We start from the raw sequence: 68958 nt of genomic DNA, 5'->3' as shown, positions 1-68958 counted from the left end.
GTTCAGCACGACGCAACCTCCATAGGGAGTCCGTAAGCAGTACCGTCGAGTGTCTTCTCTGGGGCTATCGACCCTTAGAGCAGTTGTACATCGTTAGGGGCGGGACGACAACATGCGTGCGTCTTTTTGTCCATGATCTTGCGAGACGCGCATCTGTAGTTCATCATGCACTCACTGGAGACTACATATGTCCATCCCGCATGCATGGTGATGCGCCCAGTCATTTCATGTTGGGCTAGACTTGACTGATGCCATAGCGATAGCTATATCACATGAAGAGTTCTGACCGTGGATGCCCGAAGAATAGCAAGGCTCAACCCGACTTAGAGACTTCGGTGCTAGTTGATAGGGGTAACATTGAGGCATGTAGTCGCAGGACCCGTATAACCAAACAGCTCTGGGTTATAATGATGCCACTAAGGTTATCTTTCGTTGGAGTATACGCGCAGATCCTTGACATAGACAGCTGTCGTTGGTCAGGCCCAGGACGCGCCTTGGAGATCCCAAAGCAAGGATCAGCAATAGGTACCGTCTCAGCGACGAACTCTGTCAGAAGGGAGAGGATCGCCTATGTGCTGCTCTACAGGTTAGCTGTCCTACTAGATTCGGCAATTCCTGAGGTGTCGCAGCACCAACAGCATCAAGCTCCAGGCAAGGAAGGGAAGATGTGCGGGGTGATACATTCCCTTGCCTGCTACCCCAGAGTCCTGAACCTAACGCAGAAGCATCCGTGGGATTGCATGCAGTAGCAGCGAGCGACATCTCATACTCACCGCTTGTTTGCCATTGGACATATAGGTAGCAAACCTAGCCATATTGATAGGGATGCCAAGAAAGAAGGACTTCCGGTTTCTTCGTAAGCACACAAACTCAAAAGTCTAGAGTGCATCTCTAGTCTGATCACCTGACGAAGGTAAGCTGCGGTCTCGCGCTGACGGGCGTTGTTCCAGAATCAAGCCAGCCTCCGGGAGACGTAGACGGAGAGAAAAGAAGGAATGGCTTCGTGTAACCAAGGAGAGTGAGTACGCAGAGATGCTGTGTGCGTGTGCGTGTCGTGCGTGCGTGCTGTACGTCTTGGACTTGCGTGAACGGAGTGGAACCTCGGGTTGTTCTTGCGCACCGTCTCAGTCGAGTCTCCGGCATCCCTTGGGCACGAAAAGTGTATGCCGACGATCCTTTGCGATCAAACTTCATATCGAATATTGTGATTCTGAGGGATATGCAGTCGGGTCACGAGGCTCTTCCAAACCAAGATTTTGGTAGTCGGTAAAGACAAACATTTGCGTTGTTGTGTTAGATTGTCTCTGAACACTGGCCTAAGCCTTGCAGCTAAGACACACATTTACAGGTGCCCACTATCAAAAACCACATGGCCCAACCAACTGCCAGCTAGCCTTGCCCGTGTGGCCACTGCGTTCCAGGAGCGACCAGTTTTATGGAAAATTGAACATTGAACAGATGAAGCCAGCCAGCAAGCCATGAGGAAACCTTCTCGACGAGGGCAACGAATCCAATGTGAACCAGATTGGCGGTATCGCTCCCTGGCGTAGTCTCGTCTTCTCCGGTTTCACCAGTTGTACCTGTCAGCAGTCGTGCACACTGTGCCTACAACGAGCGCGATGTACCGAGACCAGCCACGCAGCTTGTCCGAGCGACGACACACGCCCGCCACAGTCTCGTCCTCCCCGTAAATCAAGGACATCCAAGGACTAGGAAAGAAAGCCAAGGCAGCCGTGAGACGTTATCAATCTCCCATGATCAAGACAGGTAGTCCGGTAAGCAGCCTCAACGAGGAGGCGAGCGCATTTACGTATCACGGAAACCGGCAAGAGGTAAGCAACTTGGCAAGTAAGACGAACCACACACACAACATCGATGGAATTGTTGAGATTCTTTCTCACCGCCCTATCAAATCACGAATCGAAAAGGTGTAGGTGTACATGCGTCACTTCTGCTCTACTTGGAAGATGGAAGCAGTACTGCGCGATGTAGCAGAGTCAGCAAGCAAGCAACATCGGAAAGTTGGGTTATGCCATAAAAGTAGCATGGGATTTACAACTTCTCCAGGATGCCTGATAACCACTCGAACTTCCAGAATAAGAAACGCGCCCTTTCGCAATGCACCAACTTTCTGTTACGACTAGAATGTACATATGGATATGGATCTCTTTCCCTGTCCATCTTTCAAGGGCCTGTCAGATTGACGGGCTGGGGTTGCGAAGGCAGCATATGCTCTAGCGGGCTCGCTTTAGCGCCCCGGAGGGGCTGAGGGGCACTGTTAACCTGCCCTGTGGGTAAGCTGAAAGGGAGCTAACAAGCCAGGCCTGACAGGCCCTGCTAGCAGCTTTTTTCTCGCGTGTGGCTCGCTTATGTATTACCTGGGACAGACAACTGGAGCTCTTGGGTGCCCGGGGGCCCCATTGTGGTCCTGCCACCTGTACTCTCCCCCCCCCAGAGCACAAGTTCGTGGCTCCTCTCGATCTGATGCGAAATGCCCGATGGCTGGCGCCGGCGGATCCCATCATGACGTCACTCCCCGGGCTGTGGGAATTGGGCAGCGCTCTCTCTCTTCATCTCATTTCACATTACGGAGCGCAAACGAGGCTATTCCGAGACGGCATTGGTGCTCATTTATGAGAGGGCAGAAGGAAGGAAAAATAATTCCTACCGAGCGGAGGATCAAGGAATGTCCTACTTGACAGGAGATTGGTCGTGATTCAATCATGAGTATTAGAGTCATCATCTTCTTTTTGCTTACTTGACACACATAGCAGTAAGAAACCGGGAACGGCTTCCGCAATGGCATTGCTTGACCGCCAGTGTTTGCCTTTCGCGACTATGGATCAAGGGATTAGGAGCACAGACGCAAGTTATATAAGCCCCGTAGGAAATCGACGATGGTGTTGGTTTCCTAACTACCGGTAGGTGATATCATCTTAATAGATTAACATATGTATAACAAAATAGGTAGGTTAGTAGAAGAAGAGAGCCCACTCGTCTCCGCCATGCGAAATAATGCAGAAAAGCTAGTTTCGTGATCCACGATACTGGATGATGGGGCTTCGGGGTCCGCAGCAGACCTTTTTTTGCCCATGGAGAAGAGGACACCTGGATGATGGAGAAAGAGGCACAGGATCGCGGGGATCGTCTTTGTCGGGGAAGCTATCGTCTCCCTGATTCATACAGTGCGCGCGCGCATGGTGTAATGCGAGAAGACGAATCCATTCGGCGTCAATGCTGAGTGAGTTCAATGCTCCAACAAAATTGATCGTATCTCGAAGAGACGCAGCAGGCAACAAGCAAGGAATAAAAACTCCTCCAAATTGGTCCGAGTTCACCAACTAGCGGGAAGTTCCCTTTCCTGGCGGGCTCGGAGCCCGGGTGGTCAATGATCTTCAGGTACGGGCATGTTCCTTACTCACGTAGTAGCATTTTCCCATGCGTGAAAAATATGCTGCTGCTGCTGCTGCTACTGCTGCGAGTAGTACGCCGAGGGCTTGTCGCGGCAGCACAGCCAAAAACAAAAACCTTTCACAGGGATTAGTATCCTGTTGAGTTGAGAAAAAGCCCATGGCCATGTCGATTGTCGATGAAAGTCCTAAAGCGCTCTAGGTCGACGACATTTTAGACCCCTGCCGTATAATCTGCTCTAATAAGCGGGATTGTATTTCGTTGCACTCCACTGCTCCCAATCCAGAAGTGTTGAGCGTCGATCGCCAGAGGGGCCGCCCGGAGATACCACCAATGGGCTCACCCATGTATGCTCCATTTCAGTAGTTTCCGAGGCAATCATATCCACCGCTGCGCAACATCGTCCCCGACGGCGCCGGTGGAGGTAGACGTGCTTCGCGAGAACCTCAAGAGTGTGTACTGTGCCGCTCCCGAAAGCCATGTGCTCATTATGCACTTACCTATATTACCTATTCGTGTACGCAAGCTTTCACATTACCTGGCGCCAATCATCCCTCACCAACTGTTTTGGGCAGGTGAGAGATAAACGCGCCGAATACAGATTTCGGCAGCGATAGATAGATAGCAGTAGGGTGACGAGTGTATGTGTGAACGGTGCCGAGTTCCTCTGAGACTTTTTCCAGCTTGGACGTGTGTGTGTAAGACAGACTAGGAACGGGTTGCCTGATTCGTCCACGGCCGGTTCATCATGATGTTTCAGACGCATAACAACAAAAATATGAAGGAGGAGGTATTATCAACGCCGAGAGACATGAGCCGCGCGAAACCGCAAGCGACTTACTTTCCTTGAACGTTGGCAAGAAGAAGGGAGGACGTTTGACCTGAGTGGCACGCTTGTGTGTTCAAATTTGTAGGTAGGTGGTAGCGACGGTGGTGGTGATGATAACGTGTATATGCCTCGTCTCGCCGTTGTTTCCTACTGCCGCCGCCGGTCTGGTTGTGGTATTAATAATAACAAAAAGATTGATATCTATGCATGAAACCAGGTTGATTGGCCTTCCTTAGGCCATCATTGGCCGCCGGCAGGGCAAGGGGGTTAACATGAAGTCAGTGTCGTGCAGCAAGTACAGGGTGTGTGGTGGTGTGGGAAAGGTTTCTGCAGGTGGTGGTGGGCGGGCAAGGGGACCAGACCAAAGATGGCAATCCTTGCCAACGCCGTCAAATAAGGGCAAAGTAACAGTCCTGTAGCAAGCAGATGTCAAAATCCCACAAGGTAAAAAAAAGGCCATGGGCCGGTAAACTTCACGATGGTGGGGATGCGGCCTGAGGTCCGAAGGTGATTCCCCCTCTTCCTCCGAACGACGAACGATCAGGATCTGAAGACCATGGGCCATGGCCGGTTACTTGAGAGACCCATTGGTTATTGTTTCACAGACGCGGCCGTTGCTGGACCTGGCCCGTCGATCATCGGTTTGAGCCTCCTCGCATTTGTGTTGGGGATTTGATGATGGACATGGGTATGCTATTTATTGCGCGCGCATGTCTCCATTCGCAATCGACTCAGTCAGGTACGGTGTCAGGCCAGTAAAAGTTCACCAGTATGCGTTTGATGTGCGTCTAGTAGGTAGGGATGTTCGGTGATGGTTGCGGCATGACCGGTTCGAAGGCGGTATATGCTTTCTTCTACCTTCTTCTATCGTTCCTTCGCTGGGAGTTAGTGCAGCAGTAAACAGCATATGTATGGAAGCAGGTAACTATGTGGTCGCGGGCAACGTGACATGACCTGCACCTACAGCAGCAGCAATAGCAATATTCCGAGTCTTGGAACGATTCCGCAGCGTTCCAAGCGTCGCAGTTGAGGCAAAAACGTAAAGCAGCCTAAACTCAACCTTCTCGTCGCTCTTCCCGATGCACCAGAATTGTCTTTCTTGGCGGATGGGGGCAACCATTAAGCAGGCACTCACATCATATTTGGATATTTCGACGTTGATACATACATGATACCAGCCCATCATCGTACAGGCTTCGAAAGATGACGGAAAGGGAATGACGAAATGCGGACCCGTTACGATGTGCTAATGTACACCCCCAGCGAACACATACTGCATACGTCTGCTGGATGGATGAGGGTGTGAGATCTTTGTTGGGAGTGCATAGATACGAGCTGCGAGCCACAGCTTACTGATATCGGAGAGGCAGGAGGCGAAGCGAAAGAGGCGAACGGTGAAGATGCCAGTAATGTGGTCGGTTGCGTCGCAGTGAGGCCAATCTGTTGAAGTTTATCTTGTATGGAGGTGAGGGGCTAGCAAAAGACAAGCTACAGGGGTTGGCAGCACACCAAAAACAAGGAGCTTGGGCCATTGCCAAGAGCCTTGGGTATAATAAGTTCCGATATGATCTTTGTCTTATGCAATCGCTTGACCAATGCTCAATCCGTCGCACGCACTGTGGTTTTTTTTATCTATTAGCGGCCCCAAACTGAGTACAGTGCATCTGAGTCCCCTGTGTCCATTTGGTACAACCTGCTAATGCTGGATGGACTTGGAGGAGCATGCAATTGATAGTACGACTAGCAACGATAGATAATGATGTACGGATATACAAGTGTGTACTTGTGTTTATACGTAGGCGTCTATTCATCGGTAAGTTCAAGAGCTTACTCTGCATTTTGGGGAAATGTCATCTCATGTCAAGTGCGCGGCGTATCTTGTTGTTGGGCGAATTCTAGAAGCCATAAGGCTGTGATCGGCTCGAATTTAACGCTATTATATAAATGTAACCACCCTTTAAAGGTAATCGTTAAATTAAGAGCGTTATATTTATTTTAATAATAAATTTAATTTAATTTAATAAGTTATAATATAATAAGTTATAATATAATAAGTTAAAAAAAATTATTAATTAATATAAGATATATTACTTTAATAAACTTTTTAATATTTATAAATTTATTAATTAATTTATATATATTAGCTTATAATATATTATAACGAGCTATTATTAATTAGTTTAAATATATATAAAGTTTATTTTTAAAGTTATTTAAATTATATTATTATTAACATTAAAATTATATAAAACGTATATATAATTATTTTATAATTAATATATTATTTTAAAAGTTATATTAAATTTAAAGCTATAGTTCTTTATAATTATATTAATATAATTAATATTATATATATATATAATTTTAAAATTAATAACGTAATAAAAAAAGCTAAATCTTATAAAATATATTTATAATTATATATTAATAAATATTATAAGTAATAACGTGGTTTATCACTAAGTTAATTATATTATTAAGTCGGCCACTCTTTTTTTCGATTTATATAATTAAAATTTAATACGTAGTTTCTTTATAACTATAATATCGATTTAATCGAAAAAAGATTATATCGTTTTAATAATTTAAACGACGCGAGAAGGTCCGAATCGAATTAGCTAAAAAGCTGCTGCGAAAGTGTACGACGTCCTCCGAGCTACTCTAGGCGACCGACTCCACGGTATTAAATCTCGACGCGAAATCCGATATTTATAATATAAATTAAATTTAATTAAAAAAGAAGTGCTTCGTAATTATATAATTAATTTAAATACTCGAAAAATTCTTCTTAATATTAATATTATAAAAAATATAGCTAATTCTTTTTAAAATCGCGCGGCGGCGACCGCGTCGACAAGTACTAGGTTAAACGCTTTATCGACCGTAACCCGGACTTTAAAACTTAAATAAACCGTTAATATAATTATTAAAAAGCTCTTTATATTAAATTAAGTGTTATTTTCGACTAGTTCGCGCTAATCGTGAATATTAAAACTAAATACGATATTTTAAATAAAAATATATAAAATTTTAATAAAACCGGCTTTATAATAAATATAATCGAGTTAATACTCGTTATAATACGCTTCGATTATTATAAAAAATTTAAGTTAGTTTAGTTTAATAATTAAGAATAATTAACGGCTATTAAATATATTAATTCGTAAAACTAATATATTTCGCCGTTTTTAATCGTTTAAAATTAATATTACTTCGTAAACTAATTTTCGTAAATACGACTTACTAATCGATTAAGTAATTAAACCGACTTTTAACGACTAAATTAATAACGAAACAAGCTTAAATTAAATTCGATACTTTAATAAATATATTAAAGCGCGAATAAAAGGCTTTTATCGCCTCTTAATTTTAAACGGTTACGAAAGCTATATTTTAACTAAATTCGAAGAATATTATAAAAATAACGATATTATTACGCTTAATATACCTCCCTACTTTTCTTACTTACTTTAACCTTTAAATATAGCATTTTATTCGTTATTTAAGCGTATTTATTTAAGAAATTAAACTATTTATTAAAGCGCTAATAAATTATATTATGAAGTTAAAATCTTTTATCGCTTTTAAAGCCGTGTATTTTATTATTTTTATAAAAATTAATATTAAATTTAAATAACGTATCTAGCTTAATACTTTACTACTCGAATAAAATAATTAATAAATTAAATATACGTTTTCGAACGCTTATACTTAACTCGTCGCGTTTAGGGACGATTAGTACTTATAAGCCTTAAACGTTACTTAAATTTTAATAAATAATTAAACACTTTATTTATTAAAAGAGCTTTTCGATATTAATTTTAATAAATTAAATAAAGAAAAATATATATATAATAATATGTAAAATAACTCTTATAAAAAGTTAAACACGTACTTTATAAAAGGCTAATTTAATACCTTTTAAACACCGGAGAGTTAAAAAATCGCGCGTTTAGTTTAAAAGAGCCCTTATTATATAGGAATCTTAAAAGTTATAAGACGAGAAGGTAAAAGGGAAGCGTCTAGCGATTAATAAATACGGAACAAGGGGTTTATTAAAGCGGAGGGCGACCGGTAGAAAGCGTTATAAATATCTACGGCGAGATAAGTTATAATACGAGAATATATAAAAAGGTTCTAAAATTAAATAACGAATTAAATAAAGAGTAATTTTAATTAATTTAAAGTATTAAAATTAAATTAATTTATATAAAAGTAATAAAATATAAAATAAAGTAGTTAATTTAATAATATAATTAACTTAGTAATAAACTACGTTATAAATAATTAAAACTTATTAATTTATATTTCTTTATATTATAAAGCTAGTTTTATTTAATAAAAGCTACGAAATTTCGACGGCGATATATATAAATTAAATTAATTAAACTAAAGAAAAAAACTTATTTAAAGTAATATATAATAATAGTTAAAGTAAAGGTTAAATTAATTAATATAACTTTAATCTTTTATTAAATCTTTATTAAAGCTTCGATTAATTTAATTAATAAAATAAATGTGTTAGTGAGATTATTTAATATAACTACTTTTTTTTTTTTTTTTTTTTAAAAAAAAAAACGCGCCTCGAGCTTTTTCTTTATTATTTATTAAGTTAATTCCTTATTACGTATATTCGGTACTTCAGCTGATCCCTGCAGCTAATAAAGTAGAGAATTGAATTTACTGCTATGGCGTTAAATTCGGGCCGATCACAGCCTAAGAGCAAATCTAGGCTTTCTGCGTGTGCTTTGGGGCGCTTGGCTTAGGTAAGACACAGGTTTTGCGCTCTCGTGGCAGCCCAGTCATGGCGAAGAAGAAGAACTGAACCCCTCGTGTTCAACGGTCTCGGTGGTACAAACAAGGAAAAGGAAAAAAAGACGATAAAAGAAGAAGAAAATTTTGGTCCAAGTGTTACCCTTTTCATCGTGCAACTATGGCCTGATTGGCGCAGCTCTCCTGTTTTCGACCTTTCGAGGCGGCTGCTCGGCCATGCCAGCCAATGGCCCTGCTAATGAAAAACCTGTTCCGTTTAGTTCCTCAAACAAATACCATATTCGTGTGTATTTATCTCACTTTTCTTCATGATCTGAGGTTGTTTCGAAGCGTGTTGTTGCGCGTTGAGTGTTGGCTTGGCTGGTGTGTGTGCGTGGTGGGAATGATGGATGTGTGCACGCATTCGCTGTCGCAGTTTCTTGATCTGGCGTTTCGCTGTATGCTTACTCTTGCATATGTATATCTCCCCCAGATTAGCAACTATCTCAGCAGTGATTCCTGCCGATCTCAGCGAAAACTGTCGTCGTTGACGAAATATTGGTGGATGATGTCGTACTCTGCTGTATATATTGTGCATTGTGCCACTACTACAACGGGCTTAGACCATCGTCGCCGAGTGTATGTGTGCCCTACCGACTCCGTAGGTATGTAGCGAATCATACACGTAGAAGGAAAAGGCACATCCATCGGTTGGTCGTAGCTAAACCAATCCCATACCTGGACGGACGAACAAGAAGGGGATTGTCGGGTTGGCGAAGCAGAGACCATTCATTCTCGTCGCAGGACCCTGTTTTTCATCTTGGATGATGCAAACAGAACGACATCGAGTTCCGACACGGCAATCTACATGTGCATGTGTGCCTGTGTCCTGACAGGTCGAAATTCCCTGCAGCATCATCTCATCAGAGCGACAGCCTATCACCTATCATTGCCTCACCTCGCACACCCTGCAAAACCCGAAAAGGCTGGCCGGTGTCGGAACGGCTGGCTGATAACGCTATTTTGCTCGCGACGATAGGAAATACATCAAACTTGGCTGCAGAATCGTCTGCCTGTCGGACGGCTGAAGAACACCTTCCAGTTGATATTGGTCATGTAATTTCGAGCGACAATACGCAGTCCATCCTTTGTGAAGTCGTTGCGCATCTTTCTCTCCCCACCAGCCAGGACGGAAAATGCTTGTGGCTCCTCTTACTAAAAATGTGATGGGTGGAGCCTTCGTGGACAGTGGGGAGCATGATAGTGGACGACGGGCAGACGGGGGTTGCTTGGCCTGATGCGACGAGGGGCATGGATTTGGGAAATCGGGCGGTCTAGACACTCACCCAATCCAGTGCGGATCGGCGCCCGGCAAATGGTTGTTGTGTATGTCTCGCATCTCTCAAGATAAACACCGCCGCATCCGGAGGGGAGATTCTGGATGCTGCTTGAAGTGTGTGATATTACTTGATTATGGAGGTAGCGAAGTGGCATGATGAGACGTATCCGAGGAGGCGTTATCCGAAGCCACCTTCCTCAATTTATCCGAGAGATGTAAAGATGACGCCAGCCCATCTGTCGATCGGTGGCTTACTGCTTGTAGAAGCGAACCAGAAGAAAGCGGCCTGAGAAATCTCCTGGAAGACTTGACGAGAGCCTCATGTCAGATAGGTGTGTCCGACGTTCGAGTTTTCGCGTTCATACTGACCTGACACTGACTTGTGGCTCATTCTTATCAGCTTTGTGTGTTAGTCAATACCCGACACAGAATGGCCTGAGGATGGGATGGGGCTTGGGGGCTAAGCAAGGGGCAAGGGTTGGCGTAAGCGCCACCTCCCACCGCCGGAGCGCAGGGGGGGTTTTGACGAATCAGGGCCGACCGTTGCGCTATCATGAATGTTGCATTCCGGCACCGCGGGTTCGCTTTCGAGATAGTCCAAGCGTCAGGAAAGGGAAAGTCGGCAATACACTATCGCTGCCAGACCAGACCGGTCGTCTTGTCGGGGCGGGAAGAAGAAAGGGGGGTGTGGACAGTGTGTGTGTGTGTGCGCAAGACTCCATCCTTCTTCTTCTTCTTCTTCTTGTTAGTCAAGAGAATACGGAGTAATAGCATGTTTAATTCAAAACGCCCCTGTTCGGCGATAAGTCCAGCTGAAAGTCAAAATGGATGGCGGCAGGCGGTGGGTTTTCGCTTAGGTCGTCCTGTCTCGAAGGAGCAATGCTTCGCCGCCTGGGTTTGATACTGAGTCTGGTCTGTCTCTAACTCTCTAGGTGGGTTGCGGCGCCGAATGTCAGTCATTGTTTGACTAAATGTCCCCCATCGCCATCGCTTCGCGGGGAGAATGTTTCTGTAGATTTGTCAACCAGGCGAGGCAATGGGGAATATCATATCGTTCGTACCCACAAGAGCGAGACAGTGAACAACAGACTGTGCGGCCATGCCAGACATGAGATACGGTAACCCCATCCGGGGCTCTCATTGGCTGATAACGAACAGCCCTGGGTGGCTCTATTGCTCCAGGATTTCCCAGTTCGCAGACTCTGGAGTGCTGTCTGGAGTTTTGTTTGGAGTAAAGGTCCCGACTCCCGAGACATTGTGTGCGCGCAATAGACTGCTTGGTCTCCACCCACGCCGAGCCGAGTCTGCAAAGACAATCCTTGGCCAACTGCAAGGTTAAGTCAGGCAGTCCTGTTCTGGATGAGGCAGAGGCAGCATATGAATTGCCCTTGCTGCATGCTCTCCATATCCTCTCCATACAGTACATACCTACCTTAGCTCATGTGACGGTCTGGCGTGATTGATATGATTCGCATGGAGAAAGTGGGAACGCTGGGCGAATGTCTTGTTGCCTGTAAAGACACGATAGCGGTCCTTTCTATGCTACGGTGGAGTACTCCGGGCCGGGTAACATGTTGTCGAATCGGAGGATTTTCGAGGGACTACTGACTCGCCAACATCAGGCGATACGACGCGACGTCCATCTGGCCTCAAGAATGCCATATCGACAGGCGGTGTTTCATGTCTTAGTTCAGATGGTCACGGATTGGGTTCGAAATTGGTCAGTGACAAGATGCCAAATTTGGTCAAGTCGACATGGGATTTGACAGTCTAACCTACGGGATATGAATATGCATATGCAGTCTACTAGATACATACTACTACATAGCATCAACTTAAGCACTCGATTTTCCGTTCTTCTTCCTCTTCCGTCTGATATTTCGTGACGGGCGTCTTCACACCGACGTTTGAGAGTCGGTGCGCGTGGGCACGCCTGGCGCAAACTCAAAACACCATAGTGCAGATACCGGACAGGTTCTGGGCTGCGATATGCGCGATATGTAGTCACGTTAGTGCCGAATGTGCAGAATGGCATGTACGGGGCACGCCAAATCCCATCCATAGCAGCTGGGGAAGTCATGTAAGGGGACCCTCAATGATTGAATGTCCAAGTAAGAAAAGCCGGGGCTCCCCTCTCCGAGCCGGGGAGATGGCATACCCGACGATGTTCGGCGCTTACATCTGCATGCACCCAGATCGTAGCGGCCGGGGGGCTTGAAGGCTTGAAGCTTTCAGCATTAGGCTTTCCTGTCTCGCCACTCGACGACGCCCATTAGACGACAAAAAACTCACCGCACACGGTCAATGCCGTTAAGAAAAACAGTCCCCTTTAACGGAGGCTGTTTGAAGATATAGCTCGCATTTGATAGAAGGATGGGACGGATAGGGACTGGGCCTGGCGGACTAGCTGGAGCGAAGTGGGAGGTGGGAGTTGGGAACGGCAACTGACGATAACATCTTTAACAGGATTCCCAGAAAGAGTGACAGATAGACAGCTCTGCATCGGCCATGACATGAATATGAGAAAAAGGGTTTCTTGGCGGAATGCATATTGCCAGAAGACTGTTGAAACTCTAACCGCATACAAAACGATTGACATTGACATTGCATCAGGCGATTCTGCCATGAAGCCAAAATGAAATAAACTGCGGATTTATTATCGCACAGTGTGCGCACGTATGAGCCTAGCAATTGTCGCCTCAGATACGGACTTCACAAAGCTCGCGTCCAAGGTGATAATCATCAAAATTCGTTGGGTATGCCATGTTGGATGGCGCGGCCTACTGTGATCATCGTGTTACGCAGTGCCATATTATGTACTGTTGATATACGACTGTTGTTGTTTAAGACCTATCAATGAACTCCGGCCTGCTTTTGAGATTCGGACATGGCGTGAGAAAATGGACCCCCTTGCTCGGCGGGGATCGTCGACAGGGGGCAAGACTTCTCCGACCCTGTAGAAATGCAGTATTGTTTGTTATTGGCGGCTGTCGAACTGCATATGGGGAATCAATTGCCCAATGTCCATACGGCAGGTAATAGACCTGACTGGGGCAAGCAGAAACGAAGCCATCGTGTGCTCCAATGGGGGGTTTTCTTCTGGGGATTAGCAGACTCAAGACTGGTGCCATTCCTTGTTGCACTACGACGTCATCATCGTGCGTGTCGTGCAGCTGGATCAAAACGGCAAATAATAGACCACGCTGCCACAGGGGCCCCCTGTAGGCTACTTGGTAAATTTAGTACGGTCTCCGCGGCCCTCTTTCTGGCCCTCGCTCTCTGTATATGCAAACTTATCCACAGAGAGCACGGGCAGGCAGGCTAGCGATTCGATGGACGGCCTGTTAGCAACAGAGAGAGCAGAGAGACAAGAAACAGAGACAGAATTGAAAAGTCGAGACTCCATTCTCTAGTCCGTCCGTCTCGTCTCTACATAAATCATCCCCACCCAGTTGCATTGCATAGAAGAGTTGCCCGCAAATACGTACGCATCCACGACGCATGTCGACATGTTGATGGTTCAGGCATCAAATGGGGGTTTTCGCATACGATCGGTTGACAGAGAGTTCCCTTCTATTGATGCAGACGCACACATCGTTGGTCACAAGAACCGCGACCAAATAAGCGAAGGAACATGATGCCTCCCCCCGGACAATGTTTCGAAGATAATAGCGAATGATCAGCGATACGGCTAGAAATTCTTGATGAGGCTCATTGTCCATTCTCCATCAGGGCCCGGGCGCGCGTTACAGTGCACAGGCAGTGAGTTATGGTTTTTCTTGGGTTTGACATTGGTAGAGGGTAAAGAGAGAGACAGAGAGCTGGGGAGCTAGGCAGGGAAGACGATTGCAGGGTTGTCACTGGCCTTTCGAAACACAATACCCAGCAATTGTTGATGAATCGAAGGATTCCGCTCGTTGCATCGCAGGCTAACTCAGTAGGGAATCTTCCCGTGTAGCTTAACTTGGCTAATAACATGACGAGAGGTGAGATTAAACGATCAAGCAGACCAATTGACAATTATCGAACAGGACAAAAAGGTCCGCTGCGTAACAGAGTGAGAAGGAAAAAAAAGCCACTGCGCCTCTCTTCTGTCCGTTCTCGCATGATTCTCCCGGTACCTTGCCTACCTCTTCCTCCTGGCCTTAATCGCAGTTAAATTGATACTTTATCCGACTTGCCACAGACCAGAGGGCGAGGGAGAAACCTGGCTGTGATAACCAAGCCCATCTGCCAACGATTCCAACTAACTACGTAACATATCCATCGCCGTGGAAAAAGGAGATGGTATCTTTGGTAGCCGTAAGCCCGTCCGCAGTAGCGTAATAAGCGTTGGCTGCTGGGCTCCTCCTGTCTGAATGTAGGCAAACCGGTCAACGCCATAATTCTCAGGTATACAGTGTCGATGGCGCCAACAAATACACGGCTGGGTGGGAGTGGGACCGCCTGCGCTTGAAGCTGCTTCTGCTTCCACCCACGCCCCAGCCAACACCCCCAGTCAGTGGCTCTCCCGCAGTAGCAGCACCCAGCCAGCAGCCTGGCAGCAGAAGCGTCTCCAGTTCTGCTCCAGGCCCACCCCCATCCCATCCCATCATTTTCACATCCATCCCTTGAAAAAACAAAAGTCGACTCATTCTGCACTCAGTCTGCAGTCTGTCTGTGTGAACCACACCCATGTTCGCTCACTCATACCCCCCCCCCCCTTGGCCTTGGTCTGGGACGCGAGCTGCAACTAAACAAGTACACTACCACCACAAATACCACCAGCCTGCACTGCAACACCTGCTAACGCCCTAGGCCCTTAGCGCCTCCCTCCCCCATTGGTTGTATGCTCGACCCCCATCCCAGGTAGTGCAGCGCACCACGGAGCGTGTGTCAGTGACTTGGGCCGGTACCTACACCCCCAAACGATAAATTCATTTTCGCTCACCTCACCGGGGGCGTGTGTCTCTTTTTTCTCTCTCTCTCTCTGTGTCCATTTCCCTGCTGCAGGCATTCAGTCCTATCTTTTTCTGACCCCATCCCCTGCAAAGTCAGGACGAGCGAGACGGGGGGTGGCCCATTCATTCAAAACCAACTCGTATCTCTGCCCCAACCATTATTAAACTAGCCCTTCACCTGCCAACCCACCTCCTCCTCCATCCCCAGTTGCTTTTTGCAACATCGCTCTAATCCCACCATCCCAAGAGAACAGCAGCTTCTCATTGTCGTGGAATATCTGGAAGATTGTTATATCTTCTCAAGATAACCCTTCAAGCGTGCGTGTGGATTTCTTCTTCCTCAAGGTCAACCGACACCTTACCCGCAACCGTACAGACCGAGACCCGAGAGAACCCGTGTGGTCTTGTTTTCACACAATCTGGAGAGAGAAAAGACCGAGAAAGGAAAAAAAAAAAACCTGGAGAACGGACCGATTCAACCCCATTACATCAACAACCACAACTTTGGTCGACTCATTCACCTTCCAATACTTCGACCTGACCCGTCGTCGTCGCTATCATTCGTGTTGCTGCTCTGCTGCATTCCTCCCCTTCCGTGGACTCATTGATTTGGCTTTCCCGGTTGGACTACTTTTGAGTCTAAATCCTCTTTTTCGATTGTGACTCAGGAGAAAGGAAGTGCGAGACGCCCAAAATTTATTTAGGTTAGACAAAGGACAACGGCTCCGACGCAATCTCTTCGCAGCCAGCCCGAAAAAAAAATCAAGAGCCCCCCGGCCTGTGCCCAGACTCTTGATTTTGACAGTCCTTCATTGTCACCCGTCTAGCTCCTCTTGCTTCCTGATCGTCCATATCGCCAGCCGATTCACTTCGACGGCATACATGTCCGGAGCATCAGCGAACGAGCCGATTCTGCTTTCTTGCATAGCAGCAGCCCGGCTTAGCTCCTTGGACCTCTCGAACAATTTTCTCACTTTCTGTTTCCGTTCGGCACAGTTCCTGGGACTTGTACGAACTTGCTCACTTCAGGTTGCATGACGACCTAGTTTCCGCCTACCTTCTCGCTCGGCTCTTGTCTGTATCTTCAGATAACCTGCCAGCACTCCCGCTCCTCTTGGACTACTTGGGATCTTATTTGCATTGTTGCTGGAATATTGCCTCTGCATCTACCTTGTCCCCTCGAGAGACTGACCTATCCACCTTCACTTGGCTGGCAATCACTGCGTCGCCTACGACAGTCCGCCCGCGTCCTTGTACGTTTCAACACCACTTTTGATTGTAAGTCTGCCGCTTTTCCTGCAATTTCTGCCCTTTGTTTCCAAATCCCCCGAATTCCCAACAGCCACAGCACAATCTGGTTCGATACCACAGCAAACACAACAGCACGTGGGTTGGATCAAGAGGGAGAGAGGAGAATTGCCATTTTGGGATATTAGATGCGAGACATGGGGGCAACGGTCGACGGAATGACCACACTTCATTCCTGAGTCTTGTTACCTCTGACAACGCCACACGTCTCCAACATGTCTCTTGGCCAAACCAAACTCCATACCATTGCACATTCCACACTCCACGCTCCTCCCCGGATTCATATATTCATACGGAGTGTAAATACATGAAAACCCGCTGCCTGCCACGTCTTCCCATGTTTGATGGGGGGTTGAAGCCAATTGCCCCCAGCTGGGAAACGATCTGCTTGCTACGTTGGAGATTAAGTGGGGGAACGCACTTCCAACTGTTTAGACCATGGACACATGCGTCACTGCTATCATTCGTGTCGTTGAACAAAAATGCTAATCAATCCTTCCCTCGCAGCCGCCGGCCTTTACGAGTGCCCAGCAGTCGTTTCAACAGAAGGTGCCACCCACGTATCTTCCATCGATAATTGGTTCGAGACCTGGAGAAAACTGTTTCCTTGTCTGCCTCCCACCCGGCAAAGCCCTAAGAACAAAAGCAGCCCTACGTCGGACAACCGGCTTTCACCCTTCAGCCCACTACCTTTTTCTCTCCCTGGGCAACCCTCCACATCGGGAATGCCTTACACGCCGCCCTCGTACCGCTCTCCTGCGTCCTCAGCTCCCTCATCGCCAAGTGTCAGTCGGAGGTCCTCGATCCATGGCACAAGCCCCACCTCTCCGAGCACCCAGTCGAGGCCTTCGCTGCCTCGATCTGCCTCGTATTTGACCAAGCACAGACGAACACCCTCGGTGAGTGCTGGATCAGGAGCAGCATCCACCATCTCCGCCAATGGATCGACGCCGGATATTACACCACCCGGCACTTCGGATGACTTGAAGGGAATGGTGGACGCGGTAGCGATGGCGACTGCCGCAGCTCAGTTCAATGCTGGACCGGTACGGCAGTCCCCACCTCCAGTCACTGATGGTCGTTCTATGCCTGCCGGTGCCATCATCTCGCCGCCTGATTCCCAGAACTCGAGCGAAGATGAAGGGGCTGGTGGAGACGACGCCCGTGGTCGGGAAATTGAGAACTTGCAGGGAGCTACAGGATGCCATCAGTGCCATCCCGCAGCACCGAGAAAGCTCTCCCGACCGGACGCCTTCTCCGGGTGACTTGCTGGTTCTGCCCTCACAGATAGAAGAGATGACAGAGGGAGTCCAGCATCACAAAGCCCCGCCAGGCCACCGACGCATCTCTCATATGCGCTCCAATACAGAACCTAACATTTTCAAATCCAAGTCTGCAGATGCCACACCTACCGCATCGGAAGAGGACTCGGAAATCGACGAGCCTCCTCAAAAGCCTCAGATGGTGCGCAAGAAGTCGGGTGAACTTGTTCGGCCAGCGTTGAGACCTTCCTCGCAACGAAGACCGTCGAGTATGCCCGGCACCCCCACCTTCTCCAAAGCCGTCCACTTCGATTCGCACTTGGAGCATGTGCGGCATTTCCTGCAAGTCGACCGCCCGCTCGCCGTCAGCGCTGGGTCGTCGCCAGCAGATAACTACGAGAGCGATACCGAGTACCCCTTTAACATGGACAAGTCGACAACACGGTCGCCTCCCTTCGAGTGGGAGGTCGTCATCAACAACTTCCCCGCCGAGACCCCGCTCCGAAAAGCTATGCCCATACGGGTGGAGCGAATCTGGATGTCTCCGGACCAAAAGTCATTGCTTGGCTCCCTTGCGGTTGCCAACTTGGCGTTCCAAAAGTCGGTGGTCTGCCGTTTCACTTTCGACTACTGGAAGACCGTGTCCGAGGTGGGAGCCGAGTACGGCCACGAGATCCGACCTAGGGACACGGAGGCCGGCCACGACCGCTTCCAGTTCACCATCAAGCTCTCCGACTTTGCTAATCTCGAGGCGAAGACGCTCTACTTCTGCGTGCGATATAACGTTAACGGCCGCGAATACTGGGACAACAACAATGACTTGAACTTCCAGATTGATTTCCGCAAGAAGATGCTACCCCAGAACGGGAAGAAGAACTTCCAAGGTGCCAGCGTCAGACCATCCCACTCTCTGCCTCGCAGCAACCGACGCTCAAGCCCCTCGACAGCCCCGAGACCCAAGTCTTTACCTGCCAGCGTATTTGACGAGTTCAGCAGCGAGCACAAGATGTGGGACGACGGCCCTATCCATGAGTTCCTGGGTGAGGAGAGCCCCCATCCGCCTTAAGAGGACCTCCAAGTCTACGACCAACTTGCCAAGCGACAACCTGGCCAACAAGCTAGCGGCCCCTAGTGGCCTTGCGTTTGCCAACCGGTATGACTTTGGTGCTTCGTTGGATGCGGCCAAACAGGCCCAGAAGAGATCTGGCGGTAGCCCGCGTGGCAGCCCACGCAGTGATGGTCTTTATATGAAGCCTCACAAGAAGCCGTCATTCGGTCCCCCCATCCAAACCCAGGTGGCCAACTCGGCCGTCCAAGCCCCTCCCTCCCTGGCCAAGGTAGCAGCGCCGTCCGCTCCTGCGGCTCCTTCCCGGCTCTCTGGCCCTCCTGGATCTCCAGCCTCGGCCACAATCGCCTCTGCTTCGTATGAGGAGATTGTTAACAAATACTGCTTTGTACGTACTCCTGGACATCCTGTAGTCTAATGGTTCTCCTACTTCCCCGGATTCACGCCGCCTCCCAAGATGAAAGACATCGAACTAACATGAGCCATGTTCCAGTTCAATGGCTCTAAGCAGTCTAGTCCCCAGCCGAAGGATGGGACTCTGCGCAGTGCCCGATTCGACGGCGCCGGCGACGACTTGATGGCCAACCAGAGCTCGGATTCCAGCCTCGCCGGCAGCCCGATGATGGACAAGGCCCAGCACGGCGCACTGCGCTATGCTATCCACCAGAATCTGAACCCGTACTTCCAAAACACCCACGTGGCCATTGGGGCTTCACCGGCCGAGTCGCCCTTGAACGGCATACCCTCTGCTCTGCGTCAATCGTCAAGCCCGCCCGCTTCTGGCTCCTCGACAGTTCGACCGGCCTCGATCCCCGGGACCTTGTCCCCTCTAGCCGGTACGTCATCGTCGTCGTCGTCGGGCGGACTTGGTTTTGATGCCGTCCCATTCCACCATGCGCAGCAAATGTCGGATCGCTTCCCGTTTTCACCCGAGGCTCACGCTGCGACAGCGATTCGAGGATGAGGTTCCTTAACTTCACTCATACACATACATACACACCGAGGCTACCGATAGGAAGGAGCTTCGCATAACTCGACAATAGGCAAGGTCGGCCCGTCTCTTTCGACGGCGCACCGGACCCGCTCGTTCTTGACTTGTCATTCATCCTTTTATACCACGACTGTTACGGGGTTGTTTTGATTGCATTTTCTTCGGCAAGGCGTTCAAGGCATCGGCAGCATCGCAACGGCATCGCCAGTTGCGCCATCATCCTTTTTGTAGCACACGTAGCGAAACGGAAAACAAAAACTGGGGAGGTCATGGGATACTTCTGATTTTTCACAAAGGCGTTTTCAGGCATTGGCAATGCACGACTGGTCTCACAGGAGGGGGCCATTGGACGGGTACATATGATGACTTCATACGACTACCAGACCAAGGGGGGTGTTTCTTTTATAATGCATAATGCTCACCTCTCAATCGTCTGGATCATTTGGCGTCGCGATAAGTGCGAGATTGTCAGCTCTACTGAGTGGTGGCATTGGGTGGCCCAAGTTTGTGCGCACCTGCAGGAGTCGAACCGATAGACAGGACACTGGCGTTTTGATAGCTGAGATGGATGGATGGGATGGGCCTTGCTCAAGTTGGACTAGATTGCTGTCGACTTGCTAGCAACAATTATGTTCTATCCAACCAAAACGCTATGCTATCTATCAACCAGTACTGGACTCGAGACTGTGAACTGTGAGGCAAGGCTCCTACGAGGAGCCCACTGCCTTCTTGTTTCCATATTATGTTTTTCCTAAGATGACTGAAGCTTCTCCGGGTTCTCACGCTCGGTGCTGCTTGTGGGTCTATCCTGGATTGTGATGGGTTCACACTCTGGCGTTCAGCTTGTCATCGCATCGCTCGCTACCCAAAATCAACTGCCCAGGCCAACGGTGGAGGACAGAGGATTGATAATTGTCTTTTGGCGTTTTGAGAATGGAGAGATGGAGTTGGGCGGATACACAAAAATCGATACCCAAGGGATAAACGGGACTTGGGCGAATGAGCCGGCCGGCAGGCAGTCCTTTTATCGAATACAGATACCAATTATGTCGTCGCGATTGAGCTTCATCGCTGGGGAAACTTGTTCAATAGTTTAGGTATATAGGAATTCAGGTCGTCCGTCTAGCTAGAAACGGCAAGGGCTTCCTGGAATAAACATGATTACATGCAATACTTTGATTGCTTCTTGGTGATCTGGTGGTCTTCTGATGTCACTGTCTTCAAATTGTGTGTATGACTCGAATGAGCGTGTTTTGGTGGGGATGGGGCATTCTCCTGGAGTGTGCGTCTGCCCCTCCTGCTGATCTGACGATGGATTCATCATGCCTTGATGCCCAATCTGACACGTGAAGTGGGCGTCCAAGGTGAAAAGTTTGCACCAACATATCTCTCGATGCCAAGTACAATATTATTCATTTTCTCATTGTGTTACAGGTGGGGTTCCAATGTGAAATGGCCACGCTGCAGTACCTAATAACTATGGAAAAGCCCCATACTATCCATCGAGGCACACGTGGCACGGAGGAAATGGTTCCTACTAGGTGACTGCCGAGGGAGCTACATAACTCATCACCATATGTACAGCTCTTCTTCCCCAAAGCGAACGTTGCGACCCACCACCCTTTTTGTCACGTCACCTGAGCGCATACGCCTGCTCGCCCCGGATGATGTAGATCTCGCCGATGAGCACGGCGAGGCCGACAGCCATGGCGACGGAGATGAGGGGCACGTTGGCGCGCAGGAAGCCGGTCCGGCGGAGGAGGATGCCCTTCTTGGCTAGGATGTCGCGCCAGAGCAGGCCCGCGAGCGAGGCGCTGAAGGCCGAGCTGAAGGCGCCGTAGTTGACGCCGAGGGCCATGCTGTAGACGGTGCCCCAGAAGGTGCGGTCGCTAATGTTACTTGAGGCGTCGGCGTGGATCTGCTGCCAGGTTTGGATGATGCGGCAGACGAGGATGGTGGTGCCGATGTTGGTGCCGGAGAACTGTGGGTAGGTAGTAGGAATAGGTTAGCCCGATATACATAATCCCATTGTAAGGAAGTAGGTAGTCATCATATCGAGAGAACTCACATTGCAGAGGATAACGGACACAAACCCCATCCCGCCAATGGCGCCCACGGTCCCCGTCTTGTCCACCCAGTGATGCCACGCGTACGCGAAGACGGGCACCCAGCCGTTGGTGACCAACGCCTCCACGAGCACGAACATGGCGAAGGCAAAGGGCACGAGCGGGAACGGCAGCAGCGAGAGCACGGTCGTGGCCGTCGGGAACGTCGCGCGCGCCCAGGCTTGGGCGTCGCGGCAGAGCGACACGAGCGTGGTTTTGGTCTGCTCCGGCGGCTGTTGTCGTTGAAGGTGTCGAAGCTGGAGCTCTTGCGAGATCTGGCGCTCTAGGTCGGCGTCGGTGGCGCTCCGGCTCTGACTCCTGTTTTCTCCCCGTCGTCGTCGGTCGAGGTGGGTGCTGGGCGGATGCTGTCGTTGTCGTGGTCTCGGTCTCGGTCCAAAGAGGGCTCTACCTCGGTGTTGCTGGGGGAAACAACAGCAGGAGCCGCAGCTCGTCGCCTCGGGAGCCCCGAATTTTCTTTCTCACAGAGCTCTTCGTGGTGCTGACGACGACGCTCCGCGATGATAGCCTCTGCCACTTCGGCACGTTCGGCTTCCCGCTGACCGCGGCGCGCCAGCTCGCGCGTCTCGTGCCGGTTCAGCCACCCGGAGGTCACGTCCCGACAAAACATGACGACGGCCGCGGGCAGCGTGACCCAATAGACCGGGACCTCGCCGCCCGTCGCGGCGTTGAGGGCGAGGATGGCGATGAGCGTGGCAGCCATGACGAGGGCGGCGAAGACGGCGCCCCATTTGTCCAGGTAGGGATTGAGAACCTCGCGGAGGCCCTGCTGGTCGTCGCCATTTTGGGCGTGGGCGTAGGGGATGTTGGGGTTCACGGGGGCTCTGTCTGCTTCTCCTTCCTCTCCATCCCCGTCGTGCAGCAGGTTGAGCTTCTGCATCTCGATGGTCGGGGGGATGCAGCCCTTGTCACGGAAGACGACGAACAGCAGGAAGGGGAACAGGAGCACGACGGTGAAGAGGACGGGCACGATGATGTTGGCCGTGTAGTCGATGAAGCGGATGCTGAAGGCCGCCGTCAGCACCAGGTTGGTCGGGTTGGACGAGACCAGGATGGCCGAGGCGATGTTGGCGATGGCGAACTGGGCGTAGACCCAGGCGGCCGGGTCCTCGATGTTGGAGATGCGGGTGATATACGCTAAAAACGGGGTCCCCGACAGGATGATGGGGTCGTTGCCGATGCAGGTCGTCAAGCCAAAAAAGAAGGCGTACAGGTAGAAGTAGAGGCGGCGCCCGCTCTTGCTGGCTTTCAGCACGCGGCATGCGAGGTAGCGGATCAGGCCCGCCGCGTCGAGCGAGAGGGCGATGTAGGCGAGGGTTATGAAGAAGAGCATGACGTCGATGGGGTCGATGCTGTTGGCGCCGACGGTGCCGGCGTAGACTTCGGCGCGGCCGATGGTGCCGGTGGCGAGGAGGAAGAGGTCGGCGAGCAGCGGGGCTGTTACCATGTTGATGGGGAAGTGGGACATCCGGAAGATGCCACTACCCGTCGTCTTTCCATGGTTGTGGTGAGTTTGACTTGCATCTTCTTTGGAACGCCGCGGTGGTATGATGCGCAGCTTGACCAGTACGCTCAGGGTGGCATTCCACAGGAGGCGGGGGATGGGTAGAGGGATATGGAAGGGGAACAGCACGGCGATATCTGAGGGCGAGGATGATGAGTTAGTGACATCGGAGGAGGAGGGGGATGCTAAGGGGCGCTACTACTTACTGGCAAGGAAGAAGGCGACGAGGGTGATGATGGACCGCCACTCCCTGATGTGGCTTGTGTCTGTTGATAGATTTTCCATGACGAGATATCTAGAAATTGGTTTCGAGTCCTGGTTCTAACAAATTATGCGTTCATTCTCGGTTCGACTTCACCAAACCCCCGGGATGGTGATGCTTTTAATACTTGTGCAAGTCATCAGGTTGAACAACGAGACCTTCTTTACATACGACTGACTCAAAGTATGTCTCTCATCTACTCCTCGATTTCTCAAGCCGCATATGCGGCGCTATGCGGCGCGGCATACGCTCAGCCCAACGGTAGTCAGAAGAAGAAGCAGCGGTAGTCAAACATACTGTTTGTGACCGGCGCCTCTAGCATCAACTCTGTGACGGTCAAGAATGCAGCCAAGTATGGACAAGAGTCGCAAGATTCCAATACTTCCAAGTTGCTCAGTGCGGTCAATGTAATAGCTATTGCGCGGCGTGAAACCACGGAGGCGGACGTGTCACAAGTCCATGTTGGTGCGATGTAACGGTGGCCCGTGGCGGTGCTCGTGGTGGCGGTAACATTGAATGCTTCGGCAGTGCTGCTCAGGGCAAACCGGGCGAAGGCTGGGCAGTGTGTCGCATATGTAGGTAGTATATGATATATGATGAGTGCGATGTAATACCTTGGCATTCCATTACATACCTATAGTCGTGCGCACATGTAATGATGCATGGGAGTCTCCAAGCACCAAGCTTCAGAACTGTGTAGATCTCGGGGATTAATTAAATCAGCTCCCGGGCACCTTCATTATAAGGGGTCACATACATCCCGGGTATCAAACCACCATGGTGCCATTTTCATCTAGAATGTCGATTTGATTTCTTCTATCTGTCTGGCCTGCAGAACCCAAGCGAATCGGAAACCAACAAAAGATGCCAAGAAAGAAAAGAAAACAAATCCAACGGCAGTCCGATACTCCCACTGTCAACTGCCCCTCTTCCTCCTCTTTTCCGTATAATATACGGAAAATGATATATAACATAATAGAATGAATGGTATACCCCGGGGTTCAAGTCTGGTTGATCCAGATCCCCTGATCCCCTGGCATGCTCAATCGCAACCCCTGCCATTCATGGTGAAGATCAACCGGGCGCCCATGCACACCCATACAGACATGCACACCGCTGAAACCACTGCCCCAAGATTTCACCGCGTGCTCGGCCAAACGGGGAACCCGGCCCTGCTGCGGCCGCGGATGGTCTCGCCAAAGAACCAGAAGACCATGGGGATGGGTACGCCGATGGCGAGCGTGAGCAGCGCGAGCAGGGTGTTGCCGACGCCGAGCCCGAGCCCGGCGTAGAGCGGCGGGCCGAGCAGCGGGAAGGCGAACTCGAAGAGGCCCTTGAGCAGCTGGCCGACCGAGTGCGCGCTCGACGCGTACTCGGGACCGCACGAGTCCGTCACGTACGGCTGCATGCTAAAAAAACCCAGAATACAACCGATCCCCAGCAGGATGATGGCTAGGTCGGGCAGCGACCAGTGTAGTTTGTTCTGGGCCGTCCAGCCGTACAGGAGCAGGCCTATGGGCACGAGGATGGCGGTGGCGATGCTGGGCGGGATGCGCCATTCGGGGACGTGGTCCCGGCCGGTCTTTTTGCGGAAGTGGGCGGATGTCTAGGTAGATAGTAGAACGCGCATTAGCTTCTTTTTTGTGTTCTTCTTCCCCGCACATATATGCATGCAAGCCAAGCCACCAGGCAAGGCAAGGCAGATTGCTTGTCAGATTGTTTAGTCAGGTTTAGATCCAACGTACCCCGTCAATGAAATGGTGGCTGAGCTGCAGGCCGATGATGAAGCCGGCCATGAGGGCGAAGTAGTTGAAGCTGGCGGTGCTCTTGTCCATGCCGTACCCGTCCTCCCAGACCTGCTCAAACGTCGAGATGATGAGGGCGATGATGCCGAACAGGTACGCGCGGTAGAGGAACGGCAGCTGCACAATGGGGTGCGTGACCAGCATGAGGAACGGCAGGACCAGCCGCTTCTTGAACAGTGCCGCGAACGACATGCCCGGGTGGTGGTACTGGGAGTGCAGCTGCGGGTTGTTCGTTTCCTTCCGCAGCTTCGCGGCCTTCTTGCCCAGGATCACGGTGTGGGACGTCTCCCGCAGCACGAGGAGGCCCAGCGTCATGGCCAGGATGCTGAGGAAGGACGTCGACCAGAAGATCCAGCGCCACTCGCCCGTCTGCGCGATCTGGGCCCCGACGATCGGGCCCAGGGCGGTGCCGACGAAGGGCAGCATCGAGTGCATCGTGTCGCCCAGGCCGCCCATGCTGGCGGGGTACATATCGGCGGTAAGTCCCGGGGCGATCTAGTATAGGAGGGGCCCAAGTCAGCTTGCGGAGAAAGACAGACAACGGGCAGGAAGAATGAAACTCACGATACCCGGTGGACTCGACCCCACAGCCGCCAGGAACCGAAAAATGTTGATCTGCGGCCCCGTCCGGGCGAACCCGCAGGCCGTGTTGAAGACGAGCTGCAGGAGGTGGGGTAGACCATGACGGGGACGCGCCCGTAGACCTCTATCAGGGGCGCCCAGAACATGGGCGCGACGGCGCCCGCGAACAGGGACGTCGACAGGATCAGCGTCCGCTCGGGCCCCGCGGGGATGTTGAGGTCCCGTCCGATGAGGTCGAGCGCGGGCGCCACCATGGTGCCGGAGAAGTTGGCGATGAAGAGGAACAGGCCCAGGATGAGGGACTGGGCGTATTTTGGGGCATCGACCAGGACTGGGGGTTTTGGGGGTCTTGCGGGCCGTCCCACGTAACCTTTTTGTGGTATTGTTAGCACTTTCGTCGTGATGTTTATTAAGGAGACGTGTTTTGATATTTCAAGAGTCACTTACAAGATTGGGATCTTCTTGTGCTTTACTGAGCGAGTCGCTCCCTCTGGAGGAGCCTGCGTGCCCCTTTACCGACCACCAAACATCGTCTTCTTTGCAGGGAAGCTCCTGTACGGGACCGTTGCGCCCCCATTCTCTCATCTCTGAAGCCCAAGGTTCGTTATTTTGAGGGGATTGACTGGTGGGCTCAGTGACCTCTGGGCGGACTGAACGTGTTGCGGAGCGAGGACTGGTAGCTGGGAAGCATGGTCATCGGCGCAGAGTGTCGATGATCCATCTTGAGGAAGCGTTATTGTTATTGTTCTTCTCTTCAACTGACAAACGAAGGTATTATAAAGAAAGACTATTTGCTCAGAATCAAGAACTGGTGACATCAAGTCATCATCATAATCTGGATGTTGGATTATCTCTGACAGTAAACAATAGGTCCTTGAAAGCCACCAGACATATATCATCAAGGAACGATCTACCGTCTCCCCCTAAAACATTTGCCGCTCTCGATCCCTGGTCCCCCGAAGGCGATGTTTCCATTTACCTGGCGGGTTGAAGCACGTCCCGGATGGTCGGCCTTCGTTCTCATGGCCCGTGATCCTCGGCCAAGTGACTGGCGACACGACCTTTGTCGAGCAATATCAGGGGACCCCCCATGCCTGGACCTGGACTGGTCAGTGGCATCTTAACAGAATCAATAAACAAGTTTCATCTTGAACTTGGCCCTGGAGGGTTGGGAATTGAAGGGTACGTACCATATTACTGGCATACTACCGTGAGCCTGAACATGGCGTAATCCACCAGTGTTTAATAATCACGCCGACTAGACATCGATAACACCAGTGCGTATTTCATTATTGTCGTGTGTAGATTATGTATAGCCTGGCACAACTTCGTTGAAGTTGTTCACCGCTAAACATCGAAATGCTTCACCTGGAATCTTGATGTTCCATGACGTCGAACACTCCAATGTCCCTTAACCTATTGGCCCTCTTGTGTTTAAACGTCAAATCAAACAGCGTCCAACGCAGTGCCGGTTTGTGGTCTTCGTGATTGCATGAACTCCTCTTTCCTTCTAGAAAATTCCATCGCTTGGTCCCTGTGAAGTACATGTCTTTAATAATACTTCAGAGCTTCTCGGAATGCTACCTTGCTGCCACAGGTATATGTCTTGGCCATGTCTGGAAACATCCATGGGCCTTTATATGCCAGGTATACTATAGTACCGCCACTTTCACACATGCCGGCGGATGCCCCGGAGCAACGGCCACCGCAGGGATGTGATAGATACCCTGCAAGACGACAGACCGCCCCGCGAGGAGACAAAAGAAAAGCAATATGTGATCCAACGCATCATATTACCAGTTGACTGACGCTCACCCCTACCACCCAAGAGACCCAAGAGTTTCCAGCATCGATACGTTACAATGCCCGAGTCGGTCCGTCTTGAATGATACTACCGTTGATTTCAAATAAGGCGACGGAGCGACTGGTTCCTGTACTAATCACCAAATCGATCACAGGCCTTTCGTCGCCAAGGTGGGCTACTGATGGGGATGCGGAGAATAACATTCGTCAATCGTGACGACGACGGTACAGCCGAGGCTTGGCCACGCAATGCTTCTAGAAGGTAGTTGTCACAGGTAGACCCAACGGCACACATGTACATAGAATTCGAACCGTCATTTTATATCGTATCGATTAATACGTAAGTAATGCTTATTGCCAAGTGAGGGTTGGGGGCTCGGAACTCCCCAAGGATGCCACGTTCGGTTTCACGAACAACCTACTGCAGGATGCCGCCGTCATCATTTCGCTCGACGTTATTGGCTAGTAGTATACTACAAGACTTTTGACTGACTAAGTAGGAGGTATTCTGGTGTGATCTCGGAATCCACACCACGGTCAGACTTAGGATTGATAATTGAACCTGCATACATGCACCAACATAGAGAGAGAACGCCCATCCTCCTATCTTCACGCGGTCGATGGCGCGAAAGCGTTTAGATGATCTCGGTTGGAGGAGAGAGCAGTTGTGATCACCTCACGTATCACATCGACAGGCCCAAAGGGGCCCCAGATGATAGACATTGCCATAGCCGGTTTAAGATTGAGACAGTGAAGTATGACGGGATAGAATGGGGCCAAGATGTTGCAGCCCCTTGAAAGCTGAAAGGTATATGACTTATCTCCATCATCAATCAAGACAAACCTAATTGGACAGGCTCAAAGTTTAGTGACACATGGCTTGCTCATCAGACCAGCTGTAGACACTTAAGGCCTCGGCGGTGTACGGGACAGCAAGAGCCCGCCCCTGTGTCGCGGCTGAATTATACAACGAATGTCATGAACAGTCCACGTGGCAATGAACGATGTAATCAAATCCTTCTTCGTGGCCCAATCTCGAGAAGAGGGTGGGAATATCCACTAATTAGTGAGTGTAAGAAACAGACTGCGCGCTTCATGGGAAGTTAGCAGTATGACCGCTTGACCACACTGATCCATGGAGATTTTGCTAATCTATCTACAGATGAGGAAGCTATATAACCCCAAGAAAGAGCATGGCGGACAGGGATCCTCTTCTGTGCTTTCCATGGGCCACGTTGGCCAAGAGCGATAAGGGGCACTGCAATGCCCACATCAGGATCTCGATCCTCGTTGTTGGTACATCAGCGCATTAGAAAAAGCGCCTCACCGGTTGGTCCCTGGCTTGAGTGTCAGCCCTAGAGGCAGAGTAGTCTTACAGATTCAACGGGTATGGGAGTAAGTTCGGTTTCGGGCTTTCTTTGCCATCCTCTTCGACCACTGGGTGTTGACAGCTGCTGATCGTTGTATCACGAGAGTCACGGTTGGGCCGACCCCGTCATCAAGACATACTCCAAGAAACAACAGCTTGTTGCCCAATGATCCCTTATGATTTGTTGTTACATGTACTATACAAGCTTAATGTCTATGACCAAAGTGAACGACGATGTCCAACTAAGGGGAGCCATTCTTCTCTCTATTTCTGATCGCAGATCCCGTAGCGCCACTCCAAGACATGCCATGTCGCCAACCCTCCAGGTCTATATACGCCAGGAAGCCATCTCTCCCCCGGGCGCCAATGGGAACCGTTTCGATGCGCGTTTACCAGCATCATATCCCAACGCGCCTCTTTCTGTTGTGCTCATCATTGCCAGCACAAGCATGCATTACGTGTTTTTGTTTGTTTTTCATCATCGTATGCGGGGGTTAGTATCTCGCTCATGAATCGAAATCAGGTCAGACTTCCAAATGAAATCACAACGTGAACCGGAACGAAGGATGGTCGTCGCCCAAGTTGTGGAGCTGCTCCTCAGGCAGCAGCAGCCGATCGTCGCGCTCACCACGGTTGCGCTTCCGGTTCTCGAGCCACAAGCCGAACGCCAGGGCGGCGGTCGCGAGCCCGCCCAGCCAGGTCATGCCGAGGGCAACGCCGTAGCCGGTCGGGTAGCGGGGCGCCTCGGCCGCGACGAAGATGTTGGAGGCGACGAGGCCCGCGACGTTGCCGAGCATGACCTGCGTGCCCGAGCCGATGGCGCGCTTCCAGTGGCCCGACAGGTTGTTGGCGAGCCAGGCCAGCGCCATGGGCGTGGCGACGTAGCCGCCGAGCGAGACGAGGAAGACGGCGGCGAACTTGGCGTCGCGGTCCAGAGAGGACTGGCAGAGGAGCATGGCGTACCCGACGGTTGCGACGGCGCAGCCGGCCAGGATGAAGCCCGAGCGGTGCTGGAGCCGGTCCGAGGCCCAGGCCGCGAGCAGCATGCCGGCCGCGCTGACGAGGTAGACAGGGATGGTGCGGGCTTGGGCGTCGGCGGCGAGCCATCCGAACTCGAACAGGATCGTCGGCATGAAGAAGGTGGTCGCGTAGCCCGTCACGCCCACGCCCATGTAGACGAGGGAGCCGAGCCAGATCTTCCAGTCCCGCAGGATCAGGCGGTAGGCCTGGGCATCGAGAGTGCTGTGGGAAAGATGAAGATTAGCTCTTCGTTAATCAAGAATATGGCGGAAAGAAGGGGAAAGAAAGACTTACTCCATACGGGCCATTTCGGCACCGTCATTGGCAAGACGGCGACGGAGAAGCTCCTTCTCGGCGCTGGTGAGGAATTGGCACTGCTCGGGCCAGTCGACGATGAGGAAAGATGCGAGGAGGGCAATGCCAGCGGTGATGGCCCCCTCAATGATGTAGATCCAGCGCCAGGCAGCGAGGCCGTGCGTGCCGCCGAGGTGAGCAATGCCATAGGCAAGTAACTAAGATTATGAAGTTCTGTCAGCATGGTCTGATCTGGGTTGGGATTCTTGGAATAAAAAGAGACTTACACCGCCGAAAGCGCCGCCCATGAGGGTGGAACAGAAGAAGAAGCTCATACGCGTCTGGAACTCGTGCCGCTTGTAGTACATGGACGTCAAGTAGATGATACCGGGCATGACGCCCGCCTCGAAGGCGCCGAGGAGGAAGCGCAGGACGACGAGGCCCTGGTAGGTCTGGACGAAGCCCATGCACATGTTGACGACGCCCCAGCAGGCCATGAGGCCCGACAGGTACCACGAGGGGCGCACTTTGCGGATCACCATATTGCTGGGCACCTCGAGCAGGATGTAGGGGATGAAATAGATCTGTGAGCGCGGGCGGCGGTTTGGTCAGTTTCCAGGTCTTCCCTTACACACAGAAGATGATTTGGGGAGGGGGGCAGTAAGTTCAAACTTACAAAGAGAGCAATGTTGAAGCGATTCCCCTCAAGGAGGTCAAGGTCAGCGGCCATGCCCTGGATCTTGGCATTACTGATGTTGATGCGGTCCAAAAAGGACATCATGTAGACGAGGAACAAGATGGGGTAGACGGTGAAGTCGATCTTGAGGAGTAGGCGGCGCTCGGCCACGGGGTCAATGAGGTGGTGTTGCTCGACGTCGGTATCATCCACCGAGCTCGTAGGAGAAGGCAGTGAGCCTTTCTCAGCCTTGCCATTTTCTACATCGTGATGAATGACGGTGTTCTCGGTAGTGGTGGTGCTGCCATAAGGGTGAGTGGTGGTGGTGTTGTCCGAGGCATAGGCGTGACCAAAAGGACCACCGGCGACGCCGCCCATGCTGGCAAAGAAGGCCGACATGGTTGATCGCAGTGGCGTCCAAGAGCAGATGAGCGATGCGATGGGGGTGATGAATAAGGTTGTCTGCAGACACCAAGAAAAGCAAGGAGCGAATGATCGATCGAGCTGAAGCGAGGCAGCGGACGCAAGGGGGAACGAAAATGGGAAAAGGAGATAATATGCCCCGACTGGTTGCAAGTCAGTAACACTAGGTTGCGCGCTCGGTTGCGTTGAGCAAGCAAAGTTGATAAACTAGACGGCAGGATGCCTTGACGGAAAGGGAAGCAAAGCAAGCTTGTTGGTTTCCCGCCCACGTGCGAAACAAGGTGTTGGTGTTGTGCGATTGTGCGAAGGATGGGGGGAAAGGCCACAGGGTCAGCTAAGCACAGCAGAGAGCGATACAAGATTTCTTTTCTTGCTTTCCGGTAGAATACAAGATCGAGAGCCGCGTTGGTGTGGCGTGATCGGCTCGTGGTGTGAGGCCCTCGTGACGGAGATGAATTAAGTGAGGGAGATAGACGGAGGCCTAGGGCAAATCGTTTCCCTCATGAAGGTAGGTAAACAAGTGAAGGCCACTCAGTAGAGGGTTAGAACCAGGTGGAGTGATGATTGGCATCCCAATTGGAGGGTTGGTGCTGTCCCTATCGCTGTCGTCGAATGAAGGTTGAGTGCCTATCGTCGGATTCCAAATTTCATCTTGCATTCACTGGAAGCTCACCACATGTCCACCATCACTTCGAACGGTAAGCAGAAACTCGGCAATCAGCGATACCTATATAACCAATCGCACCACCTCTCCTGTCAAGATTTTCTTCTACTTATTCTTCCTAGTACGCAACTGGAGGTGTATGTATGCATGATCCAGATAAGCGGTCGAATGGCGTGGACCGGTGACACAGGCAAGGATCAATACCTCCCGAGGACACGAACCCCAAAGCACTTCCAGGTTGTCCAAGGTGGCACGCCAGAAAACGGTCAAGACATGGGGTTCTGAATCAACCATTCTCCTGACATCGGCAATGCAATGCTGACAGCAGAATGTCTTGAACTTGGAACACTTGGTCAGCGTGTGTGTGTGTGTGTGTGTGGCTTGGTGCAGGAGGGTATCGCATTACGACATTAATAGTAGCCTTTCATCGCATTCGTTTCGTTTTGTTGATGCTATTCATATCTAGCAAGATCAAATCAAGGATTTTCCCAGATGTGTGTATAATTAAATCCAGAACAATTAGATTGGCACAAGCTGCCCAGACGTGGGTGCTTGGGTAGAGGTGAGGTTGAGATAGGACCGGGGAATCGGGGAATCCTTCAGGTGGTAGAGTGGGCGGCAGACGGGTGTTAGTGGAGTACTGGAGACTTGAGCGGCCCGCGTCGATCCCCTAAAATTTGTGCTAGCACTGACCTGGACGCACCTGTCAGCACCTTCAATTGCTTAAAACCGAATCCTATCTTATAGGAATGGAATGATCTAAGTAGTGATGGTACCTCTCATACACAGCAATATAGAGAATCTAGGCGATACTTTATCTCCGCTCGGCGCTGTGCAGTGTGTGCAAATAGATGCGAAACCAAATACTGCAGTTCGAAAATCCCTGCAACTTATCATGGAGCCTCGCCCGCAGTAACTGGGAGTTTGGCGATGCCAACTAACTGGTGATTTCCGCATTAGCCCAAGCTTGTTGGCGAGCTTGGTGCTTGGCACGGCGATCTTCCCGGGATGGCCCTTGTCTTCACGCCACAGACCCTCATCATCTTCAGTAAATGGTACTTGTAGTAGTCGTAGATCTCGAAAGCAATGGCACAGGCCAGCTTTGAACTTCATCAAGCGTCTTGAATCTGAATGGGACCTTTGCTTGTTGGGGCTGAGCTGGAATATCTCAACCCCCCACGATGCCAACGATTCGGGGTCCGCGCATCTCAAGCCGCCCCCAAAAGCTTTGTTGATCCGATAAATCGCCTGACAAGCTCGGATATAGTCAGTTTCCGCTGCTTGCCTCTTCAATTGCCTGCGGTCTCCCGTATTACTCCCCCCCCTACATGGTAGCACAGCCCAGGTCCTCAGTAACCTTGACTTCCAAAACAATCCCCAACGGGATAACAGACAAGAGAGGAGAAAAGGAAAAGGGACAAATTACCAGTGGTGTAACTGGCGGGCTAAGAACCCGGAATGCGAGCAACCCCGCCCACCATCACGAAGCGCAATTCTAGACCACCGATGTCGCTTCATGCCGTCTTTGGCACGTCTAGCAATGCCATGCTCACCCAATGGAGCGGGTGAGCCGCACCGGGCGTACAACTGAGGCGTTTTGCTAGTTTCCCGGGCCTTGCAGATCGCTCAAGAGCCTCTAGGAAGGAGAGAAAAGTAATAGTGTGCATCAGCCACCAGGGCCCAGTAACCGCCAAAAAGAATGGACTGATGGGCCTTTGGCAGCAATAGGAACGACGCATATCCCATTGATCGCTTGAGGATACAATTAATCATGCAAGATACCATTTCGGAGGAGACGGGGAGAGATCGAGATGTAGGCTTCCTTCCTTTCGTCAAATCTGTACTACGCGACCTCCTTTCGCCCTCGCCATTTGATACAAACCAACTTACTCATGCTCACCAACGATAACTACAAACAGGGACCATCAAGAACAGAACATCCCGACATACCGGTTTCTCTAGAGGATTGAGTCATTTGGATGAGGAGGAAACCAGCCTGTCGTTGGACTGACAGCTGGAGACTCATCAGCTGACCAGAGAGGTGCCTGGCATTTTGCTTCAATTTGGAAACAGCAGCTACGACTGGGTCTGACTCAGTGTCCACACCAATTGCACGCCTTGGGAATTAACAAACAGCGGAAGGCACGAAAAGGTTGAAGTGCTATTGCCTCGCCTTTTACTTTGGACAATTGCATTCAATGACAGACGATATGTGGGAAATGTCCAGGCCTCCTTCCAGCCGCATCAAATCCTTCTCGCCCTCTTCTTCCTCACCTACCGCACCCTCCATCCATGCCTTCATACCAAGATCCGACGCCAAGCACACGACAGACAGCCATCCCTAGCTACCGATAGTTTCAATCCAATTGTCCACGCCTTGTATTTGTATTTCCAAGTCCTGTTTTCGCCCTTCGGCCAGGCCCTGGACCACACACTCTCCGGAGGTCCTGTCCAGCAATCTCATCTCGAGCTTATCGGCGGTCAAGTAATGTGGTACGGCATCAGTCTTTGATATCACGTTGGAGCACAGCTTGGGGCTAGCTACTGCAGCTCATAGTCATCGCCCTTGGATTGTAGGCCTGATAAACTTCCGACGTCCTGCCATTCGCTCGCCTAGATCCTCTCAGCGTCTGCCGAGACATTTCGATCGGTCCAGTATGTCGGCAGCTGCGCTCGCGGAGAGCAATGCGCATCTCATCTACGTACCTGTTGGCGTGTTTATTGTTGCGTGCCCATTACTTGTGGCCATAAGATTTTGGTCTCGAATGAGAAAGGGAGGACATATCGGAGCTGACGACTACACCGTCCTGGCTGCTTTGGTAGGTTCAGTTTACTTGACTCCAGCTCTTCGAAGTATCTCAAAGACTCCAGACGGCCCTTCGGACACTAACCAAGACAAATAGGTGTGCGCCCTGGCTTCCGGCGGTCTCATGATTGCAGCTTGTATTTACGGCTACGGGCGCCATGTCGCCATTTTGGCACCCGATGACAGGATGCAAGCTCTCAAGTACTTCTGGATCTGCCAAATCACGTACAAGTCTTGCATCAATCTCACCAAGGCGTCCATTCTCCTGCTGTACCTGCGCATCTTCGGCAACGTCATGTGGTTCAGGTGGTTCTGCATCGTCCTGACCACCATTATCGCCATCTACTGTGTCGCCTCGGTTACTGCCACCATCTTCCAATGCACCCCTGTCCCACGTGTTTACGACAGGACCTTGGACGGCACCTGTATCGACAATGGCAAGTTCTGGTTCGCCAATTCCGGCTTTTCCATCGCCACAGACCTCATCATCCTCTGTATACCGTTACCAATGGTATACTTCTTGCAGCTTCCTCGCGCCCAGAAAGTCGCTTTGTTTGTTGTCTTCACTCTTGGTGTCTTGTATGTTGATCCCTTGCAGCTAATGGCAGGCGTACAGGGCTGACTTAAGCAGCGTGGTCATCACGTCATGTCTTCGCATCACTACTATCAACGTCCAGGCAACCACAGACGACCAGACTTACGACATTGCCTCAACCATGTGGACCGTCATCGAGATGAACGTCGCCATAGTCTGCGCCTGCCTACCCCAGATTCGACCACTGATTGTCATGGTGTTCCCCAGACTCATGCCTGCGTCGCACTCCCGAGACCGATCGGAAAGACCCCCGAACAGCAGTAGTCTAGCCAAGTCCGTCAGCAGCCCAGCCAAGAGTAACTGCAGTCACTGGACAGATGGTGAACGACAGGAATCCATCGCCATGGGCGCCGTCCGAAAGTCGGAGAGGAGCTCAGAAGAGTACATACTCTCGGAGGACAGGACAATGTACATACAGAAGACTGTCAGGTACAGTGTCGAATACTCCGGAGATGGGTTGAATCCTGTCTGAGTCGATGATTGCAAGGATGGATTTGACAAGTTGCTTCGCGTCGCCACGGCAGAGAAAGCCCCAGGGGAAAAGGAGGTTTGCCCAATAATACACGTTTTTAGGAGATCTTTGGAAGATATTCATATTTCGAGATGGCTTCGCCGAAAGCCTCGGGTAAGATCAGATATGAGTTATGGAATCCAGTGCTGATAGCTCGCTCAATGTTTTATTACCTTAGCTTCAATTCACGAAACTCGAGCATTTCATTCCACTGATGGTCACAGATCTCGACCATAAGCATGCGCGAGATGCTTCTGAGTACCAAGTGAAGGTGCAAGTTCTGTGTCTCGGCCTCCAGCCCTTGCCGTTCTACCCAATTCCAATATTGTCTCATCTCCAAACATACTGAAACTCTTCCAAAGCTCGATCTCTTCATAGTATTCATGGCAGCCACGACTTGCTGTTCCACACTACAGGCGATATCTTTGTGCTGCGTGATCTGTACCGTTTTGCGGCTGTGGTGCCACACCCGACACTCGTCCGTAAGTCCGCAGAGCCGTCCTCTAGAGTAGTAACCTGACGTTGCGCAGATCATGGCCTCGGTGTCATGGCCACACGTGTACGCCGATGCTTATTGTATTGGCGCAACATAGAGCGGTGTCACAGTGTGGCGCACGGGGCAACACAGAGATCGTCACCAATCCATTTAATTAGGATAACTGTGTCCCCTTAAAAGGGGCGGGCGGCCTCGAGCCCCGAGACTTTGGCATACGAAGCTCAGTCCCAGATTAGATCCCCAATCTCCGACAGGTAACACATGTCACCACGTGGGGAAACTGACTAACTTAGAGCATACATGCCACCATTTAGCCCCCAATGCGTGCTGCTGCCGCCCTCAATATTACTCGAACGCTCTCTGCACTGCCGGTGAACGAGTTGCACGTGTCTTGTTATTTGAGATGGATTGCTGCGCTACCGTGGCTAGCTGCTGATCTGAGTCATGATTCAATCTCGCAAGGTCAAGTGCTGGAATTTGCAAGACTGACGATGTGAGGTTGGAGCTTGGAGCTTGGAGGTGGATTGATTCCGAAACGGCATACTTATGTTCATGCTGAGACCCAAGACAGATGGATGATGTTGTTTCTAGGAAATCGTCAAAAGCAGTGGCTGATTTTTGCTGCTGCCTACAGCATGCTTGCACTCGACCACGGCGATAAATCTCAAATGCTCGACCTGGTTTTATTATTTGGAAATCTTTCTGTGGGGCTTGCAATGATAACGTCAGTTCCTAAGTCAATTGATCTAAGCACGATCCAGGTCTTCGAGGTCATCAGATCCAATGACGGATCAGAAAATAGGATCGTCTTAACTTGGTGCTGACAATGAGGCTATAGGGCTGAACAGGGGTGATGGGTAAACCAAGTACGTAAGACATGCCGTAAGCAGCATGCTCTCGCTCAGTTTCAACCTATCAGGGTGATTCACTCCGTCAGCTTCCGAGGAACTCCCCTGGAGCGGAATTGGAATTATTGCCAAAAGGCCGTCGGGGACTGTCGGTGTAAGACCAGCAGCAGTCGTGGCCCGCGACGTGTGACCCCGTTCAATGGCCGGAAAGAGTTCGTCTTCGAGACCACCAGACAAACAACATTCGCGGCACTTCTAATAATCCTTCCCCGCATCTCATATGCGGATAGAAATGGACGGTTGATGAATTCGTCGGCAGGGCACAAGACATGTCAGGGACACACGCGCGCCATCTCGTTGGCCCCCTTACAACCAGAAATCTTGGACCTTACTTCATTTTGGAACGGCAAGATCGGGTCGCGGTAATATATATAGCTAAATATGTCTAAATTTACCTCTTAATGACCTGATCGAACCCCAGCCCGAACCCGAACCCAGCTATTCAGGGCTAAACCACCGTTCTTCGCGTTCTGGCTGGCAGCATCCAAATGGAATGTTGTACTGCTGACGGAAGATCCAAGGGCTGCAAAAATACTACGAAATAGTATTTGTAATAGCTATTCCAGTTATAGCTGAGTCAGGGAACTGTAATACTAAGACCTGCCCCTAATATTATAGACCCATAAAATGTCACTGGCATTTGATTCAAGTGTGATGACATGATGGAAATCCAAGAGCTGAGCCTCAAGTCTCACATCTTCTAGTGCTGAGAGATCCACGTGCTAACTGGGATCGCGTGTCAGGGGTCCCATTCTCTAGATGCATTTGATAGGTCACGACCGGGGCCGGTGTAAGTGAGAAATGATGCTGGTCGAGATGCGAGTAAGCTGGTCAACCTAAACAAGTAAGAGGGCACTTTGGCCCTGGAATATTACGGAATGCATTCCACATGCGAAATCACCGTGCTCACTTTCCTATTCGGGGGGATGAAGCATCACTAACAGCCTCAATGACAAGCCAGCACCCCACGCGGTTGAAAATGGTTGGCGAGGGCCTCGTTTTTGGGTGACGCTGCGCCCCGATACCATGAGAAAGTATCCGCCTCACGTGCTTCGAGGAGTTGCTTAAACGGTGATATTCAGTGACAGCGAAGCGCGATATGGGAGAACCATCCTATACCTATGCGAAGATTACCTTCTACGATTACGACAGACGTCAAAGACGAAGAGTGATGCGTAGCAAGGAGCTAGATGAGAGAAGATGGGATATATATATATAAGGGTTTGTCCCTTTGCTAGCAGTCCGGCCTGATACATATCGCTATCCACGACGGGTACAACAGCAACAAACCGATACCCAAGCCACTCAAACACAGCAGCAGAATCTATTTTGACCAGCATGCCGCAATTCCTCTTCATCGACCTCCCCAACTTCCGCATCCGGGACGCCCACGGCCAAGGCGTATCGCTGAGCTACAAGCAGCTCGGCCACATCATCGCGCTGTACCAGTACGTCCGCTCCGGCCTGCGGTCGACCGAGTACGCCGACCTGTGCGCATCCCTGGTGTTCGCGGCGGGCGAGACAGGCATCTGGACCTCTTATACGACGTCGTCTGACGCTACCACTGTCGTCCCTGCTACGGCTTCTTCTTCCACGAGGGGAAGCGACAGTAGTAGAAGCATTAGTTCGAGCGCAAACCCTGCAGCTGCTGCAGTGGCAACGACGACGATCCATGCCGAGGAGAACATGCTGCTCGCGTACCACCATTCCTTCGACTCGCCCGGCGCCTACCCCATCGTCGACGCCCTGCTGCTGTCCGCCAAGCCATGCTCCAGCTGCAATGGGCTACTTCACCCCCTCGTCGGCCGCGGGCAAGACCTGCAAACCATCGCCCTCGACGCCCGCGTTCCGCGCCAAGTTCACGCCGCGCTCGGACCGGTCTTACGCGCCCGTCTTCTATCTCTCCTCATCGACAACATCTTCTTCGTCTTATGATCCCAGCCAAAACTACGAGATCTGGCTGCAGCTGGGCGGCATGTGGGCCGCCGACTTCGCCGCCGAGGGCCGGATGGGGAACTCCCTCGAGGTCGCGGCGCGGGGCCAGATATACTACCTCATGCCGGACTGCGCGTCGCCCTGGTTCGCGCTCAACGACCAGGAGACCATGTCGAACGCCGAGGTCGCCGAGGCGATTGTACGGCAGGGGGTCGCGGCTACTTACTGAATTGGGCGGTAGGGATTTTCGTAAGATCACCTGATGTGATTTTGTCTCTAGCATCTTTTATGCGTAGGTTAGAAGAGGGGGGTTAGTGGAAAGGGGAAAGGGGCCTGGAGGTTGCAGCTGTGCAGCTGTGGAATGACCGAGAGATAGATGATTGCATGTTTGAGTACGGGAAGATGGATAAGTACCAATGCCGGCTGGATAGATGCAGACGAGAAATCTCTTCGTTATTAGAGATCAAGACACCAAAGATGGTGATCTGGTCTCCCTAATTACGAGTTCCGGGAACCCCAATGCATTTGTATCATTCAGCCCCTTTTTATCACGTCCTCGTCTGAACAAGATTTGATCTCCACACATGATTGGCACTATCATGAATATCCTTCGAGTGTTTTGTCCTTTTCATACTGTCGATTGTGGAACATCACCAACCAATGACGGGCTTTCGGGGTAAGCTTGGCGAACGCGTGACCAGGCCTCTCAAAAGGTGGGCGTTTTCAAGGCGCACAGTGTCAGCTCAGCTGACAGGCCTCCAGAGTGATGTTGATCGCATTCATTGCCCCGCAAACAGCTCAAGCCGACAATTCCCATATAGGCGATAATGGACGCACTGAGTGCTCTCTCAGTGGCTAGCACCATCATAACGTTTGTCGACTTTGGCAGCAAGCTGCTGTCGAACACGCGCAAATTGTACAGATCGAAAGACGGTGCTCTGAGCTCGATTGTTGACACCGAGGTTGTCACGTCGGACCTGCTCACTCTCACCCAGGGACTTCAGGAGAAAGCTGCCCGAGAACCGGCGCTTAGGGCAGCAGTACTCCCTAGGAGGCGACGATGACGATGACGATGAAGCATTGGATAATATGTGCGTACGGTGCGTGGCCCTCGCGGAGGAGCTGGCTAAGCGCTTAAACAAGCTGAAACTCTCGGCCGCCCCGCCGGATGGCAAGAAACCGGTGGTAGCAAGCCCAGAATCAGCATCGAATTCGATGGCATCGTCAACCACCATACGGGCTCAAGTACTGTTTGGAGGTCAAGGCTCGAAAGCCGATGAGCGTGCAAAGGCTCCGGCGTTTCGGAAGTGGGAGAGCTTCCGCAAAGCGCTAGAAGCGATCTGGAGTAGGCGGGAGATCGAGGAGATGGCAGCCACCCTTCGCGACCTCCGGGATGAAATGGAGTTTCGGATTCTGGTGTCCTTCCGGTACGTCAGGGGTCTCTTGGCATGCCGCCTACGACATTTGTTGTACAGACCGGTTTCCTATGTTGGCAGTTCAGTTGACTTGACTTGACGACAGCCGTTCACTTCATACTCTTGCCGTTCAGCAGTCAGACGCCTCCATTTTCCTCGAGCAATCCACCCAGCGGATCATAGACGCATTTCTGACTTCGCGCGACTCCTTTGCTGGTCAACTCAAGGTGCAGTCGGAAAGGCTTATCCAGATCCAGGAGTCGCTCGCAAGCAAGCCCGTGACCAATGTGCAAAAGCTTGCGGGCTTAACTGGCGGCCAAGTAGATGCCACTGGGTCTTTTGCGTCCGCGCTGGCCGGCACTGACCGCCACCGCTGTGCAGCAGAGGACCGTTCTGGAACTGAAATGGCCATGGAGGAGAAGATGTGCATGCTCATGACGGAGAACGAAATACTAGGGAGTCTCTCCTTCTCGTCGATGGTGACCCGAAGAGAAAGCATCGAGGCGGCACATCCTCAAACATTGCGTTGGGCCCATGAGGAGCCGGGGTCAACTAAAAGGCCCGGTCACAACCTTGTGGCGTGGCTTCGCCATGGGCACGGCATATACTGGGTCAACGGCAAACTCGGTTCGGGGAAATCGACTCTCATGAAATACCTTTTCGAGCATGGCAAGACAAGAGATGAACTAGCGTCTTGGTCCCAAGATCGTCCCGTGGACACTTCGGGCTTCTTCTTCTGGGATAGCGGAGACGAGGACCAAAGATCGCAGAGCGGATTGCTACGATCTTTGTTGCTTCAAATATTCCATCGCCACCGAGATATGCTCGAACAAGTGCTACCGGAGACGTGGACCGCCCATTACACGAGAGCTCGGACTCTGCTTTCGAAAAGGAATCTTTCGCCAGATTCGCCTCTCTTGCCCTCAAAGCCACCGAACCTTACCTTGTCACAACTAAAACAGGCCTTTCGGGACATGGTTGTCTCTCTCCAAAGAAAATTTAACCTCTGCTTCTTCATAGACGGACTGGACGAGTATGCTGGCGACTATCTGGAAATCACGGAATTCTTCCTGCGACATGCCGCCCTACCAGGGGTCAAGTTCTGCATTTCCAGTAGGCCTCTGCCAGTTTTCGAACAGGCCTTCCGAGACCTACCGGGACTACGGCTCCAAGACTTGTCAAAACAAGATATCAAAGAATACGTCAGCTCCCATCTGTATAACCATCGGCACATGAAGCAGTTGATAAGGCGAAACCCCGACGAGGCCTCCCGGCTGGTATCTGGCATAGTACACAAGGCGAGGGGGGTGTTCTTGTGGGTCAAGCTCGTCACGAGGTCGCTGCTCCGAGGTCTCTCCGACTACAACCGCCTCTCGGATTTGAAGAAACGGGTCTCCTACCTTCCCAGCGACCTCGAGGCACTTTACAAACACGTCCTAGACTGCGTGGACCCTTTCTACCGCACGCAGATGTCCCAAATCTTTCAGGTCTACCGCGCTGCTCAGAGCGGATCGCCTGGCCTGGTGACACTCCTCAATCTGTCGTGGGCCGACGAGGAAGAGGATCTGCTGGTGGAAACTTCGCCCATACAGCCATATACCGAGGAGGAAATCGCAGAGAGATGCGAAACCATGGATGCGCGCTTGAAAAGCGTGTGTGCAGGTCTCCTCGAAACTACCAACCCTAGATTCTCGTCCTTTAAACCCGACTGCCGCGTCCTTTACCTGCACCGAACGGTCTCCGACTGGCTGGCAAAACCCGATGTCTGGAGCAGTCTCACCTCAACCACTATGGGGCTTGGCTTCAGTCCCAATCTCGCAATGCTAAAGTCTCGCATCATGAGGCTGAAGACATTGGACCCTGCACACCACGGAAGGTTGGACTTGAGAATCGTCGTTGATGCTTTGAACTACGCGAGAGAAGCGGAGAATGATCTTCACTGCGGGTTTCCCAAGCTACTCGACCAACTCGACATCGCCACCGAATACCACTGGCGAAATACCAAAACTGTCGCCCCCTATTTGCAGGCCGATTCGCAACTGTCGTGTTCCTCGAGTAGGAGCAGTAGCTCCAACGACAGCTGGCATTCTCTCCCAGACGACGAAAGTGAAGCCGGGGACATAAGCCTGGTGAACTCCGAGGTGGTACGCAGTAATTGGAAGGCGATTCCAAAACCAATCAATACCCCGGCATACCTAGAAGACATAGAAGGAGAAGACTTCGAAGAGCTAGATCGTCAACGCCCGCACTGGTCCCAAGCCATCGAGGTCCCTCCCGGAGGCAAGACTCTGGGAGGACGTAGCACATTCTTCGACCTGGCCAGGGCGTTCGGACTCACGCACTACGTCGACATGAAGTACGATGCCGGCCACGTCGCGGTGGAGCACGAAGTGAACCACTGGCTCTTGATGCAGGCCTTCTCGGCAACTTGTGGGTTGACCAGCATGAATAAGCCCAAGGAACCCAATCTAGACCTGGTTCGGCGAATTCTGGCAAGCGGCATAGACCCCAACATGTCTTTTGACGGGGGCATGACGCCCTGGCAGGGCGCCATCCTGGACGCGTTTTGGCATCTAGCTAGACGGCCAGGCCCGCCGGACGACCCTCGGGTATGGAGGCAAAAGGCTCAGACGTGGGCGCAGATCCTCGAGGCATTCCTCCAGCATGGGTCCGACCCTGCTTGTCCGGCCGTCCGGCATCGACGTCTGCCTGGATACCCGCGGGTCACGCCGATGGCCCTGGTAGAGGTGTACTCTATCCATTCCCTAACCGAAGAGGCGGAGCGGTTGGAAGCATGCATCACCTCGGCGGTGGCGAGGAGGGCCAGGCCGAAGCACAAGTTGGTGACCCCTACCGTCGGAGGGCCGGGAGAGGCTCTGAGTAGCACCATGATGGGCCAGAGGGATCCTACGAATGGTCCTCCTGACCGTATTCTCCAGCCGCGTGGGATCATACAATGGCTGTTCTTTTGAGACTCAATTCATGAAGATCTACAAACCAGTAGCAATGTTGATTTACCATTTACAACGGCAGAGTCCTGCCCATATGGTAATACTAACAAGCTAGGTTAGCCATACCGGATCAATCTTTGAGAGCCACATATGCGTCAATGGGCAAGTAGCCAATATTTCAGTCACGCGAGGGGGTGGGGGGCTTTGTTGGCCTGGATCGGCGGGTGTCCATACGAGGTCAACGGCCGCCGAAAGCAAAGAAGAGCAATTAATTCACGATAGCCAATGAACCTGCCTTCAGTTGCTTGCCTGCATGCCAAGGGCCACCAGGACTGGTTCGTGTCTCAGCCTGCCTTAATCATGACGGCTCCCAACGAATCGAAAGACCCCAGGCAAGCAGGCAGGACCGAAACCAACTCGGATAAAAGTCCGAGATGGATGAACACACGAGAAGCCTCGATCCCGAGAGGACCCCGCAGGTGGGCCATGAGTCAACGCTCTTTTGACTGGTCGTGGCAGGCCAGGCAATCACTGGCTAGCTGCAGTCTACGCTTGACGTGCAGATGCAGTGAGACACTATCGGTTGCCTTGGACGTATAGCGGAGCGCGAAAGCAAAGTCGACCGCGCCCGACCATGCTGACAGCCATGAAATGCACGCTATTACCCCGCTCGACGCTATATTATATCGTGCGATCAGCGGCTCTAAGATCTCCCCTTTCTATCATACTCCTCTTTTTAAGTATCCCTTGGAGCTCCCCTTGTAATTAAACATCACAGAGGCAGTCGCCTTTGAAACATTCATGTTGGGACTGGTGCCAGACTAGATATCACAGTTTTTCAAAACCAGGCAATGACAAATTCCATTCCCAACTTCATCATGGCTCCTCCGCAAGTTTTCGTCCAGCAGATCGCCTTCCTAGAGGGCCTCAAGGACATCACCCCCGCGAAGGAGACGCTGCCCGTGACCCTCGAGAACGTCCACGCCCGCCTCAACGCGCTGGAGCGCTCGGCCGAGCAGCCAAACCCGCAGCCGCCGACCGTCGTCCCGGACTGGGACTCCCTGCGCTACCGCACCATGCGCCTCTGGCGGGCCCCAGTCCGGTGCCCCGGCGTCTACGCCCTCGTCGTCTCGGCCGACCAGTGGTGGCCGTCGGCTGAACAGACAGGCGACCAAGCCACTGCCCTGGCCCTCGAGCGGACGCTGCGCAGCCTCGGCATCCTGAGCTACTCGGCCCCGCTAAGACCGGATGCCAAGGAGGACGGTGGCAAAGATGGCGACAGTTGCCCCAGCAGCAGCGGCAGCGACCAGTTCGACATGGCCGCGCAGGAGTTCTGCCGCCTGGCCGGCAAGCACCGCAAGAAGCCGCTGCGACCGTACCAAAGCATGCGCGAGCTCTACGCCGCCGCGTTCGAGCTGAACCTCGTGCTCGAAGGGCGACACGCGCATCCGGTGCCGTACGCCCCGGCCCCCAGATTCGGGCCCCCCGGCATGCCGCCCATGCCAAGTCGGCCGCCGGGGCCGCCTCCCCGGGTATGAATCCGCGGACCGTACACGTGGAGCGGCTCAAGAGGCCTAAGAAGAAGGTGTCCAAGGAGGGTGGTGGTTTCCTGCAGTTCATGTCGTGCGGCAGCCGCGATGACTCGGATTCGGACTCGGGCTCAGACTCGGACGATGACAGCGTCTGCGCCAAAAAGGGGTGGAGGCGCTGGTTGCCGGATTGGCTGTACAAGGGCCACTCCAAGAAACGTCGATGCGGCTGGGACACGGATTCCAGCAGTGGCGACAGCACTTTGGCCGACTAGTTTCCGACTGAGGTTCGTCCAGCAAGATTGACAGCATCGTTGGTCAGCATCTGGAGAGTTTGGTGTCTTTTCATAGTGTGCAGACATTAGAAACTGATGAAGTGTGTCACATGGGAGGACAGAGGGGCAACTGATTATCAAATACAATGAATGATTCAATACATGATGTTTTCCGAGCTGCAACCCCTGCATTTACTCTTTCGTGCTTAGGTGGAATAGGGTTTCGGCATGTCTGATAACTCAACGATATAGATTATAATGCTCAGTATCGCCTTGAGGCAATCATACATAAACACCTCGCTGCAAAAACGGGGGTAATGTGTCTGTGTAATGAAGAGGCGCAGATCCCCCAAGCTGCCAGAAAAGAAGGCTGCGAGTGACTCCTACAGGGATTCTGTTAAAGGGGGTCCCACAACTGCACGCGATCATCCTGGCCGAATCCTCCAATGCTACGCTTTCTGCATCCTTGTCTTAAAAGGACCAGTAACATCGAGATCTTTCTTCACCAACAACGCTGGATTGCTGAGAGAGGTGTTGATAAAGGAGGCGGCTAGGGGTGTTTGAGGGTTTCTCGTAATATGGTCCGCAGTTGGCTCAACTTGCCCCTTGTGCATTGGTGTGAGGATAATCTTCCGTTGATTACAAGATTCAGCAGCAGATTATCCCTCAATCCTGTAGTTATCCCATGCGTAGCCTTCTTTATGTCTTATTCTTTGTTCGTTGTTGCCAAGCGTTGCGGGCGCAGAGACATTTTGGGGTCGTCTGGACTTGCCCGGTATCACGGCCAAAACTTGAAGTTCTCGGCCGAGACCTCCGCAGAAGTCAGCAAAGCAAGATTGCGGCCGCTGTTAGCTCCATAAATAAAAAAAGTGCGCTGCACGGTGCGGCCTCGTCCCAAAACTTCCACTGTCTCGTGCGGCGGCCGCCGCCCAAACCCCCTGAGGAGGTCGTGTGGGATCGTGCAAAAAGAGAACTTTAAGGTCTGCCTGGGGGTCGAACCCAGAATCTCCTGATTACCGGTAATCGTAGTCAGACGCCTTGCCATTGGGCCAACAGACCTTGTGTGTGTGTCAGTGTGTGTGTTTGTGATTTTGGACCGGCTTATTGGAATTTTTCACTGGGATGGCTCACGAATGCGTTGATACGAATTAGAGCTTCTTCGCGCTTCGCTGTCGACAGCGCGAGAAGGTTGGAGACGAACGACGGGCGGAGATTGGAACGGCAATTTGAGAAAACCGTTCGTATTAGCTTGCTTATGCAAAAGGTCTAGAAGAGTTACGACAACTTTGGTCTGTCGCGAATATGACAGGGGTAACATGCTCTAGCAGGGATGACTTCTCTAGTTCTCCGAGATCCGACAATTGCCGCAAGGATCATGCCCGGGCCCATCAATCTACTGAACCAGCAACGCCTAAATAATGCCTGCTCAACACGTTGCCTAGCAGTGGCTTGGCCTTGCAGTGACTTGGCCTTGGTTTGATCTGCCTCTGCGACCTTGGCTGGGGAAGATGACTTGCATATGTTATGTAAGAGAAATATAACTTAGGATTGAGCAATCTCCTTTTCTCCCTCCCTTCTCTGGCCACCAAATATCGACTCCCTCCGATACTAGCCAGTCTCACTAGTTCACCGCAGTACCAAACTTAAGATATATCGACATGACTCGTGTATCAGGCGAATCGTTCGGCAGTCGGTCCGGTGCTTGGACCTCCTTGTTCGGATGAGCCACTCCGTCTCCCCCGGCCGCGCGATGGACGTAAACGGCAACCACATCGTCCCATAACCCCAGGACCAATCCTCAATGGTCCATGCCTCCAAGCTTCCCAAGAGGTCATCCAAGTCGGTTATCGTGCCGCCCCATTCTATTCGGAAGTTAAAAACGGAATTTATTAGAAATGGCGTGATATCGCCTACTCTCTCCGGACATTCGAGTGGATATTATTAGGTTCATATTGGGCAGCAGCAGCAGCAAGCAAGCAAGCAATATATCAGTCTCGTTATTACTATTGTGCAGATTCCTGTCCATTCCCGTAGCAAGGTTATCATAGTAAAACAGCGCGGGAATCTAATTTTGGGATGAATGCTGGGTACTGTAAACAAAGATCATCTTACCTGGTGCGCTCGGCGCTCGTAGCTTGTCGTTTTCCCATATTTGACACACATCCCAAACCTTATCTGACCTGCGACTGAATGCACTTGATTATCAAGAAAAGCAACCACCTCCGAAAAGACAGACCACGAGACCCAAACCATGCCGTTCGACCTAGGCTCCATGGACGAGTCCATCGACGAAGTACATGGACCGCGCCGATCCATGCAGCCGCCGCAGTCGCATTATAAGCAGATGCCAAGACCCCACGACGAGATAGACGACGATCTTTTCTACAACCGGTCATCGAGCAAGCCCAGCGCCAACCAAGCGGCCCAGACGTTCCTGGCCATGGACGACATGTCCGAATACGGCTCCAAGCAGTCCGTACGGGGGCGGTCCTTCTCCATGGACAGCGTCAAGCCCGACGAGCATCGACAGTTCGTCCCGGCCTACAAAAGGGACGACAACAACAAGGACTCGTTCAAGAAGCTCCCACAGTTCACCGAGGCCAACTTGGGCTTTACAAGTCCTTCAAAACAACAACAAGCCATTTCACGACGAACCTCTCGGCGCAACAGTATAAACGAGAAGAACAAGAATGGCCGGTATGAGCAAGAAGAAGAAAGCTCAGAAGAAGCCCCAAGACCACTTCCAAAGAGGCCGCGCGAAGACGAAATTGAGGCAGCTAGGAGGATACTGGCGGCGGCAGAAGCCAGCAGTCGTTGCGAGCCCAGCTTACGCCACGACTCGGGCGCCGCCGCCGCCGCTACTGCTTCGCCGCAGAGAGCCCCGTCACCACCGGCCACAGTACGATCGGCCACCCCGCCTCCCATTGGACGCCCCAGGCGTTACCTCTACGACGAGACGGAGCCCGGCCCGCAACGCAAGGATTCGGGCATGGGGACGCCAGAGAAGATACCTCCACGGTCGTCGTCGAAGCGACCATCCTCCGTCCGACGGCGAAGTGTGACCAGTATGTCCAGCATGCCGTCGCGCGTCGAGCCGGTCCTCGACCATGAGCAGCTGGACGAGGATGATGAGGAGGAGCAGCCCCGGCCGCCGCCGCCTCGGGACTATTACGGAAGCAGTAGTATGAGCAGCCACAGGCGTGTCGGGAGCCACGGCACCAAAAGCAACAAGGCCCGCTCGACGCGGAAGACGGAGAGCTCCTCGAATCGGGACGTCGACGAACGGACCAACTACCCCCGCGGCCTCCCGACCGTATCCGTGACCGGGACCATCAAGTTAGGCAAGCAGCTGCGTCGAACGTACAGCGACGACGAAGTCTCGGTCATGCACCGCGGCGGCGGCGGCGGCGAGTACGCCCCGTCGTCCAAACAAAGCGTCGTGAGCCACGGGTCGCGCCACCGCATGCCCGAGTTCTTCAGCGAGGAGGCCTTCCAGACGGTGCTGTACAACCCCATCACGGCGCACGAGCTGCAAAAGTTCAGCGAGCAGCGCCTCTGCGGCGAGAACGTCGAGTTCCTCGCCAAGATCAACCAGTACCAGGAGAGCCTGGGCGGGCTGTCGGGCCAGCTCGCCACGATCCACAAGTCCTTCATCTCGGACCAGTCGCCCCGCCAGATCACGGCCCCGCGCGAGCTGCTGCTCGCGGCGCACCGCGACATCAAGACGACGGTGTCGACTACGTTTACGCAGATGGAGTCCATCTTCACCGACCTACAGAAGCGCGTTGAGTACAGCGTTTTTACTGACATCTACCCGCGCTTCGTGCGTGAGAAGGTCTCGATGAGCGCCATCCAGGCCTTGGCCAATGACCGTCACAAGTACCAGGGTCTGGGCGATTGCTTTTGCTTGAGTGATCCAAAGTATGTCGTCACATTGTATTCTACCCTCCTATCATTCAAGACGCTAACAAACCTACAGCAAAGCAGACAACCCTATCGCGTTTGCCTCGGACGGCTTCGTCAAGGTCACGGGCTACAGCCGCCGCGAAGTCGTGCCCCGCAACTGCCGCTTCTTACAAGGCCCGCAGACGGACCGCGAGACCGTGCGCAATATGAAGATGGCCCTGGACGCGCGCAAGGAGACGGTTGAGCTGATCCTCAACTATAAGAAGAACGGCGATCCGTTCTGGAACCTGCTCTTCATGGCGCCCCTCTTCGACGAGACGGGCACGCTCGCCTTCTTCGTCGGCGGCCAGGTCAACTGCTCCACCACCATCCACTCCAACACCGACGTCATGAAGGTCCTGGCTGGGGCCCCGGCCGCGAAGGAGACGGATTCAGTCCCCTCTAAGCGGCCGCCGCAGATCCACCGGCAGAGCTCCATGCCTTCGGCGCGCAAGGCCCTCTTAAAAGCGTTTGGCGTGCGCGTGGACGAGGCGCGGACCCTGGCCGAGTCCGGGATGAAGGACCTCGTCTCAACCGGATGGAGGGCCAGGAACTGGGCGAGCAGATGAAGGAATTCCGGACGGCGTACTCCAAGTACCTCATCGTCAAGGCCGACACGTTCGTCATCCACTTCTACTCCGAGGGCGTCAGCGAGATGCTGCACCCGGCCAACAACGCCGCCGGCTTGGTAACGGGCCAGGACGTCTTCCGCTTCTTCAAGGCCAACATGGTCAGCAAGGAGACCGACTACCGCAGCCGCGTGCGCGGCGCCATCCGGGCCGGCAGCCCCATCAGCGTCGAGATCCGGCTGCAGACGCGGCGCAGCGCGCTGTACCGCGGGGACGAGCGCTTCGTGACGCACTGGACACCGCTCAAGGACGAGAACTCGGTGACGGAGTGGGTGGTCATCACGTTGGCGCCCATTATGGGGTAATTGAGGAGGGGGGCACACATGTTTCTTCATGATGTTTCGTTTCGGATGTTCTACGTAGGGCAAATAATAGCTCAGATACCAAGCGACCAGATACCAGGTGGATAGCAATATAGCGATAAACAAAAGCCACCTTACTACCACGATTGCCGAGGAGTAGATTTGCATCCCCGTGGAGTTGTTGGGCTTGTTGACATCTCTTGGTCGATGTGCAGCCGTGATGTCATGCAAGAAGTCGTGTGCCAACATCGATCTTTTCCAAAATCGGATTCAGGATTCAGTACAATGAATGTGATGGCTGCAACTCGATTAGGCAACCGGAAGTGCCTGGTCCAACCCAAACTCTGGTCCATCAAGGTGGGCGTGGATGCCGTGGCTCTCACCTTCCATTCTCCGACTGCTCGGGCTTGAACCCCAGCCAATGCCGTTTTGATTTCCGACGTCAGCTCTCTCTAGTGGTTAGGATCGCACATCTAGGATCGCAATCAATTTCCTGTATCCATAGGTAGTCATTCCACCGAGCATTTCCTCTACAATGGCATTGTCTCCCTTCTGAAACCTACTCGCCCCCATTATGGGATGGATAGAACTCATGGTCTCTGCACCCGGATCTCGCCGCGTTTTGGTAGGCCCCACGACCATATTGAAGCGGGTGGCTGTCCTATGGCTCTTGTTCGCACCACCGATTGCGGCCCTGCTGCTCGTCTTTTCTATTCCCGCTTGCGCAATCTTCAGTTTCGTCACTAGCCTCTTCGACATCTACTGGTCCTTGCAGCTGTACATATTCAAACGACCCCTGCATCAGTTGGACCAGGACGTCCGACCCATCGCCAGAGAGCTGGGCAGATTGTATGCCTTGTGGTGGTACCCATCGCTCTTGGCCGAGAATGTTATCGCCGTTACGATAATACCCTGGGGGCTGAAAAACAGGGAGGATGCAATCCTGACCGTGAAAACGCGACAGCAAGCATACGCTGATGAGCTAAGACAACTCCACAACTCTCGATTCAGCTCCTCGTCACTCAACGCCAAGTCTTCGACGTCCGACGCGAGCTCTGCCGTCTAGAGAGATGGGAACGCAGCGACCCAAGTTCCCGCCAAGCCCCCCTTCACGCAACAATGCCACTTCTGCGGTGCTGCCTCCGACATACTCGTGGCGAAAACAGGTGGAGCTGAGTCTTGATACATATTGACTGCATCCCAGCACGGCTGGCTATCGATCGGCTATTAGCTGGCTACATCATATCAACAAAAGACTTTGGATGAATGTCTCCTCGGGGAGAACGTGTGCCACATGTGTGGACGCATATATGAGTAGAAAATGCATCTTTGCGGGCGTTGTCAAGCCCTTGGGAAGGAAATAGGTTTAGTGGCATATCAACGTTTCCTCTTCGTCCATCCTAGGCAGGAATTTGGACTGTACGGTGCCTACGAACTTGACACGAGGGAATATAGGAACTTGAGAATAGCTGTATTAGGCACAAATAAGAACATGCAGCTGGTAAATCGACGAATATCAATCCGTAAATCCCAGTCTAGTGACATGAGTCCATGCCGACCTTCACCCGTATGAATGCATTGCTCTTGGATCAATCTTTCTATGCGCACTTGAAGCCTGCAGGCAATGACTGCCGTCTCTCGAGCACCTTAGACCGGTTGCTGGGTAGCACGGGGCCCGTAAGCTCATCTTCATCGGGAAGCAACGCCCGGAGGAATGAGGTGAAGCCCCGAGTCTTGCCAGTATTGGCTTGCACTTCGTCTGGCTCCTTCGACAAGTGATACTCTGTTTCATTATTAGCTCAAACAAGGTTGGTGGATGACCTGGGCCTTCATCTTACCGGTCCATGCTTTCACGCACTCCAGGACCATCGCTACTACCAAGACCAGGGCTACGATCTGACCGAACCCCCATTCGTTTTCGGAGCTGCCTGAGAGGTATTGCTCGTTGGTGGCCCGGAGTGCATACATCATGTAACCCTGCACGGGGTACTGAATCATTGCGAGCAGTAGAACAGTGGCTCGCGCACCGTATGGGGATAGAACAGAACCCAGTCTATCCGACACATAGTCGCCAACAGAGTATAATATTAGATGCTGCAGTCGACGCAACTTGATAGCATCCCTCGACCTCAATTCAGCCCTTCTAAATCGGTGCTGGATTATAACTGAGACCATCCAGAACAAGCTAAACACATCGATCCGTTGCGAGAAAGCTTTATAGTCGGAAATGAACCTGGTCGTGTAGAATGACAGAAGCGATCTTCTTCGTTCGGGTCTCTGCAACACAGCCGTGGAGATTCCTGGCGCCACAACCCTGCATATCACCAAACTCACGAACAAATAAAGCGCTGTGATGCCGAGATATATGTCGTCGACCACTGGGTGAGTCGCTCCCGGACTTGACGTTCTTCTGGCATCATGCCACCGTCCAGGAACGCTATCGTCCCACGTTTGTAGTTTCGAACCGAATAGTATAATGAATGCAAGTTAAAGACCCATATACACGGAGATCGGTAAGCCACTAAAGAAGAAGCCGTTGGGTCGCTTAAACGTCGTAGTTACTGCTGCCGCAGCGGACACACTGATAATAGTTAGTCTCATGTTCTGTGACACGAAGCAGTACTTATCTCTACTGCTGTCCTACCCGGTGAAATTGACCACATCATATACGATATGGAAATGGTAGAGTCCTAGTGTCTCATGCTGAGCTAGAGCACCAATAAGCAGCGAGATTCCTGGACACATTCGGTTAGCGTCAAAGGTCGCAGAAGAACGTGAGGTGTTTGGCTGACCGTTGAGCAGCTGAGCATCGCCGATTGTTCTCAATGCTCTGTCGATAAGCTCAATCTTGTGGTTGGCATAATGACGAGTGCCCTCTAGCGAGATGTCATCGGCGGGCTTTCTAAGCATGCCCAAAAGCAACAACGTTGTGGTATTTTCTGCCTTCTTCTTACTACCATGGATATCCTCCCGAGTGCGGCGGAGCTCGCGTAGGCGAAGCCGGGTCTCGACCAGTATGGACCAGCCAGAGAGGAAGAAGGACAGGCCAGCTTGTATAATGAACGAGAGAATGATCTATACGCGTCATATCAGAAAAGACACGTCCATGAGGCCAAGGAATGGGGAGATCTGGAACATGCTTACCCCTAATCCAGCTATGTCAGGGTTCGCACTCCCAACATCGGTGCACGCCATGATTACTTGTTGAGTGCTATCGCTGTAATTCCTAATGATGTTGCAGTTGAAAATTCGAGTCAGGCTGGAGACTAGAAAAGCTGCCTGCGTCAGATCATTTGGTCAGCTGACGTAAGCCTGGTTTCTATATTTGTTTTTCTTACGGATGAATTCTAATACCTAACCGGTGGACTCAGAGTGCTACTGATGCGACTTTGATTGAACGATTAGCTTTCGCGGGGTTCTAAGAGAAGCGAACGAACTTCAGGGAGCCAAGTCATAGCGAGTAACTGTCTTCAAAGTATTGGGTCGATATTTTCGCGATATCTTACTTCTTATCAGGCAACTGGTCTCTCATCTCGAAGCTCCGATCTTCGTCAAAGTCTACGACCACCTCTCGGGTCCGAGTAATTCCCCCGTCGAGAATGCTCTGCTCGCTTGGCGTATCCATGCAATCATACCTACGTGAGCCTCTGCCCGAAAATGCTCTCGAGTTAGGCTTGGTTGGTCTGACGTATCCTCCAGCCGAAGCAGAGTTAGAGCCGTAGTACCTCTTCCTTGCATCTTTGAACAACACACGAAGCACCGGGACGCAGGCTGCGACGATGGTGGCGTTGGGCTCTGCCAAGGTGAATATCCAGAATATGACCAGGTTATACTTAACTGTAGCAGCCGAAGCGTCAGTAGACCAACATCATTATATCCAGGGTTCCATGTCAATTCAAGACTCACAGTCTGGAACCCTCGAGTCCAGGGTGGTAACGCTTTGTAGGGCTTTCATGATACCAGTGACACCTGCACTACTAGAGGTCAGTAGCCAAACCCTCGACTAGGCTTGATGAGACTTACACGACGCCAAAGCTCAAGCCGATAGCGAGACTGACTCTCTCCGACTTCCCCATCTGCAGGTCCATCAAAACCTTCCACTAGTCTGGTATTTAGTAATTGTGTCTTTGGTAGAAGGCGGGCAGACGAAGACTCCAGCTTGGATAGAACTCACGGGCAACAAAGCCAAAACGAAATCTGCCAGGCTAGAGTAGAGCGAGCTGACGATGTTGAGCGTCACAGCGTGGCTTGCATTCCAACATTTAACATGCAGGTCGTAGGGGTCTCGGCCCCGCAGAATGGCCGCCAAAGCAAGAGAATGTGGCCGATGAAGACGATGTTGATGCTGCCGATAATGAACCAAACGAGGTATCTCTGCCAGGCTCGGGTGATTTGGATGAGGGTCACCGCGAATGAGGTTTTCGTCAGTGAAAGTGATACCATCTGACAAGCTGTTTCTCTTGCGGTCAGCCTTGATCAGTAGCGGAGTGCGAACACTTGTTGGCAAGAAAGTGAAGTTACGCACTATGGGCGCATCGAGCCAGTAGCGTGATGGTATTTTCGCCCAACACCGTGTCTATGTAGCCCAGACTCATGGCCCTGGTCAGCAGAGATGTCGACGTGAGCATACAGGCCCACCCAGCGGCCAGGACGTAGTCATCGCGCATGAGCTGCCCGGAACGGTACAGTCGACAGTAGAAGCGAAGGGTCATGAAGATTGTCGAGATGGCGAACATGGTCCAGATGGAGGTGTCGACGATGACAGCTGGCTGCCCAGGGGAGAACTCGTGTGCGCCATCTCTGGCGATCATTGAAATCATGGAGCCAGGAGAGGCTCTCTGCACCGACTTGGCAAGGGCGTGGCCCATCATCACCGAGAAATAGGAAGCACCATCATCGAGGTGAAATGATTATTATCAAAACGAATAAGAGGGCACGAGAGGATCCCATAAGCACCTTATATCATCGCTACCAAGATCTCTGTGAATGTGTCTCACTTTGCCCCTTACATGTAGGCAAGGGGTTTAGTCGGGCCTTTGGCGTGATATTTTCAGAATATGCTTATTCAAGAACCTCTAGCCGTTCGGTTCTTCGGCTCAATCAAAAAGGGACACCCACGCTCAAACATTCTCGTATCCGATACCGATCATCATTAGCCGTTACTTGTTTACCCTACACAATCATTGGCTTAGATATTCGCTGTCAAATTCGCAAATACTTAGCAAACACGTGACTGGTCATATTTCTCCAGACCCAACGCATTCGGTAGGCATTAAGTCATACGATACCAGGGCCTTGGTTCAGCCATGCTCCTCATTAGGCAGGTGAATTCGATGCAAGTTGGTCCAGGAGAACACCAAGCGACGTGAGGGGCACCAGCTATTAAATCTAGGGCACCATTTCCGTGTTTGCTGTTTGCTAGGTCTGTAAGGGCGGGCATTCGTGTTACGTTACCCGGTACATGGAAGATGGTAGAGGAGGGTCGGTCCAGACCGTCGCTCATGACTGTCGGGCTTTGATTGGTGCCGAATCACCGGAACACATCCCACGCATACGCATCAGCGTAAAAGGCGGGAGTGGAAGTGATACTCCGGGGCTTTTGTTTGCTTCCTGCCCTTTACGAAAGCATGTCGCCTCGCTGCATGTCCATGTCCAAGTGGCGAGGGTCAATGTCGAGAGCATGCTTGGCAATCCTACCTAATTTGCGAATGTGCAATCTCCCATTAATGTCAAACAAACCTGCATAAGCCGGAACACCGAAGCGAGGGGGTTTTCTTCTCAACGGCCTGCAAAACTTTAAGAGCCAAGCTTTAAAGAGCCAACCGTCCCGCGTGGCCATTCCATAAAGCTCCCCTCCCGAGTCGAGGGCAACCATCGTCTAATAAACACGAGCAGTCACCGTTACCATGCGTCCCACCCTGATCCATACCGCTGTCACAGCCTTGGTTGTTGTGGCTGCCGAGACCGCCGCAACGGCACCCGATAATTTACTTGGCGTAAGTTACCCGATACGCGGTCCGATCACGCGCCTGTACGCGTATTTTCTAATATGACGGTGCAGTGCCAAGCCCTCGTTGATACGGGACTGGGAGATAACATACTGTTCCCCTCCACTCCCGGCAGCGGCTATCAGGCTAGTCTCGACTCTTACTACTCTCTCGACGTCCGCGAAATCAAACCGGCCTGTGTCTTCCAACCGCGAACTGCGGATGACGTCTCTAAAGCCATCCGGGTCTTGTGGAAACCTCTTTCGGGCAACGTTGCCGTTCGGGGTGGCGGCCACAGTATTTGGCCCAACAACAATGTTGCTGGTGGTGTGACGATAGACTTGAGTCTTCTCAACCAGACAGAAGTTCACCAGCCAAACGAGCCCAACAGGGCTGTGAGTTTGAAACTGTATTTCTTTGCCTAGACATCAGAGCTTGAGCTGACTGAAGCCACCTTTAGCCTATTGCTTCTGTCGGTGCCGGCTCAAGATGGGCATCCGCCCTTCTTGAAATCGAAAAGTACGGACTCTCTATCACTGCAGGCCGTGTCGGCACCGTGGGCGTCGCCGGCCTAACTCTCGGTGGCGGCTTGTCCTTCCATTCCGGCAGGCGCGGCTTCGCCTGTGACGATGTGACGAATTTCGAAGTCGTACTAGCCACCGGCCATATCGTGAATGCAAACGATGAGGAAAACGCGGACCTCTTCAAGGCTCTCAAAGGAGGCAGCGGCAACTTTGGCATCGTGACCAGGTTCGACTTTGCTGCATTCACAGCAGGCGATCTTTACGGTGGAATGGTTACGGCCGCTTGGGACCAGAAAGACACCATCGTCGAGTCATTCATTCGCCTGATTGACATCAACGAGCAGAACCCCGCCGACAGCCAGATCGTGCTCTACATGTATGACCCGGCAAATCGCACTTCAACGGTCTCGTCGGTCCTTGTCAACACGGACGGCATCACCAACTCAACATCGTTCGAGCCCATGGCCGAGGTGCCCTGGCTCGCCGACGGCCGGGCAACCCAGACGTACGGCGAGTTAGTGGCCGCCATGTCTGACGAAAGGGGCGACCGGTGAGTTTTGCAACCTCACAACGATCCTACATCTGTTTGGTATTCTTTAACTAACCTGTGTTTGTTTTCTGTGCTAAGCTACGTATGGTTCTCCCTATGCTTCCAGAACAACAAGCTCGTCATCGACAAGGCGACCGAGCTGTGGGAAACGCTAATCGACGAGACCCAGGACGCCCTGGGCGACGTGGACCGGTTGATCTTCGTCTTCCAGCAGCTGCCCCGGCACTACGCGCAGAAGAACCCCGGCGGCAACGTGCTGGGCATGGACGAGAGCCTCACCGAGGACGCGATTGTCTGGCTCGGCGAGGCGTTCGCGCGGACGCCCGAGGCTGAGGCCCTGTTCCAGCGCAGGATTGGCGCCATCACGGAGGAGCTCGAGGCGTACGCCGAGGCCATCGACGCGGCGACGCAGTGGCGGTACATCAACTATGTCAATGAAAAACAAGACCCTATCAAGTCTTACGGTGCGGAGGTTAGATCCCCACAAAGCTCTATTCCCCCTGTTGTGAGAGTTTTACTGACCATGATTTTCGCAAAACAGAATATAGCCTTCATGAAACAGGTCTCAGCCAAATATGACCAGTGGGGTTTCTTCCAGACAAGAGTCCCAGGCGGTTTCAAGATTTCCCACGTGGAGTAAGGTTGGACGGCATCTGAGCTCTGTTTGGACTACAATGCCCGTATCGAGTGGAGTTCACGACGCTTAGAGAACATCACTTATAAGAAACCACGGTTGTGGGATGCTAACTAGTTTCTCTGACACCCTATATGCCACTTCCCAGTATGAGTACATTCGTGAAGCCCCTTCGGCTTGGCATAAGATGTTCTATCAATAGAAAGGTGACGTTACCGCAGATAGGAGAGTTTACATTGGTTTCGAGAACTGCGACGCGTCTCAATCTTGATGGGGGCGTCGCCAGCCTGGTGTTCGGATATAGCGAGACGCTTTGGATGCCCAAGAAATGCGTGGCTTGCATTTTCGGTAAGCAACCGACAACCAAGATCAAGGACTGGACATCCGATTCCAGATCTTGGGCATCTCGCTAATAATAATGCTGATGTCAGAAAAGGGGGGCTACTCATCGAATTGGACCGGAGCTTGCCGAGAACAAGGATCAATAGTAAAGCCATGGTAGCAAGGTCTCTACAGGCCCTTGTCGATACAACGGGTTTTATTACATAAGGCTACACTTGACCGTTTCATGGCGCTGTCAGTTCATTACCCCATGCATACCTTGGGAGGACGGATGTTCAGCCGAGCTCAAGAATGCACTTGAAGATTTGCTCTTTGTGTCGACTTAGGAGACCGCAGCCATGAGCAATGCCATACACGTAGGACCGTAGGAACTCAAATACTTTCACAGAGTCGTGTGGACTTACTAAGAGACCTACGTAATTTAAACCCCCAATGTTTATTTCGGTCCGTCATGGGATCAGTGTGTTCAAAAGAAAGCAAGATTACTTGCATTTAGGATGGGTCCGTAAGTAAATCGATTTAGACTTAATCTTCAGCTTCGGTGTCGAGGCGCACGTAAGGTACTAAGGAATATAGATCCCCACGCATGGTGCCCATGTCCCCCCTCCCCCCTTGTCATTTGATCACTCCTATTTAACAGTCGACCAAGGTTCTCGGTATACGTACTAGACATGTACCATATGATTTTTAAAGAATGTGTTCTTCTAGCTAGTAATTTAAAGAGCGTGTGCGTTGGAAGTAAGTAAAGGGGACATAACGGTAACGACTGAATCCCGGTGTGAGTCCCGTACGCATGGCAATGACGGAATTGATCCAATACGAGCAGCCTCCGCACCCCCCTTCCCAATATGTAGGGCGATTTCCCCCCCCCCCTCCGTCCTGAATAGCCCTACTCTAGCTAATTAAGCTATGAAGTCCCCATTTTCCATCTTACCATGCGTCTTCATATGATTCCCCACCCAGTTGGTGCCGTGTTCAACCGCGCGCCCATCTTGAAAGTCTACACCGTTGTGCATCTTGTTGTCTTTAGCGCTGGGCGCCTCCTCTTCGGGCTGTTCTTCGGTGGCTTTGTATGGTTCCATGACGTTGCCGTGATAAGTCTTCGCCTGAATCTTGGTCTCGCCTTTGTGGTCACTTCCCACGGTAGCGCCGTTGTGCATGCTTCCGCGCCCTGACATTGTGTTGCCTTGATAGGCGACTAGTTGGCCGGCTGCATTTCCACAAGGCTGCGCATCACCGGTGGCGTCGATGGTGGCTGGTGGTATGGCGTCTGACTCGGCCGACAGCTGTTTGTTATTGGCCTCGGTGTGGGAATTAGGCTGAATGCCCTGCTCGGAGAAGAATGAGGGGTCATGCATCATATCCAACATCTCGCTTGTTTGCTCACCTTGGGACCGTGAGGCCTTGATGATGACATTATTGGTGCCCTCGGTCTGGACCAGCGCGAAATCCCCGGTCGCTGTCTCTGGACTGGAGCGAGCTCGTCGGCGTCGACTTCCGTACACTTAATCCCGTATCTCTGGGAGTTTGTTTGAGGCGGTCGGGGGCGATATCTTAATTCGGTGCAGATCTCGTTCTTGGTAATGATAGTAATATACAAGGAAAGAGTGCTCTTCTTCTCCTCGATTGAATCAAAAGTGCGACTGAGGCTTTTCTCTCTAACCGCAAAGGCAATCGAGGTGAGAAACCGGCCCCTTCGCTTCTTATCGAGAGAGTTGAAAGGCTCGAGGGTGGCTGCAAGAGACCGGGTGCAGTCCACTATTTCAGGTGTGTTGAAGGATGGATCCTGTGTGATTTTCTGGAGGAGGGGGGCCAGCTCTTGAATCCTTTGCCGGTAGTTTCGTGAGGTCTCTGTGGCGTGATAGAGACGTTCAAAAAGACCGCATAGTTTTAGGCAGTACTCTGCTGCTTGGGCAGCAGTGACCACGAGGGCGAGCACGTCTGCCATAACAGCAGTAAGATGAGACCAAACCTGGCCGATAGTCCTTACTAGCAAGTAGCACGGGAAAGCATATTAAAATCCATTAGACGTAAGATATTAGCGTTGCAGTCGGAGAACATGGTGTGAAGGACAAGCGTTTCAAGTAACGTCGGGGTCATTGAGATGGGCTTATAGGATCGCCGGAGGAGAGAAGGCTGCCGGGCGATGCAGTGAACCGCCATGCATATGCGTTGGCAAACCGAGAGCCTGATGTCCGGTCGGAGCTCTGCTGCAGTCAGGCTATTTGGACAGCCTTGGGGGAGTCGACCCTGTTTTTCTTCCACTGATTAAAAAGAGAAAAATGACATCACCAGGCGTCAGCAAGCAACCCAGAAATAATAGTTCCCCGTATTTCCGTTGCATATTAAGGATCGCAGGGATCCGTACGCCCGTACAAAGAGGGAATCAGAAATGATTTTATGTGTTTACCGCTCTCTGTAGACACAGCCTCATCATTGGGCCGTTGGCAAACGTGATAAGGCTGCGTGCCTCTCTAAACCTAGAACTGGGTGGTGGTTGGGTATTTCATTTCCCTCTCATCGTACTTCTCTCCTGGGATATTTTACAACGAGGTTAGCAAGATGAATCCGCGACATTATGACTAATGCCATCCCTCAACTCGGCTTGAGATGGAATTGAATCGGAGTAAGAGCCTCAAAAGTTAGCCGCCAGTGGAGGCAGAGCATTGGGGGTTTCTATAATAGGTAGTACCGGCATGGGGGTTGTGTCATTAAGGGGGCGATGCCACCAATACCACGTTCCAGGACACTAATTTTAGCATGTTCCCGATATGGTTCTTTTTTGCATCCACGAACATCGACGTGGATAATTAATCACCCACTCCCCCGTTGAGTTATAGAGCTCGTTTCTGCTTTTGTTTCGATCCATCCAACCACTCATGTTCTGATCCGAGCTGGATCTGGAAGATCTAGCCGAAGATCCTAGGCCCAGTACCTTCACCACACACAGAAACTCGTGTTACGGTACACTTGCTCCATACCACTGCATATGAGCCAATCCAGGCCATGTCGCAACGGTCGCCACTACGGCAATTCTCGATTAGACCAAGTTATAGACACAATGACCATCGCGGCGAAGGACCCCAGCACAATGGCCCCCAGATCAACAACACCGATAGTAATGTGCAGATGTGGTTCGAAAGACATCGAGGACAGGCGATGGCAGCCCTTGCTGTGGTCGCGATCGTGGCTATCGTGAGCTTGAGTTTGGGTCTGAGCTTGGGCCTGAAAGGGGGTTCCAACCCACCGTGAGTCGAGCCTATCCACATACAATACATCCTGTTTCTTCACGTACTGATGAGTAATTATCTTCCTCGGGTGCTCAGGTCATCAAACGAGAAGGCAGCTTCACCAGGCTCTACCGGAAATAACATGGCAACTCCGACCACGGCCAAGGAGCTAGCCCAGACTGCTATAACACCTTCGGTTACGAAACAGGCAGACCCATACTACTGCGATTTAGGGTGCGAGGGGGCCTTCATCGAGGAGAATGGCTGCCACAGCAACTGCCCAGGGCCGCTTGCAGAAGCCAAGAAGACTGCGAAGACCCGTACCCTTGTATAGCGAGGGTACGATCCGGAAGGACCATGACTTCCAATGGGCTCCCGTTGAGTTCCTGCTGTTTTACTGGCTGCATGGAGCAATGGTCGTGCCAGGGGGCGTGCTCGTCGACTCTAAAGTGTGTTAAGGCAACAAACTTCACCGCCTCGTCCACTTGTACGCACCCTAGACCTTAAATAATACAAAAACAATAACAACATATGGATTGAATCCATAGCTCCTAGCCTATGGAGCCCTCACGGTCACGCCAAGATCCCGCCTGGGAAGGGGGGACTACGAAACTCGAACTTGCTCTTCATCACTTGCTGGTGTTTTGATGAGCACATAGTTCGTCTGGTTTCGAGATACTCTCCGCACAGCTACTGCCAATGCCCATATCCCGTTCGAGGGCGAAAAAGGGGGCCTGTATAGCCTGTTGATACCACTAAAACGACATTCCCTTTCCCAATGCATCAACCTTCCAGACAGGCATCGACGTCGAATCTGTCTCAGCGCTCTCACACGACCACAAGTTGGACTTGTCGACAATTGATGACCTATACAGTGCCTGATCATGGCGCCCGGGCTCGGACATCTCTTGACTGGTTGGTCACAACTGAAGGGTCCAATCAGATACTACCTGCATCGCTGACTTAAGGCGGCTGTCGGAGTGGATTGTCTCACACCTCCACCGATCGCCCAGTCGCCGTCGGTAAGCTGCTTGGAGTGGACGGGTGGTCTTCGGGCCTCGCTGACTCGGCCGATTCTAGTAGCCCCATCCCATCCTCTTTCTTCGATGCAAGTTCCGTACAGCCCCATCCGAGAATCCCGGGCCTCGATACTTGGATATGTGTGTGGAGACATGCAGAGTAGGCTTGCAAGGTCACTTGGAGTCCCAGTTATCATTGAGCTCCCAGTTGATTGGGTCAAGATTTGAGGGATGGTAGAATTCAGCCCGACAGGCCGACTTGGCTTGATGTACATCAGCTGGCCCAGGACATGACGGCATACATGTCAGGATATCATTTGTATACCTCGAACTGAAGGCAATGCAGGTATCCCAACTTGAGGTTCATCAGTGTAGAAGGTACAGTTGAGCTGCGGCCTCGATAGCGCTCAGTAGGTGAAGAGGCGGGTTTTCGCTGTGGTCAGCCCAGGCTTCTACAAGATCAATCGTTAAACGCCGAGACAATCAAATATGCCATTGGCAAGCCATGGTGGTGTCGTGCTTTAGTTGAGTATTGATCGCGAGATGGAAACTATATTAAATTCCAGCAAGGTGCAAAAGAAAAAGAAGCAAAAATCGTGGACTTGCACTAGCCGCGAATCGAACGCGGGGCCCATCGATGGCAACGATGGATTTTACCACTAAACCACTAGTGCCTTAGGGGGTTTCGACTTCGGATGATGGTATAAGACTTGCTTATTATAGTCTAGATAGCTTACGTGTCTCTAATTAAATCGGTGGGCTTCCATTCTTTGCTTCCTCATCTCTTAGGAATAACGGCAAGTGACCTCTTATCATAGCCACATTATTAAAAGCACGCAGCGGTATACAGACTGATTACTTCGTATAGCACGGAAGAACCGATGAGTCAAATGCAGTCAGGTGTCATATCTCAGGATTCTAGAGTCTACTGGTCGTGTGTCTATCTAGTTATTAACCGCAGGTTGAATAAGTGTAGATCCTGGTAGTCACCAAAGTTAGCATTCATTCATCTCAGGCCAAGTCAATCAATCAACCAAACTCACCTCCATCCGGGTAAACAATCTGCCCATTATAAAACAACCCACCCCGCCCCGCCAAGAACAAAATCGTCGCCGCCATGTCCGCATCCTTCCCCGTGCGCCCCGCCGGGTTCGTCGGCTTCGTCTCGAGCGTGCTCTTGTTGTCGTCGCCCGATTTCCCCGCCGTCATCTCGCTCGGGAACAAGCCCGGCGCGATGACGTTGACGCGGACCTTGACCTCTTTGAACAGGGTGGCCAGCATCCGGCTCAGGTGCGTCGCGGCCGCTTTCGAGGTCGCGTAGGCCGGCTGGCCCATGCTGGGCCCCTTCATGGCGCCCGAGATGGACGACACCGTCACCACCTGCGACGAGTAGCCGGGCGTGGTCTCGCGGCCTTTGGCGAGGAGCGGCAGGAAGGCCATCGACATGAAGTAGGCGCCCGCGACGTTGGTCTGCATCGTCTCGAGCCACTGCTCTTCCGAGCTCTTGAGGAAATGCTCCGAGATGGCCTTGGCGTCGCTCATGTCGGGCTGTCCGTTATTCGCTGCGCGCATGTTAATCCCCGTTGCAACCCCAGACCCCTTACCAGCCCCAACTCCAATTGAGAGATGAACCACCACCCGCACGGGCAGAGACAGAATGCTTACTGTACCGCGTATCATTATCCCGCGCAATCCCCGCATTGTTCACCAATAACTGAATCCCCTTGGGCTCCCTCCCCTCAATCTCCCTGGCGAGCCGCACGGCCTCGCTCTTCTTGCTGACATCGCCCGGCAGCGCGATGATCTGCCCGGGCCCCGTGCTGTACATCTGGACCGTCCGGTCCAGCACCTCCTGCCGGCGGCCCGTGATGTACACCTTGGCGCCGTTGGACTGCAGCGCCTGCGTGATCATGAGCCCGATGCCCGTCGCGCCGCCCGTGACGACGGCCGTCACGTGCGACACGTCGAACAGGGCGCTGGCGCGGAGGTCCTGGTTGCTCGCTTGTCCTGCAATGGAGGATTTGTCAATGAGCGTCAATTGTTTTCTGGCAAAGGTTCCGACTGTCAACATCCTCTTACCTGTTGCCATGGTTGCTTTGGGGATGATGTTGATGGGCGTCAAAGGTCTGAATGCACTGCGTACGAACGAAGATCTGGTACTTGAGAAGAGTCGGAGCATGTTGGTTGGAAAGAAGTCTTGCTCGATGAGATCTGTCTGTCAAGTGCCGACTCGGGGTAGCTAATGCAGGTTGTCAGATTGGCACAGTGTAGAACGAGCACATGCGGCTCGGCTACGTCAATGGAGGGGCTTCTGGAGCTTCATGACGACAAGACATGGCCTGGCATTCCCCAGATTTCATTATTAGGCGTCGATGTGTCAGCCACGCCTACTCCCATATGATTTGTATTCTTTGCAGGATAGGGTTGTTACCTGAGAACCGTCGAACTCGACGATGTAGGAACCGGGGACGACATTGCCGTGCTGGCCTGCCTTCGCGCCGGCAACGTGAGCCAACGCTCCGATGACCAACGACAGGAAGAAGGTCTTTCGAACCATGGTGGGTCAGCAGCTATTTGGGTAATTCTTATATGGGGAGGAATGAAAAAGGGCCGAAAGGTGGATAAATTTAAATTCTTATATCATTTTGATAAATATCCCTAAAAACTAATAAATATTCGGATTATTTATTATTTAGAAAAAGTAGTCATTACAGCTTGAAGCGACGAAATAAGTGAAACAGAAGGTACGAGAAAGCTCATAATTTAAAGCTTGACGAATGATAAAGAGAATGGCCACCAAGTTCGAACCAAGGACAGGACTTTATAGGGAAGGAGCATAGGGAGCATGGCCGTGATGGTTGTCAGTGTTAGAGGGTCTGGTGGAAGGAACGTCTTTCAAGGTTGCTTCCTGCGAATGTTAATACCCGCGTCGCTGCCGTTGGTTACAATTCGGGTCGCTCCAAAAGCTGGCAGACCACCAATGACGGAAGCCCCATCTCGTCACCCGCCGGGAGCCCGTGCAGAAACCCGAGTAGAGTGCACTTCCCCAGCTTACGTCCCTTCCCCGTCCTACCAGCCAGTACCGAGTCTAGGCACTAGGGCCGACGGGTCACGCAGGAACACGTGCTACAGAAGTCGGGCCTCTCATATACACCCACTGCCGCAGATGATTATGTAGGCAACGCTGTACAAGCGTGGCGATATTTTGTCGTCGTTGCTTCTGCAACCCATGGAGGCACAGAAGTCGGTCACCAAGGTACCTAGCCAGGCATGCATCTCCTGTTCCGATGTCGATTCGGGTCTAGAAGCCCGGACAAGGAGATCGAACATGAGGTTACCATATTCCAACGCCTCATCAGGGCTCTCTTGATCCTTCTCGGGAATCGGGTTCCTCTAATTGCAACCCGACTTCACCAAGCTGATCAATAACACGCTCGGTTGATGCTTTCGTTCGTATCGCGCATAAGCACATTCTTCTTTCTGATCGTTGTCGCCGAATATGACCGTCTGCGATGTTACTTCGAAGTCGTATAGATCTCAGAAATCTTGGTCTCACTGTTAGTTCATGAAAGATACGCCCAAAGCGTCACCGAATTGACTTCCTATATTTGAAATATGTCGATTACTGCTGCTCTAGTGGAATATTCTCCCCGGCACCTTTGATCGCTATCAAGACATGACCCTGGAGTCGAATTGTCTCATAGGGGGGTTGAGATCTGCGTTCTATGCCGCATCCCTTGATGACTTTTCAACGGGCTAAAAGCTGCTTACCCCAGTCAAATCTGCCATGTTTACGTCCCCTGTCGTATATGAATTCTGCGGCCTCCCATAAAAAGTCTTTCGTAGGTAGTTCTCAAGCGAAGCTTTGGAGGCTAGCAGGTCAGGTATGATTTTTAAGAATGCCAAGGGTGCAGTCAGGGGCTTGGTCAACACTATCCGTACCCCCTTCCATTGAGTACTCCTGCCAAACATCTATGGCTATCCAATAGGTACACGTTGTCTACTCGCAGGCGCGAATTATGGGCTGAAATTATTCACAAGTGTCGTACCAGCAGGTCGGGGTTCTACTCTTGGAGTGGCGCTGCGATCGGCCCTGGTTGTCCATGGACGACTCCGGTGCGAGCATCCTTCTCGGCCTTGCTTTTACCGCAGAGGTATTCATTTCCAAGTTCTTCCTCTTCTCCACCCTGGGACACTTGAAGGGGGGCATCTACCATGAGCGCTGGGGATAATACGCATTCCGGGGAGTTTTTCAATCATAAACGGGCTGACCGATTCTTGGATTTTCTTCCCTCCTTCAGCTACCATATAGCGACATATCCCATGAAGACACTTGAAGTCAGAGACTCTCCTTGTTGGCCAGTCCTCCTTCGTCTGTATTGATATTCCAAGGTACCATCGAGTTCATCGTCAGCTTCGGACATCCCTGGTTCTCGTCTCTACGTGACTTGTGGTATCTGCTGTGTCCATGGCTTCCGACGTGGAACTCGGCATAGGAAACTAGATTAAAAGCTTGTGATTCATCTGGGCGCGTCTTAGCAATTGCCGAGCCTCTCCGTCGGCTCCAGGCAGGCCGTGCCGTGTTTCCTAATTACGTGTCTCGTAACCTCTGTTGTGTCCATCGCGATGCTTTCTGTCGCTGGAAAAAGTGCGTACATCGTCTTTCTCGGCTTCTCCATGCTTTTTATTGCCCTGTCGCGGTTTTTCATGACTGCGAGATCCCCCGGGGGTCCTCTACTCTCCTCGTTTTCGCCAAAGGCTTCGAATATCCTTGCGGTCCCGATTCGTTCTCACCAGCCTATACTGCTTTTGATGTGAAACTTTAGAAAGAACTGACTAGACGGAGAAAGTGGATATGCTCATCATAATGGTCTATCTTCATCTGAACGTGGCTGGCATGAGGTCTCTGAGATACATCCTCTCGGTTCGGAGGTTGCCTCGTGGTACTGCAATACACTTACACGGCCAGATCAAGCACAAAGGAGAGATGCCTCTGGCAACATGACGGAAAATATTGTATTCAAGTGGCCATGTCTAGGATAAAATTACTGTGTCAGGCACTGCCGTTGTCACCTACAAGTATACCAACGGCCGTTATGTCTATGGTCTCGAGATACGTTATGAAGCAGGATAGTGAGAGCTCGTTCTACTTGGCTTTAATCGGCGGACCAGACGGCGGCTCTCAATGGCAGGTGTGACAAAATTGATTCTCACAGCCAAAATTGTTTTACAAAGTTACTTGAGTCACCGGATTGCATTTCCCAGGATCGGCATACCGGTATACCCAAAGCATCCGAATACACACACATACACATACACATACACATCCACATTCGCAACACATTCGGATATATACGCCAAATACGTCGAGAGCGAGACGGCACGTACAAGTCGCACGACCCTCGTACGCAGGGATCGAAACAGTTCTCTCTCCCATTTCACTCCGACCCCCATGGCCACCCACCAAGGCCCGTCGACGCGGGGGCGCGGAGCCTAGTACGCGCCGGCGCCGGCGGGTCCGCTGGCCCTTTTCATACTTGCACGACGAGAGCTCCGAAGCTCCGGCTGGCATGCTGTGGAAGGAGTCGCGGCGGCAGGAACTGAAACGGAAGACGAGAATGGGTTTAATTAACGACGGAGGGATTGTGCACAAAGAGGCGTTTCCCTTCCGAAAACAAATTTCCCCCCCCCCCCCAACGAAATTGTCCCGGTCGATGGACGTATTATCACATCACATCACATCATTTTGTTACACCTAGGATGAGCTTCTGATCACGGACGGATAGCTGTCGGACGTACTTGGTCGCGGAACAATTCCCAGCGAGCTAGGCCTGTCGGAAGTTGCCGAGCAGAAGCAACCCCGCCTATGTGCCCCGCCGTCAGCGAAGGAATGGAGCTCTGGATCCGAGGCAACCCGCCTATCGCAGGAGTCCCTCATGCTGCTGATGGGCT

The 68958-nt window shown here is 51.9% G+C and overlaps 16 protein-coding genes across 16 annotated transcripts; 9 read left to right on the top strand and 7 right to left on the bottom strand.

Moving 5' to 3' along the window:
* Positions 1–17061: 17061 nt before the first annotated feature.
* Positions 17062–19871, top strand: PG994_009885 (uncharacterized protein; the record flags this gene model as incomplete). The annotated part of the gene is given in 4 exon segments (XM_066861294.1): positions 17062–17625; positions 17648–18881; positions 18892–19295; positions 19401–19871. 4 exon segments carry the CDS (start codon positions 17062–17064, stop codon positions 19869–19871), a joined length of 2673 nt encoding a protein of 890 aa, XP_066710404.1.
* A 1660-nt stretch (positions 19872–21531) lies between these two features.
* PG994_009884 (uncharacterized protein) lies at positions 21532–23810 on the bottom strand (the record flags this gene model as incomplete). Its single annotated transcript, XM_066861293.1, has 4 exons — positions 21532–21879; positions 21967–22368; positions 22437–23662; positions 23732–23810. 4 exons carry the CDS (start codon positions 23808–23810, stop codon positions 21532–21534), a joined length of 2055 nt encoding a protein of 684 aa, XP_066710403.1.
* A 1115-nt stretch (positions 23811–24925) lies between these two features.
* Positions 24926–26895, bottom strand: PG994_009883 (mfs multidrug transporter-like protein; the record flags this gene model as incomplete). The annotated part of the gene is made up of 5 exons (XM_066861292.1): positions 24926–25393; positions 25533–26087; positions 26157–26252; positions 26273–26505; positions 26814–26895. 5 exons carry the CDS (start codon positions 26893–26895, stop codon positions 24926–24928), a joined length of 1434 nt encoding a protein of 477 aa, XP_066710402.1.
* An 8185-nt stretch (positions 26896–35080) lies between these two features.
* Positions 35081–36296, top strand: PG994_009882 (PTH11-typeG-protein-coupled receptor; the record flags this gene model as incomplete). Its single annotated transcript, XM_066861291.1, has 3 exons — positions 35081–35242; positions 35327–35808; positions 35846–36296. 3 exons carry the CDS (start codon positions 35081–35083, stop codon positions 36294–36296), a joined length of 1095 nt encoding a protein of 364 aa, XP_066710401.1.
* Positions 36297–39077: 2781 nt separating this feature from the next.
* Positions 39078–39903, top strand: PG994_009881 (uncharacterized protein; the record flags this gene model as incomplete). Its single annotated transcript, XM_066861290.1, is given in 2 exon segments — positions 39078–39493; positions 39504–39903. The coding sequence occupies 2 exon segments, from the start codon at positions 39078–39080 to the stop codon at positions 39901–39903; spliced, it is 816 nt and encodes a 271-aa protein (XP_066710400.1).
* Positions 39904–40501: 598 nt separating this feature from the next.
* On the top strand, positions 40502–44061 carry PG994_009880 (uncharacterized protein; the record flags this gene model as incomplete). The annotated part of the gene is made up of 3 exons (XM_066861289.1): positions 40502–40644; positions 40670–41105; positions 41227–44061. The coding sequence occupies 3 exons, from the start codon at positions 40502–40504 to the stop codon at positions 44059–44061; spliced, it is 3414 nt and encodes a 1137-aa protein (XP_066710399.1).
* Positions 44062–44918: 857 nt separating this feature from the next.
* PG994_009879 (uncharacterized protein) lies at positions 44919–45844 on the top strand (the record flags this gene model as incomplete). Its single annotated transcript, XM_066861288.1, has 2 exons — positions 44919–45491; positions 45548–45844. The coding sequence occupies 2 exons, from the start codon at positions 44919–44921 to the stop codon at positions 45842–45844; spliced, it is 870 nt and encodes a 289-aa protein (XP_066710398.1).
* A 2251-nt stretch (positions 45845–48095) lies between these two features.
* PG994_009878 (uncharacterized protein) lies at positions 48096–50723 on the top strand (the record flags this gene model as incomplete). The annotated part of the gene is given in 3 exon segments (XM_066861287.1): positions 48096–49765; positions 49824–50316; positions 50334–50723. 3 exon segments carry the CDS (start codon positions 48096–48098, stop codon positions 50721–50723), a joined length of 2553 nt encoding a protein of 850 aa, XP_066710397.1.
* Positions 50724–51294: 571 nt separating this feature from the next.
* On the top strand, positions 51295–51786 carry PG994_009877 (uncharacterized protein; the record flags this gene model as incomplete). Its single annotated transcript, XM_066861286.1, has 1 exon — positions 51295–51786. The coding sequence occupies one exon, from the start codon at positions 51295–51297 to the stop codon at positions 51784–51786; it is 492 nt and encodes a 163-aa protein (XP_066710396.1).
* Positions 51787–52318: 532 nt separating this feature from the next.
* PG994_009876 (uncharacterized protein) lies at positions 52319–52718 on the bottom strand (the record flags this gene model as incomplete). The annotated part of the gene is made up of 2 exons (XM_066861285.1): positions 52319–52503; positions 52559–52718. The coding sequence occupies 2 exons, from the start codon at positions 52716–52718 to the stop codon at positions 52319–52321; spliced, it is 345 nt and encodes a 114-aa protein (XP_066710395.1).
* A 642-nt stretch (positions 52719–53360) lies between these two features.
* Positions 53361–53915, bottom strand: PG994_009875 (uncharacterized protein; the record flags this gene model as incomplete). Its single annotated transcript, XM_066861284.1, has 2 exons — positions 53361–53795; positions 53865–53915. 2 exons carry the CDS (start codon positions 53913–53915, stop codon positions 53361–53363), a joined length of 486 nt encoding a protein of 161 aa, XP_066710394.1.
* A 1041-nt stretch (positions 53916–54956) lies between these two features.
* PG994_009874 (uncharacterized protein) lies at positions 54957–55588 on the bottom strand (the record flags this gene model as incomplete). Its single annotated transcript, XM_066861283.1, has 2 exons — positions 54957–55102; positions 55246–55588. The coding sequence occupies 2 exons, from the start codon at positions 55586–55588 to the stop codon at positions 54957–54959; spliced, it is 489 nt and encodes a 162-aa protein (XP_066710393.1).
* A 1181-nt stretch (positions 55589–56769) lies between these two features.
* On the top strand, positions 56770–58421 carry PG994_009873 (Bifunctional solanapyrone synthase; the record flags this gene model as incomplete). Its single annotated transcript, XM_066861282.1, has 3 exons — positions 56770–57102; positions 57168–57781; positions 57860–58421. 3 exons carry the CDS (start codon positions 56770–56772, stop codon positions 58419–58421), a joined length of 1509 nt encoding a protein of 502 aa, XP_066710392.1.
* A 1238-nt stretch (positions 58422–59659) lies between these two features.
* Positions 59660–60705, bottom strand: PG994_009872 (uncharacterized protein; the record flags this gene model as incomplete). The annotated part of the gene is made up of 2 exons (XM_066861281.1): positions 59660–60190; positions 60421–60705. The coding sequence occupies 2 exons, from the start codon at positions 60703–60705 to the stop codon at positions 59660–59662; spliced, it is 816 nt and encodes a 271-aa protein (XP_066710391.1).
* Positions 60706–61763: 1058 nt separating this feature from the next.
* Positions 61764–62321, top strand: PG994_009871 (uncharacterized protein; the record flags this gene model as incomplete). The annotated part of the gene is made up of 2 exons (XM_066861280.1): positions 61764–62005; positions 62084–62321. 2 exons carry the CDS (start codon positions 61764–61766, stop codon positions 62319–62321), a joined length of 480 nt encoding a protein of 159 aa, XP_066710390.1.
* Positions 62322–63950: 1629 nt separating this feature from the next.
* PG994_009870 (uncharacterized protein) lies at positions 63951–65095 on the bottom strand (the record flags this gene model as incomplete). Its single annotated transcript, XM_066861279.1, has 3 exons — positions 63951–63985; positions 64050–64568; positions 64672–65095. The coding sequence occupies 3 exons, from the start codon at positions 65093–65095 to the stop codon at positions 63951–63953; spliced, it is 978 nt and encodes a 325-aa protein (XP_066710389.1).
* Positions 65096–68958: the final 3863 nt, after the last annotated feature.

Source organism: Apiospora phragmitis (genome assembly GCF_038363925.1).
Source record: "Apiospora phragmitis strain CBS 135458 chromosome Unknown utg000010l:1.0-9815664.0:1.0-9183399.0, whole genome shotgun sequence".
NCBI classification, from domain to species: domain Eukaryota; kingdom Fungi; phylum Ascomycota; class Sordariomycetes; order Amphisphaeriales; family Apiosporaceae; genus Apiospora; species Apiospora phragmitis.
The sequence above is the reverse complement of the archived record's forward strand: the minus strand, read 5'-3'. Positions and strand labels throughout refer to the sequence as shown.